Genomic DNA, 54,663 nt, shown 5'->3' on the forward strand with positions numbered 1-54,663 from the left:
GCGAGGCTGCTTGTGTAAACATGAGCCTTTCCTGTAGTCGCTGCTTACATAACGTGTGACTAAAAGGGTCCTGTGCTTATCAGGGACCGCGAATTACCAGGTTATTAGCTCTGCTCAAATCTTTCTACAGTTGCGGTTTGCCATTGCACACTAATTTATTCATTGTAAGCCACTTACTCAGTTTCTAAATGGAGATCGTTTTATAAAGTAACTTAATCTGTTTTATTTGGGATTTTATACGTAATAAACTGGATATAACATCGGTATAAAAACATCAAATTATATTCTTTTGTAATTAGGATAAAATACCTGCTCTCAAAAGTAGTTTATTTTTAACAAAGCAATGTTAATTTTTGAGCATGAAATATCTAAATGCTTGAATCCGAAGAATCCTCACGCAAACGTGTTTTACACCAGTCTCTGCACAGCCTGCGCTGTGAATCGCTCAGGAAGCAGCGGGGCTGTTTATTTTGTGGAACGCATTTCCTAAGCAGGAGGATATGGACATCTAAATGAATTGAAACAAAGCAGGTTAATTATTCAGGGACCTCAGACTAAAATAAGTTAAGTCACAAATAATGCGTCATGTGCTCTCATTATAACCTGAGCGGTGCTAAATTACTGCGAGTATCGCCCCTCGCTCTTAGACCAGTATTTGCTGTCTGATTAGAGGTTTGTTTTCCTTTTTAGTATCTATTTGGCTTTTTTCAAAAGCAAGGTCCCTTTTCAGCTGCACATTAGTACTTTGATAGGGCTAAAGCCGTGTTTCTGCTAAATGACTCGTGATTTCTGGCTTTTGTGAAGCTCGCATAAAATGGGGTGAGGCAGCAGCATTCTGTGCAGATCGGTATTAATTCCTCTCGAAATACAAATAATAGCCAATAGCAGAGAATACCAACTTTTAGAGCAACATCCACAAAGCTTTATCTTCTCAAGGTGATGCCCTTCAGCAGAGGACGAAGCACGGTTCTTAGTTCAGCAGTTCTGTCAAGTCTGAGGCAGTCATTTGATTTCGCTTTTATACATATGCTTAGGTGTTCAGAAAATTCCTGTATGTAGAAGAGAAGTCCTGAATACTATAAGGCTAGGTCAACGGCAAGGAGGTGGCTTTCCAAATTCTTACTGTGGACGTTTCCTGGGATCTGACTTTATTCTGACTTTGACTTGCTTCAGGGTAAGCAGCAGCGTGCACAAATCTATGAATCATTCCTCAGCTGATTTCCATTTTAGCAGACCCGGTTCTTGCTCGGAGTTGTTCACGTACTGCAGAAGAAACAGTGGTGTTAAACGTCTGCAATTTTGTCCCTTTTGCGAGAGGAGAAGGCTGAATATTTATTTTCATTTTAATTTTATGAGCATTGTTGACGAGGGGGCTGGGTTAGAAGCAAACCCTGTGTATAATTTATTGTTCCCAGTATTTGGAAGGTCTCCGTAGCCGTCTTGTGTCTACTTGATCATACAGAAGTTGCCGCTTCTCACTTAGCAGGAGGCTGCAAAGTAAGTCTTGATGACTAAGGGGACAAATTGAGACCAAACCATTGCAAGTTCCAAATAAACTCACTGCAGTGACACAAACACTGGTGGGCTGTTCACCATTTGTTCCCTTACATGAAAATTGAGGATCGTTTTTAAAGATCTGGTGTAACAGAAGCACCATGTTACAGGCTTGTTGCAGAAGTTACTGCATGGTCTCTGATCTCTTTGACGTACACGAGCAAGTTGTCAAGAGCAGTATTAAGAGTCTTCTGAGGCCAGAAGGCAGCGTCTTGCTTGTATGCAGTTTCTCTTCTCTCCTGTGCAACCAGGGCTATCAGTTTTGTGGTCTGTGAAATCTGAGGATTGGGTTATTTTATAGATCTTAACCAAATATGCTTACCTATCTCCTCACACAGCAACAGCAGCAACAAACCATCAGTTCTAATTCCAGAATTACACGATGCTCCCGGGGTTAATCCTGCATTCAGTATCTTCGGACCCATGTATACAGAAAGCATCATCAATGTTTTCCATCTGCCACCAAAATCTGAGATGCTCCTGTGCTGGACCACGACAGCAGCGGCTTTGCATCGTGCAGCGTTGGTTTCTGTAGATGCAGGCGTGACTCAATGTGGGATCTTGTGCCTGGACTTCAACACAGACTCGCTGCCCACATCTTCATCGTGCCCAGGCAGATCCGGGTGGCATCAGGTGGGTTGGAGCCCAGGTATCAATCTTGGAGCATTTCACGGTTTTTCATTCGTGTTTTTCATGTCACGTTTTTACCTAATCATGAAGTATTTGTCTGAAACAGGGCACTGTCCTTCCCTGAAAGCCGGGCAGCTTTGTGCCATAAAAACAAACAAGCAGCACAGCTCCGGGCTTTTTGTTGTTGAACTCTAATGAGGTTTCTCCAGGAGTTGTGGAATCCTATACATGGGTTTTAATTCACTTCAATAGGTATTTAATGCAGATTTAATAAGACAGTTATTGTATGTTAATTAAATGTCAACTGATTGCTAAGAGGTTTTTTGCAATTATTGAAGTTTACTAATTATCTGATAGATAAATCAATTTTCCATGTAAATAACTCACATCTATGTAAGCAATAAATATGCTGGTAGATAATATATATTGTCATATTGAAATGAGAGATGTGCTGCGATGATTAAGCTTTTTGCATCTGTCCTGTACAGGCAGAAGAAAACTCTTTGCTGCTCTTACGCTTGACAACGTGTTAGTCCCAGCTTTCAGTGCAGAAGGTCCAGGTCACAGGACGAGTGAGTACAGCGGGAAGGGGCCTCAAGAATTTTACTGGGGCATTGTTAGGGATCCAAACAGACAGGAAAGTGGCTCACATCTCTCCATCCTCCCTCATTGCTCAAAGACATGTCCTATATGAACTACAGAAACTATTAGCTGTCTCTCTTCCATTTGGAGCAAAGATTGCATTCTGATGGGGATTTGTTGTCCTTTGTGTCGAGAATGAGCACTTTGGAGCAGGAGTTTTGTTTTCATTTTTGGCATCAGGCATGCATACGGTGCCGTACAAACGCATCAGTACATTCTGTGTATTACCAATTATTAATCAGTACTCAGTGTATTAATGAGGAAAGTAACTGTAATCAGCTCTGATTTATGCAAATTAAATACAGCCCTCAGACTCTTGGTCACTTGCCAGGACAACCTGCAGGTGGGGAAAGCATGGGTAACAGGATAACAGTTTAAAAAAAAAAAAAAAAGAGCTTTTTTATTTTATTAGGAAAAGGTTCTTACTGCTAATAAAATTTTTTATAGGTCTTTGAGCTTCCCCACTGACAGTCCTGCTTAAGTGCTAATTCTTTAAATTGAATACACCTGATACACAGCTTTTACAGGTGGCTAATGAGTCTGGCCACCTGAGAGATGCAGGTAATTGCCTCAGACTGCAAAAATTTGGAGGGTGATGGGCATTCCAGGTAGGAGGAATGAGTAGAAGTTGTGGGACAGAGAAGCCAGAGGGGCTTGGAACATCATTTAGCTCAGAAAATACTAAATGATTTAATTGAGTTGAGGGGCCAGAACCTGGACTTGTGCCTGCTTCGCTTAGTGGGACAAATGGTTTCTTTGGGCTGGTAGAGTTGGAGCTTGCAGTAGGGGCCAGAGCCATTGGATATGCAGAAAAAGACAACTTGGCTGCCTTATTTACTACCTGTGGACACTTGATATGGAGATGACGACTGCCTGGGCAAACTTTTTCTTGGGAACCCCTCACATTCCCATTCAGAATTTGAGAAATGGAAGGACTTCAGTGAGCCACAGACACCAGTAAGGTAAGGGTGGTATCACGGACCTTCAGACCTAGCAGTCATGCAGGTGTGATACAGCTAGCTTCTGACACGGAACTGTTAATAGTTGTGTGCCTCAGTCTGTCTCCGTGGGACTGTAGCACAACAAGGGGAGTGAGAAGCGCTCACCACAATAAAGGAGATTTCTTAATTATGTCACAGCTAGTGGAGAATTTGAGGAGTTTGTTGGACTTGTAGCAACAGCTAAAACAGGTTCTGTTGAGTGAGTCACTTAACAAACCTTCAGGTAAAGGGCACGCATTGCTTATCTTACCAAATTCCAAGTACCAAATTCCTTAATTTCCTCCAAATCCTGTATTTCTCAACATTAGGGAGAAGTGGAAGGTGTATCTTCCTCAGACAGTGCTCTGAAAGCAGCAGATACATCCTCCAATGGAAAAGAATGGTCCTGATGAAAAGATCTACTCCCAGCCAGTGCCAGACAAAACGATACCCATAACCTCTGATGTCAAAGGGAAAGGTGCTGCTTTATTTGTGCACAGATCTTTCTGGAGCTCAGCTTGGGTGGCAGGCATGCTCCATCCCGCTCCGTCCAGGATTAGTGGATTATCTCTGCTTCCCTCAGTCTAGGAATTAAGCACAGCTGCCCTGGGCTCTTTGTCATGGAGACTTTTTATGTCTTTGGTATTCTCCAGTCCTCCTTCTCCCCAAAAGCCATTATGCTCTTGGCTTGTAGGAGACAAAAGCTCGGAGAAGCACAACGACCAAGTAAACTGTCGTTACACCTAATCAATAATATGGCACACGTGGGTGACACAGTGCTGTCAGTGGCTAATCAATAAATGCTTCCTGCTGACCTCTGTGCATCTGGCATGTTCAGTAAGTAAATCCCAGCCTTCTGAAGAGAATTTGGCCCCAGACCCACTTCAGTTATCTCTGTTTTATGACTTGACAAGAGAGAGATTTAAACCTTAGTTATTAGACAGTGTTTCAACCATTTAAAAGTTCTGTTGTGCGTTTAGTAACGACAAACATTGGTAGAAGAGCCTTAAGAAGTTAACTTCAAGTATTTTTCTACTTGAGAAACAGAAATTATTTCTTCCAGTTGAGGATTATAACCCTTGCCACCCAAACCATTCAGTGATTCTATGAATTAGGAAAAACACTTTATTTCTTCTACAGGTAGAATCAGAGAATGGTTTAGGTTGGAAGGGACCTTTCATAGTCTTATGCAATGAAACTTTACTTGTCATGGATGATGGCCTGGGAACATGGCAACCAACCTAGGTCACTACACTCAGCATACCCCATCCTCCCTCGCAGTAACAACTGTGACAAGGAAATGTCTTGCACCTTCCAAGAATGCAGCAGTGCTGTACATGGGAGTTTCAGTCCTGTGGCATGAACCAGGGATGTGTTTCCATTTCCTCTTGCCAGTGCACAGTCATGTGCTGCCTTCGCTTCCTGCAGGGGGAAAACCAAGCACACCTCTTAGAGTGGATCTGGAGAAGGAGGCCCCCACTCTGTGAGCTGTTTTTGGTTGTCTAACAGCTCTGGATGGAATGGATTTCTGGTGACTACGGTTTTCATGTGCATTTGTTCACATTTCCAAAGTGCCACCTGTAGGTGGGAAACAGGAATGGAACGGAGTGAGTGGAGGGCACGCATTGGCAATGGGGTGAAAATGCAGAAAAACCTAAAAAAAAAAAAAAAAAAAAAAAAAAAAAAAAGTACAATAAAAATAATAAACCACAGCAGCAGACAGCTCCCATACACTATGTTTTCATTCTGACAGTGAAACAACTCTGAGAGATAAAAGAATTCATCCCAGGGACTGAATGAGCAGCCTTTTGGGGCTCGTTCTCTATGTTCCCCTTTTTTGTGTTGTATTCCCCTTGTAGTACGTGAATGCTCAGCAAAGATGCTGGGATGTGTAGAACCTCGTGGAGACCTAAGAGCTCAAATCCTTCTGCCTAGCTCTTCTGTTGATCTCAGTTGTTAAAATGACATTTGGTTTTCATGGGAGGGCCTCAGCAAATTCCCCACAAAGCTCTTGTAGGTTTACTAAAACATTTTCAATTAAAAAGCGGCAGCATAATTTACTTGTAAGTGGCTTTTAAATTTAAGCCACTTCTCTCCTGAAAAAGATGTGATTTTTCAGAACAAAACAGTTATTTTCATATTTAAATGAAAATAATCCATAAAGAAACCCTCCAATACTGAGTTTTATGAAAGGGCATTTTAAGAAAGCAATTCTAGTCGAGCAAGGAGCTGTGCACAGGCTGCCAGCGTGGATCCCAAGTGCAGAGGAGGACTTCTGCCACCCCTACCAGGGGAGGACCTTGGGAACAGGAACAAAAAGGACACAGCTGCCTGTCGGGTGTCCATTGAGCTCAGTGGAATTTTTCTTCTTTTCTCGGTTGCCTGCCTGAAGAAACATTAATTAGGGGCTTTTTTTTCTTTTTTTTTTTTTTTTTTCTTTCCAGAAAACTCTCCTGTGGGACATGAGATAACTTCTGATTTCTAAAACAGAAGAGAAATTATATGGGAGAAGAATATTATAAACAGAATGGAAGCTGAGAGCTGGGGCCTACTGAGTGAAAGGAAATCAATCCCAAGTCTGTATTTTCCTTCAAGGTTCATGAAATGAGCGTTTTAACTCCCATGGACGTTTTAGCTCCTGCTCACCTAAAGATGTTGGAGAGTCTCCACTTGTCCCTTGCTGTTGAAGCTTTACACACGCACACCTACACGTGTTTGTTCAGACACCGTCTTCTCTTCCAGCAGCCTGTGTAGAGAATTTATGCCCCACTATTAAATTATTCACAGTTCTAAAGGAAAAACCAGCCGTGTCAGAGATGCCTGAAATGTGGTTTAGTAGTTGAGCTGGGAAGTACAGCACTGCGCACATGAGCCCCAGTTTTTTGGTCAGCGCTGCCTTCTCATCCTTCCCTGTTTGCTCCAGTGTCATCCTCATTGTTCACCGCTCAGCCTTTCTGAAGGCTGCCAACAAAACAGCTGAATCAAGAACCTGAGGCTGAAGTGAGAGGATGAATTCCAGCTCCGCCGGCCGAGCCGGCCCCCGGTGCTTGGTGAGCCGACTCTTTGATTCTGCTATATCATAGCTTGCTTTTCTTTTGACTAGGCCATTGTCATATTGCTGTTGACCTCTGCCCCCACATATACAAACCTGAACTCTGGATTAGGCTTCCCAGGGAATAAACTATGGGCAAAGTTGAACTACTAGCTAGAATGAGGGGAAATGGTTCACGCTGCCATAGTAACGTGACCTTGTACTGTCTGCCTGGAACAAAGACGGTTTTCTTGTCCTTTTTTCTGCCCCTGTGAGTGTTTAAGCCCCCCTGCTGTTACTCCACTTAGGGAGGGGGGGAACGCTGCACACAAGCAGAGAAAAAAGAGGTTGCTCTCCCCTGCCTAAAGTAGGGCAGTCAGCTAGGAAAGTGGGAAATCAGGCGACAGGAAAAAAAAAAAACACAACTAAACAAGAGGTGGGGACCTTTAGGTCAATAATTGAGTTGGGAGTTTGCAAATTTCACATCATCATCCCAAATGCTAGATACTACCATCTCCACTCACTCGTATTTACTCCTCTTCCAGCCCTTCTCATGTTATCTTAGAAAAATGCCAGCTAGATTAATGCAACCCTGGGAAGCTTGAATGCACGTGAGTCTGATGGAGAGAGATGGGGACCTCTGGCTTGAGTAGAGTCTCGTGCTTATATTCTGGTCTCTCTCAGCTTTAATTAGAAATGCACAATAAATGATTTGAGTGATGATGCACAGTAAACAAGGTGTCTGGGTTTTGCACCATGCCAGACTTCAGTAAGAAAACTTAGATGAGGGCTTACACTATAATGGGAGGAGGGAATCAAGTCCTGTTCAGTTAAACTAGCCTCATCTTACTTATTTTTCTGCAGTTTTGGATTTCCTGGTAAGTTCTTCATCATGGTTAATGTTCTCACCTGCTCACACAAAAATCAAGTTTCACCTGAAATGTTTAATTGGAGATCATCTCCCAGATTTGCTTCCAGTTTAATTTTAGAGAGCCGTGTCAAAAGATACTGAAAAATCCCACCTTTTGCACTTTTTGCATGCAGAGCTTTGGAAGACTGCAAATTAATGAGGCTCTCAGTCAGCTGCCTGCCTGACCTGTCACACAAGGAGAGCCTGACATGCTTTCTGTAATTCCTCCTAGGATGGAAATGGGCGTCCTTCGTATTTGCTTTCTCAGTACTTCCTTCATCAACTAATCTTTGAAGGTAAGCTGGAATCGCTGCTGCCTGCTCAGGTGTTTTGGGGTGGATGGTAGAGGCAATGCGCTAGGCATGGACACAGTCACCGATTTACCTGTCTTGGCAGGTTTGGAGAAATCAGAAAGTGGGGCTGGACATTTGCTGGCCTAGATTCTCTTCCAGATGCTAGCACTGGCTTGCCACACAGAACCACAGACATTTTTCTTCTCATACGAGAACACCAGGGGTTGAAGATGGAAGTGAGCTGTGGCTGTCACCTGGTGGTTAGGAATCTGCACGTGACAAGCCAGGAATTTGATAGGAAAAGTGTGAATCCTGCATCAGAGGTTCCTGAGATGGCAGTGATAGCACTGACCATGTGCTCGTGTCCCTTCTCAGAGGAAAATGCTCAGCCTGGCCTTCTGGCATGATCTTTGAGGAAGTAGCTTCTGCATTAAGGGTGCTGAAGGTTTACATGTTCATTTCTGTGTTCTTATTAGATTAGGCAATTTGGGTGTGGATTTCATTTTATTTTTAAGAGAATAGGAGATGAATGCAGACCAGAAAATTCAGGAAAAATGACTGAAAAGGTGGAGGAAGGAGGTTTTGCCTTTGGCAACCAGATTCCCCTCAACCACTTGTGGAAAACATCCCTCTCAGCTCCCAAGTTACTCATGGCAAAGGGAAGTGAATGACCATGAAGAATTGCAGACAGTCCTTATGAGATGAAGTAGGCATTAAAACAGCAAATGCAATTCAATGTAAATAGATACGAAGTGATGCATGTGAGGAAAAAAACAATCCTAGTGCCACACAAAATGCTGTGCTCCGAGCTGCTGGCTATTGCTGAGGAATGAGTTGTTGAAGCTATCATAGATACATCTGTGAAAATGTCAAATCAGCACACAACAGGAGCCAAAAAAAGGAATCCAAATGCTAGAAAGTGATGGGAAAGGAACAGACAGCAAAGCGGAGAAGTGTTGTTATGACAGTGTGCAAGTCTGCGGCCTCCCGCACTGTAAATACCGTGCGGTCCTGCTGCCTGGAAAGGACGTAACAGAACTGGAAATGAACCAGCAAGTGACACCAGCAATAGATAAAGGCATGGCACTGCTTCTGCATGAGAAATGACAGAGTAAGTTAGGACTTCGAGCCTGGAAAAGACAAATGGGGAAAGACATGATAGAGTGGCACAGATACTCTAAATTTTTTTTCAGTCTGCGCTGTTTCTTTCAGTGAATGATCCGGAGGGCATCAGATGAAGCTGTTATTCACCACGTACAAAATTAACTGGAAGAGGTGGCTGCAGAACTTCCCGCATCAGGACACGCAGCCTGGGGCTCCAGAAGTCCCCAAGATGCAAAACACTAGAAGGTGGGAAAGAACTCAGGGGGAGAAAAAATTGCTACGCTCTTTGCCTGTTGTTAGGCTGTGCCTCAGGCAGAAGTTATTGACCACTGCCAGGGACAGGCTATTAGGCGGGCTGGGTCTTCATCTAAAAGCTTCTGCAGAGCTCAGGGGTGCTGCAGAAGGAACAAAAATGATTTAGTAAATACGGGGCAGGTGCAGCTCAGCTCTGTCTGGCTCCAGTGCTTGTTGTAACTTCTGCAGCGTGGTGGCCTCTTCTTGTCTCTGGCAGCAGTTCCTTCATTTCGAAGCAGGAGTGAGCAAGTGGAAAGCAGTAATGCCTGCTTCAGCATATGGCAACTTGTCTAATTGATTGTTATTCACTTAATTTGCATATGTCATTACACGAGGGGAAGGGTCAAGGGGGGAGGGCTGAGTTACGCGTTTCATATCGATGAGGATTAAATACTACTCTGTCACCGCATCAGGGCTTTTTCACTAGAGCACGAAGCATTTTTGCTTGCTGTCTAGTGGCTTCCCCTTTAAATCTCTGAAGAAACACCTAAAAAAAATAGCAATACAAGTTACAAAGGTGCCGGACAGGGACTGATAATTTTGCGTGAGTACCAATAAAATTGCAGGCAAGCTTCGAACGCCGCTTCCCTTGCGTGTGGCTGGATCCCCGGCCCTTGCCCGCCTGGTGTTCCCCCTGTTAGAGGAGCGCAGCTGGCTCTGCTGCCTTAAATCAGCTAGCGAGAGCAGAGAGCCCGTTCTGACACCTCTCCTCTGCAGGCCGAGCTGTCTCGCAGAGCAAGGAATTAGTCACCAAAGGGATGCCAGCAGCGTTAGGGAGCGCCGGTGCCGTCGATCAGCAGAGAAACTCATTAGAATTCTGTAAAAACTCTCCTAAGAGAATGGGTGGGGATTAATTGATTCTGTGGACTTTGACTAACAGCTTTTCACGTAGAAAAATATGTGTGCAAAATTATCAGGTCCCTCGTCTTTCTCCTTGTTAGTTCTGCCCAATAAGAGTGACTCTCTCTAAGTCATACATGGCATCCTGTTACGTGCAACATGTAAGCCACGTGTGAGCCAGAACCAAACCTATTGCACACATTCAGACATCTCAGTAGATGCTTATTTCGTATGGAATTCTTAGAATTTCTTATTATTTCATAATTACTTGGTCTTCACAAGCTGCTTATTTTACTCTGCAAGATACGGCTCTGAAACCAGCTCCCTGCCTCCTGCTCAGCTCTGTGCTTGTGCTGTTCCACTTGCACCTAACTGGCAGCAGTCGGGAAGTGTGGAGTTGGACGTTTTGCCCTTTGTTCCTGGGGCTGTTTGTTTTCATTTTCACAGCAGTACATCTTCGGCACAACTGGAGTATTGCTTAAATTCTGGAGCTGGTGATGTGGAGCAGAGAGGAGAAGAGCTTGTGCAAGAGCATCTGCTCTCTTGCTATTCCCCACCAATACTTTAAACTGAAAGGGAGAACATGGAATATTTTGCATTATTTTTCTTAATAAACAGTTGGAGTTTTCTTTTTCTGTGTTCTTACCACCTTTGCCCACTCTCCTTGTTTATTCTCCGTTCATGCCCTGTTTTTGCTCCCAGTTTTAGAGGTTTGTTTCATGGCCCTCAAGCCATGGTCCCATTTGGAACACACCATCCTCTGGTTATCAGGTTACCTGCAGATGGAAATAAGGAATGTTGTTCTAAATAAAATCCCATGGCTTGGTATTTAAACTGGTGATCAAATTCAATAGGGTGAGCTGGAAGGTAGTTTAGGGGAGGTTTACTCTCATATTAGTCCAGATTAGGAAGAAAACAATGCTAGGAAATGAAGAACTTTTAAAACCTAGTTTGGAAGAGATCTCGTGTTCTTTTTAGTAAAAGAGGAGTCGGATCCCTTTTCTGCTGAGCATGGCCCTCAGCTCCGTGACTCTTCTCCACCCCATCTTTTTTGTAGGCTTCTGCATGCTCCACAGCAGGCCTGTGCCAACGCTGCGCTTCTGGAGGCATCTCCCGTACCATTAGTGGTCAGCAGAGAGGTGGCTGATCTGCGTCAAGACCTGCTTTGGGTAGCCAACAAGGTAGGAGCCCTTTTAGGGACCCTCCAAATGACCTTGCCCTTCTGTGTCCGTCCTGCCTTTGTTCTGTCACTCGGAGAAATGGTGTCACCTCCCTGTCCTCTTGCAAGTGTCTGGTAAGGTGGAGGGCTGCATCCTTCACCGTCCTGCAGCATTAGAAAGTCTCCTCTGGGGTCCTCAGAAGAGCAGCTTCAAATTATCCTCTCATTAGTGATGATACATCCCTTTTGAACACTGTGCCATTCCATCGTAGTGTTTCAGCAGCGAACATTAGGAGATAACTGCCTTCACAACATATGTCATTACTCATTAAGGGACCCTTCCTGGATTATGGCTGAGGTTTAATGTCTTGTTAAAGATGTTTAACACTTACAGTTTTGTTTTTAATTTAGGAAGCAGCATGATCAAAGTGTGCCCTGAGAATTTCTCTCTGATTTTGTGAAATTTGCAGGTTGGCCTGTTCAGAGGAGGTGATCCTTAAATTGAATTGCAGCCCTCCAAGGCGTGTTTGGATGTCAAGCACTGCCATGATCTGACATGTTAATGGCTTTGAGAAAACAATGTGTTTCAGAGGTAATTGCTGAAGCAATGAGTTCCCAGCAATATTTTACTTAAAAGAAATGTGCTGCTTCTCTACTGTGAAGACTGGAACAATGACACCGAACAACTGAGTGATACAAATCTCTGCTTGCCTTTTAATGGTCATTAAATTCTTCTAATAGACTGGAGCAGGACCTTTCTCCCATCCATTGTTGGGAGCTGAGTACAGCATTAGAGTCAGACATGATGTTGTTATTGTAACTCGACTTCAGAATTTATTTTGTTAAAACAAGAAATATTTTAAAACTCATAGCATAAACCTGAAAAAAGCTCCCTAAATTAAAACCCTACTATTTGTCTCTTCCACTGAGGGTTGTCTTCGCTTTACCAGATCATCCCAACTAGGATAATGATTCGTAGCAATCCTGTTGCTGCATGTTCAATGCTTGTCTTTTAATTAATATGAAGAAGAAAGGATGGAGAAAAGGGTAGGTGAAAGAAAACAGACTAGCTAATGTGAAGGGAAGATGATAAATGGATGAGTTCTGTATACTTGACCATTTTAATCAGTATAAAAATGTACTTTTTTAATAAAAAAAAAAGTTGATTATGCAGCTGAGAGTTTAATGTGGGTACATCTTTGTAGGACCTAGTTATGCTGACAGATACAGCTCTTGATTCTGTAGATTATACTCAGTGCTCTTTCTACACCTGATTTTACAGGCATACTGAGTTTCTAAGAAAATTACATTCCTCGTGCCTGATAATCAGCAACAAAGATAACATGCTAGAGGAGTCTCCCACCGAATGATCCATGGTTGTCTTCAGAAAGTTCAAGGCCTGACGATGTGTTTAAGACTTCAGCGCAAGACCTCCGATATCCCAAGGGCAAGTGGATGGCATTTCTTTCCTCTCTTGTGGCGTTCGGTTTTGCAGCAGACTAACCGGCCAGGCTTGTCCTCTTCAGTGCATGGGCTGATATTAGGGGAGCTGCTATCTTACAAGTATTTTTGCTTCAATACTAGACAAATTTTGTATTGCTCGGTAATTGAAAGTTACTCTGAGCATAGTAAGCTTGACAAAGCTGTTCTGGTTGGGTGATATCCTTGGCTAGGTTGGCATGATGACAAGACAACAGTTACTAGTCTTAATAAGCTCTTAAGCCTACACAGAAGGGATTTTGAATAATATACAAGCCAATAATAGAATCGTCAATAGCGATTATAATTAATGAAATGTGTTGTCAGTAACAGGGACTGTTCAGTGGTGCCTCCTTGCCAATACACTCAGGAAGGAATCTGTGCTGTGGAACTTCAGGTAGGCTGCAGAATGCAAACCATTCTGTGGTGTGGCAGGTGTGGTTTTTGTGTGAGACGTTAAAAGCATGACTCGCTGGAGTATTCAAGTACCAGGATTCCTGCTGCCACAAAGGTTAACAGAGAACAGGAGAGTAATTCACAGGCCTGTGATGTGCAGGTCAGTGGGAGGGTTTTGGTGCCCTGCAGAGGGATGTGACTTCATCTAGGTTGGAAGGAAGGCCGTGGGGAATAACCTCAAAGATAAGTACAGGAGCACGGTTCTCGAAATGGAAAGCAAAAGAAAGCTTTCATTAATTCCATGCTGGACTGAGAGGAGCAGAAAGCAATCTCATCAAGTTAAAACTGCTGAACATAGCTTTGCATCCTTATACCAGGGACGTAGCTATAATTCATGCAAGCCAGTCAACAGGTATGTGAGCCACAGGGCTGCATAATAAGCTTTTAATGTCTACAAGACCAGGGTTGCTTATTAAATATTCCTTCCACTCGCTGCAAAACGGTACAGTCTTCGCAGTGAAGAGGTAAACAGTCTGACTGTGTCTTCAGGTGGGCTCTTCGGGGGTAGGAATTTGTCATCTGCTGCACCATGTGCTTTAGTTTCCTACAACGTAGGCTGCTGTACCGTAGTTATCAAGTGTCTGTACGTTGGTACGTGGTCAGGGAATGAAAGATTTCTGAGCTACTTTATGGAAATGGTCAGAAGGGAGGAAAGGCAGCATGTGTTTTACACTGGTGGCTGGGTTGGTGCAGGTAAGACAGACCAGCATCAGAGTGAGGTCTGTGGTGTTCTGTAAATTCCGTGAGGTGTTTACATGAGCCTTGAATTCCCCTTCCCTCCCAAGATCAGTTGAAAGAGCTTTCCTTGCTTTCCTACCTGACACCACCACCCTGCTTCCTGATTCCGCTCACTTCGCTACTGCTTTGGCAGAGGCTGCGAGGTTAGGTTAAAAATTCTGCCTTTGTCATCTAAATTCTTTTGAATGTTACAGATTACACCCTTTCTCTGCAGCTTCCCTGCTTGCATATGAGAATGCTCTTCCTCTGTTTTGCCAGGGAATTTCCATATCTTTAAGTACTGCTTATTGTCTTAGAAAGGACAGGTCCTTAGACTTTCCGCATCCTAAAAACAGTATCTCAAAGGAATTGTGTATTTTTTACTCAAATTTGTGTCCTTCTGCTGAAACCTCTGTGACTCAGAAATTCTAAGAGCTGCTACCTCTATTCTCAAGCCTTTTATTTCATGGAGGCCACATGATGTGCTTTGTTTTAATGCTAAAGTAACCAATTTTGTCTTATTCTGTCTGCTTTTGACATTGCTTGTCCTCTGCTGAGCTCTCTTGAAGTGTCTGCAGCGCTGGTCAAATTTACTATTAATGGCTCAAATCTCACCTCTTGGTTCATTTGTTTGAGAGAAGCATGACCTATGGCACCTTAATCATCAAAAGAGCAGGAAAGATATTTATGTTCTTCCCAACTGAGACATCTCTCCAGCTTTCCTCATCCCTGGATGGGCTGAATGTTACCACTGGAGTCCAGGGGAGAACTCTTGCATAACTCGTCACACTTATGTAGTGACCTTACTGTTTTTTAAGATACTTTAATGGCATTTGTGCTTCAAAACATTAAGAGTTTTAAAACAGAAAGGAGGGATTGATGGCTGATATTTGTAGGATTTCAGCTGGTAGCTGACATGCATGCTTACGTGTCAATTTTAGCTTATTTTGGGGTAAAAAAAAAAAAAGCAGATAAAATATACATACATTTTTTAATATATATATTTCCCAGTCAAAGTGCATGTTGTAGAGCTTAGGGATATGGTTTAGTGGGGACTGTTAGTGTTAGGTTAGAGGTTGGACTCGATGATCTTGAGGTCTCTTCCAACCTAGAAATTCTGTGATTCTGTGAAGACCCAACCCCTGGTCACTTTGGAGGCCCGTTGTTCCTTGCTCGTTTTCCTGGTGGCAGTTCTCTCTTTGTTTGAACTGGGTAAGTACAAGGGGAGAATAGGAAGAGCTCTCTTACACTGTAAATATGGAAACAGGAGCTAAACACACATGTAGGGCTAAGGGCCAAAACTTCTGGTTGCTTTTTGGGCTTGAGCCAGGTGTGTTTAGCAGGCCATGGGGCAGCTCGGCTGCCAAGCAAACGTGTCCATCTGTCTGTCAGGATCACACGGAAGGGATTCCTGATAGAGACCTGGGCTCTCACCACCAGCTGGAGAACAGAAATAACTGTTGGATGAGATAATCTTAGAGGCCTTTTCCAACCTGAATGGTTCTGTGACTGTTCTATGAAATGAGGACCAGTTTACATAGGTTTGCTTTTCAAAAATAATGTGATTTTAACTGTAGCAAATTCAGTCTCCAGCCTAGAGGGTTTTTTTTGTTTTGTTTTCTTTTCTTTTGGCTTCCCGTTTCACTAGTGCTTAAGGGAGTGAGGATGAGTGTTTCTGTGTATTTTCTTGTATATCCTTGTTCATGTGTGGCATTGCTACCAGAATGTTAGCTGTAAGTAGCAGTTCCTTGGTTGGGAAAAGTCAAACATTATTAATGTTAACTTTCTACTAATTACAATTGAATAAATTTCACTAACATTTTCACTGATAAGATTTCAGAGTTGGTTTCTTTACAGAATGTCAGTGTAGACTTTTGTAACATTAGTAATTAGTGTGTCTGCTTCTTTTCAAGTTGAAATGCTGGTCACTGGGGAACAGCTAAATGGGACAGTGTGGCTAACGGTGGCATGCAGTGGATGACTGTCTGGTTGCATTGGACTCTGGTAGGCAGAGCACGCATTCAAGAGATGGAACTTCACTATTCCTTATGTGCTGTCTTCAGTAGCAGCAGAGCTGGACTGAAAGGTACCTAGATGCACACCCTTCCTTTTATTTTCTGCCTCTTCACAGCCTTCTCCCCTAAAGCAGCAAGGCAGCGTAGGCACCAGGTGTACATTTTCTCCAACCTACTGTCTCGGGCTTTTTTCAAGTCTCCTTTCCATCAGTCTGTACGGTGCAGTAGCATCTCTTGATCGAAGCAAAGCTTATTGCCCTCCCGAGTCTCAGTCCTCATCCTGTTGGTGTCCAGAGAGCCACGGGGCTGAGTGACAAGAAGTCAGCTGGAACAGTGAGATTAAAATGTCCCAATACAGAAGGCACGCTCCATTGAAGCCCCAGAGCTTGTTCCACAACCCTTATCATTTAAGTGTTATTCTTCATCTGTAAGGCACCAAACTGATTTATTAGATGCCATTAGAAATATTTTCACCAGAAGCTGTTAGTCAATAGGTACTCTGCTGTACTAGAAAAGGAAAATGATTGTTCTTGCTGGTGGTGCTTCTCAGAGAGAGCAGCACTGTTGCCATGCTCTTCACCAGACGTGTAAGGATTCTGAGTTGTACAACTCAGAGAGACATCGTCTCTCCTAGAAATTTACATTATAGTAAGGGGACACTAGACAGAAAACCTAAGAGCAGACACCACATCATGCCAGAGGTCTGTGTGGTTCAGAAACTGGTCTAATGGGGGAGAAGGTTAGAATGGGGTATGTGTGTATATGGCTGCCCTCGTGCCTCTGGAAGAGGAGTGAGCACAGGGTTTCAGGCTTTATTGCTTTGTAGGTGAAGAACAGTGCTAGATCACCTGTCTGCAAAGCCACAGCTAAATTCTATGGAGAATGTTGTGCACGTGCAGGTACTTTTCCAGAAGCAAGTATGCCTTGTAAAAATCCCCTCATTCCCTAACTGCTCTGAATTCAGTGTAAAAATCTGTAGTAGCTGGTAGGGGTGTAGGAAATCAGAAGTTTAATGCTTTCGGTGAGAACTCAAAGTACCTGAAGATTTTTTTTAGCATCTTTGGGGTGAATACTTGGCAAAGGGTTAAACAGCAGCCAAAACAATTCATTGCAAGATCTTCAAAGCAAATCAGATTTTTTAATTATATCAAATTAAGGTTATTAAAAGTTAAGTTCTGAACTGAGAGCATTTTCCGATGAAAGGTGCTGCAACATCATTATTTCTCCCCAAAACGCACTTACTGTACATTTCTCAAAGCCATCAGCCTTGATTGAAAGCTAATGAAAAAGCTGTCCTGCGTCAGTTTATTCCTTGTATCCATTAAGAATAATTACGGCTGAACAATTTTTGATGCCTGTAACCTTCGCAAGTGTTGCTAATGGCATTATAAATTGCTCCTTGTCCAATGACTACAGTCTGAAGCTTAATTCAAAAGCGCTCTGTCAACAGGGCTGATTTGTGTGGTTAATGAGTGCGTTTAAAACAACAGCCTCGGCTCATGCATCCTAATGTCGATAAGAGGATGTGGTTCAATAAAGAGGCTTGTCCGTAATAATTAGCAGCGACAAATGCTCTGGATTAGACCGATCGCAGCATTAATGACTCTGCTTTCAGCCCGTTACAGGAAAAAAAGTTTCCAGCTCTAACTTTTGGGGGCTCAGATTCGGCTTTAGGGAACAGACTTGGACAAGCCAGTGCTGTGCCTAGCTGAACACTGATTTTGGCACACGCTGTGTCTCTGGAGTCTCTGAGTGGTCCAGGACCTCTGTAATGACTCTGATGGCCAGAATCAGATTTTCTGCAACCTCTTTTTGCCAAAAGCACAGCACTGAGCGAGTGGGGCAAATCTGCTTTCCACCACCTGTAAGTTATGAGCTCTGTGCTGTTGCTCATAGCCACAGTGGCATTGCTGTTGCTTTTCCAGGACTGCCTTGTTCCGCAGAGTTTGGTTTTGCCTTTTCCAGCTATGGCTTTGCAGAGTGCAGACCTAACCTGAGCTGTGCACGGTGAGGTCTTGGTGGTGGAGAGAATGCGTTGAGAGTCATACCTGCAGGGAAACCTCAGGGGGCAGGAGGAGGGTTAGAAATCAGTGACAGTGAGCGTGGCAGCTGGGGAGGGGGATGAAACAGGATTCCTGACAGACAGCGTCAGTTTGTCAGCTCTGCCAAAGGTCAGGTCCTTCAGACAGCCTGGAAGCTGAGGGACGTTCTGCTAAATCTTGTCACTTTTTTTCTGAAACATAGCAAACCAAAAATAGTTTTAGACTTAAGCTTTGAGGATTCATATGTGTTTTCAGGATACGGATTCAGCTCTACCTCACCATGAGCCACTGAGTTTCATTCTAAGTTGCTCAGGTGTTGATGGTAACAGCTCAAACGCCTTGCAGCCAAGTACTGTTACACCTATCTCAACAATATAAATCCATCCCTCAATTTAGAAAGTAAAAATCACCACACACAGCTACATGAAGTATATTTTTTCATCCCTTTAACTTAAAAGCTTGCAATACAGTGTATTGCAAGAAAAAATGGTGTGCAAAATACGTTTCCTTCTGTTTGAGCCAGAATGGCTTGACATCTAAATAAAGCTGGAGACTTCTGTTGGGAAAGAGTACTTTGGGTTTCTTGCAAAAATGTATTCTGATCTGTTCCTATCAAAGGGCGATGTAAAAAATCCATTCTTGAAACTCCAAATTGCCAGTAATTGAACATTAATTACTCTTCTGTAACTGTAAGTGAAGGTGTATCTAACAGACACAAATAACAGACAAAGGAAAACAGATGGATGTATCCTGTTTTGATATCAAAATATTTTTTTCATTTTTCCATTCTCCTTGATATAAAAATGTTCCTTTTAATAATGACATGACTTAATACTTCAAAAATTTGTTCTTGTTTTGCCACAACAGTAATTAATCTATCATTATCTTTGCATTTTTACCACATTGCTTTTCTCTAATTGGGATGTATTTAAAGCATGGAATACAACTGAAATACAGATTAAAAACTTTTTCTGAAGATGTTTTCCCAGGAATGTTCTTCCACAGTATTTAAATTATTTAACCAAAGGTCTATTGGCAGAACAATGAATTCAGTATTATTTTCCCTTACAATGAAAGGCATCTTCAAGTGCAAAGTGATCGATCAGAGTAAAAACTCTGGTAATTTAAAATAATCTCTCCAAAATGTGCTCTGAGAGTAGGACATATAATGCACTCGGGTGCTTCTCTGAGGTATGTGAAGGAGTTACCTCAGTTTATTGCTTTTACAATTTTTTTCCCTCCCTCACATTTCTTTCCTTTTTCCTTCAGAGCTTAATACAGAAAAAGGAAATTGCAAGTTAATAAGAGAGAAGATAGAAAGCAGAAAGGCAGCTGAAGGGATAGGTTCAGAACCAGTGAAGTCAGTGGGAACCTCTAGACCCATTAATAAAATTATATTAAAGAGGAGAGGGAGAAGAAGAAATGAGAATGTGAAAGACAGCAGATCTAAAAGCAGAGAAATATGGGGTGGAAAGAATCATTGAGATAGGAGTAATGCAGCTTGACAAAAACAAACAAACAAAAAAAAAACAACCAACCAAAAAAACACACAAGGAACCTGCTTTAGTGAACCTTGTTAGAAATGTGATAGTCTGAGCAGCAGAAATACCTTTTAACTACGTGAGGATTGTAATGTGTTTATCTATGCTTCCTATGTCTTGTTTCAGAAGAACTGCTGAATAATCTTTATCTACTGACTTTGTACGTCATTCATGACTTTATATACCTTTAATAATGTATTTCTCCTCTGGTGCCTCTGTTCCAACCTGAAGAGGTTTGTCTGTTTAGTCCCTCCTTACAAGAAATGTGCCCAGTGTCTCTGATGATCACTTTGTCCTACTTTACCTTACCTAATTCTGCTATGGTATGGGCAGTTGTGTCCTTCTTGAATCTGTCATCCAAATTAATTTCTAGCCATCTGTGAAATGAACTTCGGAATAAGGTACCAGAACTTCATGGTGGCTGCATACGCACAGTGGGAAAACAGCTTTTGAAATACGAGTCAGCTGAAAGGTAAAGTGCTGTGAGCCTCTCTGAAGGTGTTTCCCTCTGACAACTTACAGTGAGCTTTCACAAAATAGAGAATAATATAGGATAAATACTAAATTCAAGCAGCAACTTATTGTGATTCTTGTTTATCAGAATAACGTATGTTGTCCTAATTTCGGCCTGCTCAGGGGAGTAGAGTCCATTCTACCTGTAATGTGGGGTGTCACAGAAAATTAGACAAGAAATTCCCTGTTCTTTTTCCTGTGGTACAGTACTCTTTGTGTCCTGGAGTTTGTTAACACAGTTTGAATCTTTCAGCTAGTGTGTAGAGTTACTGTGTTAGTGCAGTGTGTACTGAGAAAAGTTTGTCATCTCACATCGGAATACATGTAGATTCATTCAATTTCAAAATACCAGGATTTTCCTGTTTTCTATGGAATTCCCAAATGCCAGAATTCTGCATTACTGACTGTGACAAAATGGTTATTTTTGTTAGGTCAAAAGGTCTGGAATACAGTAGGCTAAAGAAGGCAATGATTTTGAATGGCATGGCTTCATTCTCCTGCACCTGGAGAGGAACTGTCCGGCTGATCAGGTGTGTGTGTGTGGGAAGGGAGAGGGCTCTGAAAGCATTGCTTGTCCTTTGGGGGAGTAAAGAAGGGAATTTGGTAGAGCTGAACTCTTTTAGAGTCAAAATTAAATATTTATTCCAACTTGAGGTATTATTTTACTCTGTTATATATACGGGTAAGAAATACCCGTAATTCTTGCACAGTGACTGCATATTTGTTTTATCTGGAGAAGGTAAATTTTCCTTAATTTTTGAGTGAGTCATTGAACTGTTTCCTGACTCCTGACGTTGTTAGAAGTAAGACTTGTTGCTGCCTCTTCTGGGAGGGAAGTCTTCACTTGGAGTTTTCTTGGACAAGAAAGTAAACACGTTCCAGAAAAGTGAAACGCTGGGGACCAAATACTCAGAGACTTTGCTGCCAATCAGTGTAAGCAAAATTAGACAAATCAGCTCTGTGCAATGAGCAACGCCTGAAATTGTGCCCCTAAAGAGCTGTTACGGGAAGAAATCTACTTATCGAGGAAAGGTATAAATCCAAAACTGACAAGAAAAATGAGCCCACTTGAATAATCAGTGGAGAGTACAGGCATGGTCCAGCACTGGAAACAGGAAAATAACGTGGCCTTCCGAAACACGCCGAGTTCCCTTCATTTCCTCCTCACTGGCTTGCTTAGCAGACTTTGAAAGACCTTTGAGATCCAGTCCCAGCTGTGGCTGCTTTCTCTGGAGGTTACCAATATTTGATCACCTCTAATATGCTGTGAGGAACTTGGCATAGTGTTCCTGAATGAAAAAGCTCTGCAGCAGTCAGACGAGAGGGCTTGCTTTATGCTGCTCCGGTGTCCCGGTGGCTGCTGGTTTGCTGGTAAGGCCTCTTACCCTGCCCTTTCTCAGGAAAGCCATTTATTTTATTTAATTCCTTTAAAACCAAGCTGTTAAGAGCAACCTTCAGTGAATATTTAATTTTCATGACGCTTCTAACTGGGAACAGTTACCAGATACTTTGCTTGTTGCCGCTTTACTTTTATGTTGGGCCTGGCCAACGAGCTCCTGTAGGCCCTCAGAGGATCTCTGCTTGTGAGGAGGAGCAGTGAGATGTGGCTGGATTTGGACAAAGAGAGGTTTACATGGCAGTCGGGGGGGCTTTCTGTGATAATGTAATAAAAATATGTGACTGAAAGTGCTTCAGGAAATGCCTGGAATCTCCTAAAACAGAAAAGGAGCAAGGCAGGCCGGGCTGAGCGCTGTCAAAGTGAGGGCCGGGCTCGAGCAAAGCCCTTGGGCTGTGCTGGTCAGGGCTGCTCCCAAAACGCCTTCCCTGGCACTCACTCGTTTTGGTTTTGTTGTTTGGTCTTTTTCTTCCCTTAGCAAAAATGTCAGCTGAATGAAGGGAAGTTTGAAAAGGACAGTTTTCTGCCTATAAAATCATTTTGACATGATTAACTGAGCATCACAGATAGTAACCCATTCATTTAGTGCTCTCTTCTCAAAGTTAGCACTTTGGAGTGGCATGCTGTGGCTAATACCATACAAATTGCTGGAATGGGCAGTTAAACGTTGAGGTCAGAGGTTAAATGAACATGGTTGTTTATGAGGACACAGCCCGAATCCATTTGCATTTTAATATTCTTTCTGTGAGACGAAAAACCATTTTGAGGACAGCTTGTTTGGAAATCCCATTAACAGGTTATTTATGGGACTCATGACTGCATGACCCTTAGCCTTGTTTTGTTAAACATGAACTAGACATGAATCAGATGGGCGGCTGGGCTGCTGCTATTGTTTTCCATAGCATTAAATGTCATTGAATTCAATTATTCTGAATCTGACACTTTCTAAGTTATTACCCTCATAATGCTCAATTTTCCTTTTTCCTTTGTCAACCTTATTATTTCTATCTGCTTTAAAAAGCAGAGACACTTTAAAAAGGCCATTTCTTCTCTTATCACTGATCTAGGTGAGAATGGAGAGCTTATCTTCACAGCTTTTAAATAAATAATTGGGAAGACAGTTTGAAGAAATTAGAAGATTCCAGTTACTATCATGGTGCATTTGAAAGAATACAGAAGTCTAAAAATTCTGTCAGAGTAATAAAATTAGCCATGTAAAGGTCAGGTACGAAATGTTTGGAAAGGGGGAGGGCTTTTAACCCTTTTTGGCAGGAGTATAAAGCGTTGAGTGATAAATTGGACTAAAATTATGATGCTGCTATCAATCAAAATGTGACCAAACCTCATAATTCCAAGTAACAGATGTATTATAAAACAAGTTTTGTGTTGGAGGGCACAAAATCTAACTTTTGATTGAAAAGAGATGGCATACTGCTTGACAGACCAGAAAATAGGGAAAAAAAACACGGATGCTATTAATATGAAAGTTTTCTTGTTTCTTGTTTTCTTGTTGTTAGCAGTGGTATCTTTGCTAAAGACTATGGTGGGTACCTTACATGTTCTGTTTTTGGCTTTTGCTCTCTCTCACTGTTGCAGTATTTATGGTACTAGGTAAATACTCTGAGATCTTCCAGCTTTTTGAAGGCAAAAATCGCACCTCCAGAGTGCACCAGCTGGTAGCATGTAACTTCAACCCAAAGTATATTTTGACCAAGAAGAGCTTCTGTAGTACATGTAACTGGGAGCTGAAGTGGGGCTATGCAGATCTGTAAAGTGTAAGAACACGATGACCTGCTGCACCCATGCAGTCCTGTTCTTACATACAAGCCTAAAAATTTCACTTGTGTAGTATACATTTGAACTGTAACAGGTCTTCACTTAATTGGAGGAGAAAAATGGCAAAAAAATCTTTCAACCTTAGGAATGTATTAGAACTGAAATTTTTCCTGTATTATCTAAGGAATTCAGATTATGTAAATTCAGCTTTTTGCCACTTCCCTTCGGGATACCTGACTGGGTACACACATGCACACTAACTTCAAGAGTTTTTATGGACTCTAACTGAATAGGAAGTGTTTTTATTTTGAAGGAGTTGGCAGTGTATATAAAGAGAGCACTGAAAGCATGTAAAGGAGGTAGCAGAGTTTACAGAGAGGAAAAGTTGTTTCAAAGTTGTTTCAAAGAGATCAGGGCTCAAATGCATGCCAGATCTTTGTTTTTACAAAGCAGGATGCTTGGGGATAACAGGCGTAAGCAGCATCTAGATCTCTAGATACATCTGGTCAATATTCTGTTCATCACTGCAGGTTTCATACCCTGGTTTACAGAGCAGGAGCAAGCCCGTCGTGTGAGATCTCCTCCGTGCTTAGGATTCCCGCACCTCAGAAGAGAAAGCAGGTTTCTTCAGTCAGAGGTCTGTATATTTATATATACACGTATATCTCTGTATGTTACAATGAAGACTGCTTCCTCTGAAAATGTAGCTGTTGTAAGAACAGCTGACATCCTCTGACGAGGAGTTTGCAGTCACGGGGGCTGCTGTTCTGCAGGCTGCATGTTAGAAGTGCCGTGTTTCTGCATGCATCTTTGTATCTGCATTCTTCCCTCTCTCCCTCCTTCTTTCCTTCCCTCTTTTTCCTTCCTTTCTTTTCCAAGGTTAAAATAGATTTCCAGTATGAATTGACCATCAATGGAATTCTTTAGTGGTTAATTTATTCTTAATAGAAACTGATTTTTTTTTCTGAAGAAAAAGGAACAATACATCTTTAGAACAGGTTTGTAAGTGTCATGATTTTTCTACTAATTTGTACTACATATTCCCCTTTTTAAATGTTAAATTACCTCATTGTATCTCTGAATATCATATATACTCGGGCCTGAAATTAAGCTTGCTGTATAGTTGTCAAAATGACCACAATTTGCTGTATGAAATGTCCTGATTGCATGTGTAATTCAAAGCAATCCTAATCTCTGTATAAACCAGTACAGACTGCTTAGGGGCAGAGTTTATGTATGCTGATTGGGCCTTCAGTTTAGCTGATAGTGAATACACCTGCATGTTGAAAAAGATGCATTTCAGATTTTCAAACTCCTAAATGCTAAGGAGAAGGGAGAAAGGAGGAAAAGAAGGAAAGCTGTTCCATGACAGTCAAGGTTCCAAGAAAGGCCAGCGCTCAGTTTTTCATATACATGTATATGTTTATTCCAAGCTCTGTTGAAAGCTGCCTCACTATTACCTCTGAAGTGAATGTATTCGCATACCAAAAACATGTCTTGTAAATACGACTCTTGGTTATAACTCTTGGTCTGTCCCATTTCTTACTGAAGCATGTGATTTCAATATTGAAGATGAATCCCATTAGGAAAACTCCGTCACTGAAAGTAGCCCCATCCTGAAACTTTAATGCTGTTCATCTTTCTTAGAAATACTTTTCTTAGGTATTTTAAATATTCTGCCAGGAAGGAGCTAGCCGTTAGGTGTAGTTGCTGTAAGATCTCAGAGATAACAGTCTTCAGAGTTACTGCATTAGTCTGTGACGCTGTCTGGAACATCTTGTGCTGTTATAAACGCTTGAATGGTGTTAATTCTTTCCTATATGTAGTTTCCTAACAAATCAGCTCTATGGCATAGATACATTTAAGTATTAAGTATTTAAGTATTAGTATTAAGTAATAAATAAGTTAAATGCAGGGCAACACAGGCAACAGATATTCTGTAAATAAAATATTTTTTTAGTTCTGAAAGCTGTTTCAGAAAGGCACATCTGCATGGGCACCACGGTGGAGCAGCCTGTATGAATGCACACAGATTCCATGATGTGAGGCTTTGTATGTTTTGTTACAAAGCACATGTTCGTTAGGGAAAGTTCCTACATAAACTGCATTTCTTGGTTAGTTGTGTCGTGTTTAATGGTCTGAATTCTGACACTGTAGACTATAATGACTGTCCTCTATGTAGTGTCAAGCATGGTTAGTTTGAAGATAAAAAATATGTCACAATGAGTAATTTACTCAAAGAATTTAGGCCTTACTTCTGCCTGCATCATAGTCATGAGCAGATCATGATTTCCTCATAATGTTTCATAACTAATGCTCCTTGAATTTATTTTGATAACATTTTTAACAACCGTGAGAATAAACCATCAAATTTGACCTGTAAAGTTTAGTTGAGACTGAAGTTATCTGTCATAAAGTTACTGCTGTACTTTACTGAATGAGCACAAAATAGTTTCCTTTAAATGTTTCTTGCTCATGGAAATCCTCTGTTGATTTTCACAGATGCCTCTGTGTGGATGGTAATTTGCTTTTCATTAATAAATGATCTTCTGAAAGTTCCATTTTTCCAGTATTCATGAAAAATGAACATTGATAAAAATAAACACTATATAAAATAAAATATCCTTGTGGAAACTTCTCTATAATTCCAGTTGCTGAGTCTTCCCCATTAAGCAACTGCTGTGGAGCCAAGCTGAACTGGTTAATAAGTATTACTGCTTCAGGAGTTTCTGCAAGTCCAGAAGCACTGTTCTGCATGTGGATGTAGCCTCAGCTAACAAGTTGGAATAAATATGCATGGAGAAATGACAGCCATGCAGAGGTCTGCACAATAGATGAGTGCAGTTGAGTAAACACCATGATTTCCATTGCCTGGTTTATTTAGAAAGAGGTGCTAATCTTTTCTTTATGTTTATGATTACTGAAAAGTAGTGTTTGTACTCTTTTGACACCAATAATGCTTTAAAATTCCTCGGTGAAAACTTTGGAAGCTGCTAGTATATACAGAGAGCGTTTAATACAGTGCTGTACAGCGTGAGCAGATTATAACACATTACCCAAAAGCAGCCAGTAACCCTGGCTGACTGGACACAGCCCGCAGCAACCTGCTATAGTTAGCCCTGCTTTGCCTCTATTTGCTGTAGATGCTCTCGAGGGGCTCCCAGTCAAGACAGAGTACGTTTTTCCTAAATGTTTGCATCACTCCAGGAAATTCCTCCCATACACAGGTGAGTGAATGATGCTTGTCAGCAGTGTCGTTCCTGCAGAAGGCACCTTTCAGAGATTGCAGCTGCCCAGCCCCATGTTTTTCATGGAGATTCCTGTGCAGATCTGCTCCCAGTTGTAGTTCTCTTCCAGTGAGGACTTGTTCTTCCCCTGATACCTGTACAAGAACCCAAGAAAATGTGTTAAAGGATATTGGCAGCTCTGCTGCAAACTCTATCGTCTTGTTCATGTTCTGATTTTATACCTTTTGGGTATTGCATGCATAAACAAGCCAAATATGAGCATTCAGAACTATACAAAGTGTTTCACAATGAAGCATTTAGCCCCAGAATTTTTATGCTTTGTTTTAGATCTGGACTCTTAAGAGGAAATAGCTCTGGAGTATTATTACGAACGCTTTTCCTAATGTTCAGAGATGAAAAATCACTATAAATACATTCATCAGCATTAAAAAAAAAATTGCTCTGCATTGATAACAGTTTTGATATCTTGTTATGGAAGAAGTGTTTTCTTTTACATCATTAAATGTGCTTTAGATATTTTTCATTAGCTTTTGAGTTCGGTTCGTTTGACATAACAAAGAGTTTGGCCAACCATCTGAACAGGAGCCGGAATGCAACCTGACAATTTTTTCCCAGAGCGAGCTTTTTCATTACTTGCTGGAAATTTTGCATTTATTCCCCAAGCTTTGGAAAGTTCACAGAAAATTATTCCCAATTTCCTCAGCTTCAGTCATATGGTGGGAGCTTCTGGTTAAATACATGTGCTTAATAACAGTAAATAAATTCTGACATTTTATTTTTACTCCTGAATAAAAATGTTCATCATGTTGGTGAAAATAAGCAATCACATTCTATTTAATGGCGAAAAAGAATTGTACATATCACCCTGCAGGAGCTGAGGAATCTATTTTCATTATAACAAACATTGATTTTGCATTAAAAAGTCTCATTATTTGAGATAATGACTGTTGGGTTTCTTAGTTATTCTTCTGGTTCCTAAATCATTAAAACTGTAACTGTTAAAGAGCAAATGGGAATGCAGAAGACCTCAAACTGTATTCAAATCCCCTCTCGTTTTTTGCCTTTAATTAAAATCTCAATCGTCTTTAAGGCAGATACGTGCTAGCTGAATTTTTTCTTATTTATTTCAGCTCATTTGAATGGCAACTGCATTTCTGCCTATAGAAATACCACTGAGCCCAAATGTATTGATTTTAGGATTAACGGCGGTCCAATTAATCCGTGGGCTCGTGGGAGCCTCTCTCGTGGGTGCGTGCTCCAGCTCCCAGCGGTCCTGCAGCCGGGGCAGGAACCCTCGCTGCTGGCAATTAGGAAACGCAAAGCAAATCCGGGAGCACGTGCGTGTGTCACAATGCACGCTCCACATGCTCCGTCCCTCGCATGAGTCTGATGTGGGGTCTTGTTTGTTTTGGCAGAGAAAGTGCTACTTTGAATAATTTTTTTTTTTTTTTTTTTTTTATCAGGCTGGCGGGGAGTCTGTCCGTCCGTCCGTCTGTTCCTGCCTCTCCCCTTCCCCCACCGCCTTCCCGGGGAGCTGTGGCTGCGTGGGCACTAATGTATTCCGTATAATGTTAGGGGCTAGCTGCATGTACCTTCCCACCAACAGCCCTATGAATTATTGACACGAGGGATGTTCCCTGGTGTATACTTTTCCAAGGTTATACTCTCTGATATTAGATATTTATTCGGCATAAGGTAGGGATAAGAACCTCATTGCCACATTATGTCTGACACAATCAAGTTTTGGGGAATTTCAACAACATTAGAAGATTTGTATAATGTATTCTTTTAGAGGCAGAGGCTCAGCTTTAAACAAAGCATAATCCCTACTGCATATCATTTCCAACCTAATGCAAGGAGAAGAAGCGGGACCATAATGCTATCTGCATCATTTCCCTTTTGTGTTCAGTTGCAAGGACTATTCACCTAATATTCAAAATCCGTGTATTCATTAAATGGAACAGAATGATGGAAAAGCTAAAAAATGTAAGAAAAGAATGAAATAGATTTCCATGAAAGTGGCATAAAATTGAGTTATTACATCTAGATATATGATAAAGTATTTGGAAATAATTAAATAGTTGATATCCACAACCTTTTCCAGTTCTTGAACACTGCAGTTTTTATATTTCTGATGCTAACATTATTCCTAATTCCTTTGAATCAAATATTGCTTATTTTTATGTTTCTCCTATCTGTAACAGCAGGATCTTGTGAACACTTCATCCATTGTGTCACCCAGTCGCTCCTTGTCAGCCGCTTTGTTAGCCTCAGCCTCTGGGGTTTGTGTCCTGGCCAGTGGACCTTTTGTACTCCCTGCACTGTACTCTTAGACAATGGGGAAAAAAATAAATCTTCTGTGACAAGTTTACTTAAAGGGACACTATCGCATTAAATAACTGTATAAATATATCTACAAATAATATCATTCCTCTGGAAATTTTGGAAGAAAAATGTTTTCCTCGGTTCAGTTAGTTAACACCCTCGTCTGCTAGCGACGCGGTAATTGTGAAAGTCGTGTCATTTTTCACACTTCAGGCTGTTTCTTTACCCAGCGCTTTTCAGAAGCTAGGAAAACAGGTCAGTTATTTTACCGTTTGTTTTTAGTCAGCATTCGGGATCTGAATATTGTGTGCTGCCCCAGTGGGAGGCTGGGATGCAAATATTTTAAGGGAGCGCTCAGGCTTAAAACAGACGGTTCTATTTCTAGCGAATTGCTTATGGAAAGAAGCCAAAAAAGCATATTTGCTAATGATCAGGATTGTAAGTTAAAGAACATAAACAAATCTGAACATTTTTATGCAATTGACCTAGTCTTTTCCAGCAGAAATTCTTTTAAAATAGGACATCCTCAGCTCTACCTCCTTCTTCCGCTCCTTTTTATTTTATGTAACTTTATAAATTTGCTCAACGTAATTATCTTTGTTGTATAATTCAGCTGATTTTACTGAGTTAATGGAACTGGAGTGTTTTTATAGTCATCCTAGTGTCTACTGTTATTAAAGCCAGCTATTTATAAGTGATTTCCAGTTATTTGTTTGTGGAATTCTTAGACAGACTGACATCTCAAGATAAAGACTGAAGAAAATGGCACAGAGCTGCATATTTAGCAGTGATAATGCTAGCTAAGTAAACATGCTGGTAGAGAAAATACTGCCTAATTTGTTAGCTCACTGTTTAAACTATTTTTGTAAATGAGGTTTTGGTGATGTTTCTGCAGTTCCCTCCCCTCCCCAGCACTCAAATGTTGGCGTGCGTGCGCGCATTAATTTCATGCACACTTTTCAATCAGCACATAAAATGTTGGAGGCATCATCTGGAATAGTAGGAGAAACTGTGACAGCGGATCCTCCAGATTTCTGTACTGCCAAATACATCTGTGTGATCGCCACCACCGCCACGTAAAGTAATCTGCTCTGGGCAGTGGCATGCTAGGAGGCTGCAGATCTCAGCATGCAGCAGCTCCTGTGAGTCTCAGCAGCTTGCACGGGGATTTCTCTGGTGCTGCTCCTGTGCTTTCAGCTTTTCCCTGAATCTGACTCTTAGTTAATTACACTAAGGGCATCATTTGGAGTTAGGGTTCTTGTTGTTGTTTTGGAAAATTGTTTTCTTTTGTTGAAAAGAAACCCCCAGCATTGGGGAAAGAACCCAAGAGGTAATTGGATTCTAATGAATGGAGGACAAATGCCTTACTAGGGGAAAAAAAAAAAAGTGTCCTACTCTCTTGTGATTCTGGGGTGTATTCCAGTAGGTTTTTCCTGGTGTATATTTTAGAAAACCCTGAAGTTGTTACCTATTATTTACATTAACATACACATTGCCCACTTGAAATTTGGGTCCTGTTGTGCTGGACATTTTACTAAGGGGCGTGTGTGTCTGACTCCCTTGACCTAAGGAGCATACAGCCTAATGGTGTCTAAAAAAACAAGTGGTGAGGCTGACGCCTTCCTAGAGTTCTGCAGTACTTTTGTGGTAAGCTTTATGAGCATTTTTTCCTTATCTTTATTGCTCATTTGTTGGGATGACCTTAGCATTTTTAAACTCATTGAGGAATTGTAGTTACATTTCTTAGCTCTGAGGATTTTCTGTGTCATGTAAAGCCTCTTGATGCAACATCCAACAGATGGTGAGAAAGGAAAGGAGACAATGACGCATGGGGAACCTCCTGTATACCCGAAAGAAGTTCCTCATCTACCTCCTGTTCTCCATCCTCAGAACGCGTGCTGCTAGACACCACAGAAGGTCAACATGAAAGTAAGAGCTGCATGTCACAAATGCACAGTCACAAATCTTTTTGATCATTGATTCACTTTACCAAGTGAGGATTTGGGCTCCATAAGACTTTTCTTGCTTGTTTGACGGTAGCTACAATCCTGCAGCTTCTGGGAAGCTCATTCCTCCTGGCGTGAGCAACCAGCTAGGTCTTCACCTTTGATCTCCAAGGAATGCTGCAGGTTCTGTTAGTGGAATCCTGGTTGGCATTTTGCACCCCTACAGTATTTGCATATTATAGCAGAAAGCTTACCCTTCTATGCTTCAATGACAGAGGCAGGTTTCAAATATTAGCTAAAATTACATCTTAATCCTCATTTCCAGATGCAGATTGCAGTCATGTTCTCTGACCTTCTACCACAAGTCAGAATTGCTTGGCATTCTCCTGCAGTTTTGTTGGAGTATTTGCTTTTCTTGGCATCCTTAAAAGTTTGTGACCTTTGTCTTGAGATTTGCACTTGTAATCATCACTTCTCAGGTGCCTGCACAGTCAGCTCTTGTGTGGTTTGGGACTAGAAACTTCTCTGGCTTCCATTCTGGAGTGCAGTGTTCCTGAGGTTGGCTCATTCATGATTCTTCTCTTGCACTGCAATTCCTTTCTGTCCTCTTTGGCTGTATCCTGTGGTAGTTGTCTTATTTGTTCTGGTCCCAAGAGCCATGACCTTGAATTTGTACGTGATTCTGAGTTCTCTGGACAGTTGTGCTAATCAGATAATATTACCACCTTGGGAGATAACTTCAGACTGTGACTTGTGCTGTCTCACCTAAAGGCATGGATGTTTATACACGTTTTTTATTATCTCCTGTTGTGTTGTTGTAGCTCATTGTTTTCTGGTGCCTTGGACGAACTTTGTTAGAGCCAGAACTTCTTGGCATTAGCTTGTACAGGTTGAAGCAGTTTTCATGGGCTTCCCATCAACAGAATTGATCGAGTGTAGCTTACACTTACTAAGTGTAAGATAAAGTGGATCAGTTAGTCCAACCCTCCTAATTGTATGGGTGCAGACTTCAAGGCTTAGAGGTCTCCTGTATTCAGGGTATGATTTCAGAGTGTTCCTTGCATCCTTTTTCTGCTTCTATGATGTCCTGGGAAATTCCTGTTTATCAACTGCGTGTTCATCAGTGCACAGTTTGTCAGCACAAGGTGTTGCTCACAGTGCAACTTATAAATGCCATTAAGAATTTAGACTAAGGATTCTTTATTACATAAGTATTTCCCTTCCTTGGTCTCCAGAAAGTGAAAATTCCCATGTGCTGGAAATGTTATTTGTTCCAAGCATTCCACAAACCAGACAACTATTTTACTCCTGTTTTACTTGCACAGATAATAAATTTGATTATTTTAGCAAAGGTCTCTGAGCTCTGCAGAAAGGAGGCAAAAAGACTGCACTGTTGCCATAAGTCTCATCTGCACAGCAGCAAAATGAGTTGCCAAACAGAAGTCATTCAAAGTGTAATTGAGTTGCAGTTCAGAGAAGGTGCTTGGTCCTTGAACTTGAACACCCATGGTTAGCAGGAATAAATAGTAAAATAAATAAATAAATCAGAACAGCACTAACACTACTCACATATGCTTGGCATTTTCATTTCAATGAGATTCATTTATGAAGCCTTTCTGAGAAGCACTCAAGCCTAAATGTTAACTTTACATCTGTGCACCACAGTGTGGTGTTCTAGGACCTGCTGGACTGAACATGCTGCACTGCAATTCCTCTAATGTGTGCTGGTAATTAGGAACGAGAATATTCCTTGTGCTTACAGTAGCACTTTCACCTGAAGATCTCTAAACCCTTTGCAGCCCTGGGAAACTCTCATTCTTCACAGTTGAGAAAATCGTGGTGCAGCTCTAGGGCAGTAGAGGAAATCTGAGATTCTTTATTGGGGCAGTGGCAGAAGCAGAATCGCTGTTTCTGACACCAGGATAGACTTTTGTAGTCGCTGGGTAATGTTGCTGCCCTAGTAGTGTTTGCTGACCCCATGTTCTTTGTGCTGCACTTGCAACAGGTGTTTTTTTTTCCAGCTCTTCAACCTATAGCAAATCAAGACACTGCCCTAAAGCAACAATTTTTTTCCTCTAGCACTGTGACTGTTCCGGCTGTGACATATCATTTGTTTTTCACCAGCACTATGCATACTAATTTTTCAGGTTAGCTGCTTCAGTCACCATTTGTAACACAGGAGCATGCCACCAGGCAGCTGCCCTGCTGCTAGCCCAGTGGGATTTTGCAGAGTATGAGAAAAATCTTACTTAGTCTATCAGAACCCTGCTTCTTTCTCCCAGCCTACTCCGATGAAAAGAGAGACGTGCTTGATTTGTAAAAGATGGTGAAAGGAACCAAGGATGCCACCAGGACACCTGGAACGATGTCTCTCTAAATTGTGCTTTCCTGCATTGGCTTGGTGGAGGAGATGGATATTGTAGGAGAATACATAAAAAATGGAGAATACATAAAACATGGTATCTCTTGAAAGCACTTGGAGTCAGAAAATGACCATCGGGAGCAGTGCCTTGCCATCCTCACTTTGTGGATAGCCTGTGGCTTGTTCAGCAGGCCACGGGAGCCCTCAGCTTACCCACAAGTGCTCCCCTGTGCCTGCCTGGCTCCCCATTCAGAGTTAATTCCCCTATAGGATATGTCAGCGTTGGCGAGCAGAAAGGAGTCACAACTCCAAGCAGGCAGAAATATTTGCGTTGGTGAGGGGAAGGGGACGTTGATGCATTTCACTTCCAGGAAAATATTTAAAAAGCAAAAAAATAGCCCCAAGAAATCCTGAAACAATTCTGTGTATTGCAGTAATGTAAAGCCATGTGGAAAAAAAAAGAAAGAGAGAGGCTCGAGGCACCGGGAGACACCTGGCAGAAGTAGCCCAAGGAATCAGGTGACTGCTCTTGAGTGCAGTCATGTTCCCAACCTGAAAGCGAGTGGGAAATTAATAAATCACTTCTCGAGCTCTCAGTAATCAGCAGCTGATGATATTTCTCTGGGCCTGGGGAAAAGAAGCTCTCTAGTTGAAAAGAAAATGTGGGACAGCAACTGGGATAGCTTTCCTGAGCTGGCAGGAGACGAAGCGTGCCTGCAGAGCTTGTCACGGCCGCGTCCTGCTGCCAGGAGCTGCGCCAGGATTTGCCGTCCCTCTTCCCCTGGGGCTGGCACAAGAGCATGGTCCCTTGTCCTGCCTTCGCTGCTGCTGGCACTGCTGCTGGGGTCCAGGGAGGGAAGGGTTTGACCAGTATTTGTAGTGATTCAGGACCAGTTCGGAGGTTGTCAGGGTTTTACCAGGTCTCGGGGAGCCTGTTTTAGGGCTTGGGTTTCTGCCTGGGGCTGATTTGTGCCAGGAGCCCCCGAACTTGGTGCCTCAGACCTTGCAGCCAGCTGATTGTCAGAGGCCACGTGCTCGGTTCCATTTCATTTCAATAGAGCTCTTTTAGGACGCCTCTCCCTGACACCAGACAAGGTTGTGAGCAGGCAGCAGGTAATTCCACAGATGTGGAATGGAAGGAACTGCAGGAACTGAGCCACCCGTGCAGGGGAGTGCAACTGCTGTCCAGGTCCACGCTGGGGGGAGGAATGGCCTACAAGAACCATGAAAGCCCACAGGAAATAAAGGTACAAAGATAAAAGGCTTTTAAGCAGGCACGAGCAGACACAGTCCTTAGTAAATACTGTACCCACTCATTGTAGTTCACATTAAGAAGGAGAGCCAACAGCGTCTGGAAGTCATGGACCTGAAAATGCGTTTGTAGGAGAGGAGTTGGAGCCTGTTCCTGTTCGGTGTCACTGGAAGGTGCACACACGCTGGGCATTAGGATCAGGCGTGATTTTAACTCTGCATTTTTACATTTGTCATTTTCTGTCACAACATGAAGGTTATTTAAGTGTAACTCCACCAGAGAATATTCAGCAGAATGCTGTTCTCCATGGAAACCCCCTTTTTCTCCTTCCTTTTTTTTTTTTTTTTAGGGGAACGATATCCGATAATTTGGATTTATTGTGTCTTTTTTTGCAATTTGTAACTGATCTCTTGTTTCTGGAAAGCGTCGTGTTTGTCCTAGGTGTAGTTTGGAGGAATTAGGCTGAGCTCTAATTTACACTTGTTTAACTACAGATGCATCCCCACTGCTATTTGTTTATCTCACATTTATTACACTCTTCCAAATTCAACTTAAGCACTCAGGGGCTTTTTCTAGTAACACTAATGGAGGAGAATAGATGCATTATATGTGAATAATGTATTATGATGATACAATTTGGGTCTCTTAGCTCTAACCGAGACCAGTCCTGCCTTACATTATTTATAATTTACACACACCTTCCTTAACATTTTTATGTAAATATTTAATACAGGAAGTGAGTTAACTCTTTCATTTGGGAGGTTTCCAGTCAAAAACCAGAAGAGAATGTAAGAGGGGACACAAATACCTCACCCGAAGTCGGCAGATGGCCAGGCTTGTTTATTTACAGAAATTAAAAGCGAAACCTGACGGATTACAGAGGAAAAATGCATGCTGACATAGCACCAAGCCCCTTCTACCTTCCTCCCTCCCAACTAGTCTTATTAAATTGAATGAATGTTGACTGCAGCGAGGCTGTGTGCGGCTGCCTGGCTGGTAGCACCGGAGACGTGGTGGTTTTGTTCATTGTTTTCAGGCACATTTTGTCTTTGGGTGTTCTGCTCATTCTGTAACAAGAAACCCATGAGAGGGAGGCAGCACTGGGACTCCTCACACAACACAGGACTCTCCCATTCTTGCAGCCTCCCTAATATGACCATCAAAAACAATTAGTGATTTCTGGGGATCCCATGTTCTCACTTACTTTTTCCCCTAATTTAAAGCTGCTTTGCGACTCATGGTTACTTAAAAGCTGACTCAGAAATGATGAGGACGAAGTGCCCGTGTATTGAAGCCCTCTGCTATGAACATCGGTATCGAGAAACACAAGAACAGCGGAGGGTACTTGCTGTTACATGCTACGGCTGCGTTTAGGACTCAGCTCACTTCACATCCACAAGAAAACCCAACAACTTTTTCCAAAGAGCTGTATGGCAGCTACATACATTGTAAAGAAGTAGACAAACTGCTCAGCTGCTTTGGCATCGAGCTCAGGAGCTTTTTCACCCTCCTGGAAGAGGTTCCAGGGGCCCAGGCATGAGCACTGCTGGCCGCCTGCTCTGTAACACCCAAATCGGAGCTGCCATCGAGCTCAGAGCTCAGCATCTGTTTAGGGCTGGAATTAACTGTCTTAATAGGAGCACAAACCTTCAGCCTTGAGGTTAGCCGTGTAGATGGTGCCTTTAATTAAAGCTAATATTCTGCTGCGGCAGAAGGGCAAGGCACCGCTGGAGCAGCAGGGCCTGGGTGTAGGCCGCACGTGGGCTGGGGCGAGGGATTTCACTTCCTCGTTTCTGCTGAATGAAAGCCCAGGAAGCCGGGCTTTGCGCGGGTGAGTTTCAGTGGTGGGGAGCAGTGTGGGAATTGAGAGGGGAGCAGAAGACGGGCAGCTCTCTGCCCTGCGAGCAGGGAAAGGCCCAGCCACGCCGGGCTGAGGAGGCACTGAGCAGCCGCCGTGCTGCCTGGTGAGCCCTGACCCCAGCAAGGTTTGTAGCAGACACGTGTTAGGCGCTGCAAGAAGAGATTTAAAGAGCTTTCTGGAAAGCACTGTGCTCTGTCAGATTACCTGTACTAAGTGATAGTTTAGTTGATTTTTACTGTTACGTACCTGGCTATTCCTGAAGCAGAGGCTGGAGCAGTCTCTCCCCTGATGACACCGACTGCTGCGTTCCTCAGTTTCACGTAGGGCTGATGCACTACACAAACGGCATTTTGGCAGCAGCAGTGGCTGCAAATGTTCTCAGAATTGGAGGTTTATGCTGGCCGAGGGGGTCTGTTAGCTCCTTCTCTGTTAACTTTGAGTGTGCACCAGGAGCCTGCTGAAGGACAGCCCCCCTACGGCACGCGGGCACTCCAGTGCCTTCCAGAGGGGGAGGCCGATGCAAAGGGGTCAGCACGCCTGGAGCACAAGCACCTCGGCCTGGGAAATCCACCTTTGTGAGTATGATGCGTCTCTCTTGGAAAGCAAGCAAAGATATTTATGCAAATCCCATCGTTTTTAGTTGAGGATAGCAAGTGCAATGTCGTGTGTGCACAAGTGTGGCAGAGGGCATTTCAAGCTGCAGGGCTGTCCTGTTGCTTTCCCATCGCACCCCATGTTTCAGTAAGAGAAGTTGATTCTCATACTGAGTTGCTTCTTTTGTTGGGTTTAAAAAAAATAAAAAAAAAGGAAAATTAGCTTCAGGTCTTTTGAAAAATAACATCCTATAATTTGAGTCCATGTACCTACAAATTCCCAACAGGCTCCGAGCCAAAGAAATCCACAGATGAAATAAACATTTAAAAAGATGACTGCATTTTGAAATCTAAGAATTGAGTTATATACCTTTTTGACAGCTTCCTGAATCACAGCCCATATCTAAGATGAGTAAATAGGTATCTGGCCCTTTAACTGGGCTCCATTTCACATAATTAAAGACTCCCAGAATTAAATGGCCTATATGGAAAGTGGCTTTCAGTGGTCTAAATGCCTGAAGCAATCTCCTTGCCTGAGCGTAGAAGTGACACTGGCTTGCGGATCAATATCATCTCTGTTATTAATATCAAAAGCGCATTACTTTGTTTTTGCCTGGCTGCGTTCCAAGCCCTGGGCCCAGCTCGCGTTCAGCCATTTGCCCGGACCATAATTTACTTTCGTGAGTTTTTAAGGTATTGTTTTGTCAGGGCCAATCACCATGAAGTTATAAATGATTCTGAGGACTTGCACTCTCTGTTAGTGGCATATGCGGTGAAATTAATTTTTAAAAGTTTCACGTCAATTACTCCTGTCCTTGAGTTATGCAAGGGGACAAAAGAGCAGGGACTTAAAGACATGAGTGATATCAAACAGATGAGGTAACGACAAACAGAAACAGCAGCTTGGGACCAAATCAGACATTACACTATCTTTAATTGATGCATTGAATTAAACAATGCTAAAGCTAAATAAATATTGACCACTTAGCAAAGGACCCATTGATTTTTATGATGGACAACATTTACATCACATACTGCTCTGCTCTACAGATTTCAGGCCGCCAGCCTGTCAACTACAGCACGGGTGCTCGCAGGACTGCTGGTGCTGCTGCTGCCTTCCTTTCTGATATAATCGAGGTAAACGTTTACAGTTTTCCCCCCTTTTTGTTTCCAAGGGTTGTTTGTTTTTTGAGGTTAGCAGTGCTAGCTGCGTTAGCCAACAAATACCGAATTTTGCCCAGGTAATGTTTATAATTTTGAGATCAAGGTAAAGTTTTGCAGTGACTTGTGTGGCAGACTGCTGCCACGGGTCAGGACACAAGCTATGTGTATTCAGCAAACATCTGGGCTGAACGAAGGGAGGGCACATGCCCGGTTTCTGCGAGGTGCCAAATGTTCCCTGCATTGCAGCGGATGCTCCACAAAGGCAGCAGCTCCCTCGCACCACCAACAGCCCCGTGCTGCTGCCTGGGAGGGACTGGTGGTGTTGGGCACCCTCGAAAGGGGTGACCTTCCCAAGGGCTCCCTGTGCTGAAGCTGACATGTTAATATTCACTCTATTAATATTGATTTAGTTATTTAAACATGCCACATCTTCACGATATGATGCCTACTTACTTTGGAAACAAACTCGGACAACAAAATAATTCGTTTACAGAGCAGGAGTTCGCATCTCTGTGAGTGTTAATGGTAAAGCTGCAGAGCTAAGCTGTATTAAATAATATTAAAAAGCTGAATTTGTAGTTCTTTAGCACGAAATGTGCTGCTAATTGTGAAACTTAACTAAATGCCAGTGATTAGCATTTAATATTTTCATACGCACTTAGGAAGTCCTCATTACTCTGAGTATTCTCACCGAAAGGGAAAGTGCGAGGTCTCTTCCTGGCAAGACAAGGATTTCATTAAGAAGGACAAGTCTCTGTGCTTAGTAATGCCAACTCCGGTTACATACAGCTTCCTGTGTCTGCAAGGATCGCCAAGACACCAGTTAATAGGTTATTGTTTCAATTAGTCCATGATTACAGCTGCTAATCTCTAATTCCTCATTGTTGTGGCTCCTTTTGACTTCACTCCAGTTATTAAGAAGCATTTGGATTTTATTACAATTGACAGGAACTCCAGCCCTCTCCGTAGATAAAAAACGCTGCCTGTTGCAGAAGAAATTCAAAATTAATGAAAAGAGCCTTTCGAGTTTGTTTTTAGGGATTCTTAAAATTACATCATAAACACAGTGTAGAATTCAATTAAGCTGGAAAATTATAACGCTCAAGGGGGGAGAGACTGGCTTTCTTACAAGGATAAATCAAAATGTCTTTAATTAGTTTTCACTTACAAACAGAAGGCTGGCTTTGTAAAATGAAAAACAAAATTAAAAGAAAAAACCAACAACCCACCAACAAAGAAAAAGGTAAAGGAATTATTGATAACAGCAGGGTAGAGAGACGTGAGGCATCCCTGTCCTCTGTGCACCCCTCCTGGCACAGCGATCCGTGTGTCGCGTTGGGTTGACCTCAGAAATCTCGGTGGTGCGGTGTTGCCGAGTGCATGGTGCAGGTGCTTGTCAGAGCCTCGACTGTTAGCAGGCTGCAAACTGTGTGGGGAGCAGCTGGGAGCACGTGGTAACGAGGTCGAGGTCTTGTGGCCGATCTCAGGTCTGCAGCTGGCTCAGTTTGCAAATGGGAGTAAAGGCTGGAGAGCAGCAGGGAGCAAAGCAGCATCATCCAAACAGGCACAGGCAAGTTCTCAAGGTTAGCATTCACTCTGACTGTTGCAGTTGTTGTTTTCTTCTTTTAACACGGTGCTGGGGGCTTTAATTGGTGTTTAATCAAAACTCCCCAGGTCTCTGTCAGAGTTCACTGAAGGCTCAGGATGGATTTGCCTTACAGTGGAGAAGGAGCCGCCCTCCGTGCAGAACTAAGTTAAGTTTCTGGAGGGACCCAGAGGTGCCCCCAGCCATGCACCTCTGAGGGGCTGGTGGGATGCTTCCCCCCGGCAGGCTTCAAAGTGTTTGCACCTGGTGTGGCCTGAGAGTTCTGTGATGGGAGATCATGGGCAAGAACACGGGAAGGGATCGAAGGGGGTGAAGTCTTAAGCCATGAGGTAGCTTGTCGGGATGACTGGAGGAACGCAGTTCAACTTGCATAAGGTTTCTGATGCTGTACCAGAGCTCATAAAGAGAGAGCAGTCATCCTCTTGGAAACCTGCAGTTCCCCTGCAGAGAACCCAGCACCACGATGTGGGTTTTACATCCCGTGCAGCACATTAGGGATGATGGGCAGTTGGTGATGGACACCTTCCTGTCCTGAGGTCTCTGCAATGTGAGTAAAGAACATCAGTGCGGGGCTGTTATTCCCTGATGTCTTCCAACAGGAGGATGGGGCTGGCCACCCCGCAGGGCTACAGGGCCCTGCTTTATGGACGCAGAGGTCACTGGCTGGTGTCTCCTCTTGCTGGGAGCGGGCTGATGGCATCGCTCCCGGCTGTGCTGACGTGGCAGGTCACTGTCCTCGCGTGGAGGATCTCCAACCCCGGACCTGCAGCAGGAATTTCCATCCATGATTAATTTTTATTGTGCTCAGGACTGTCGATGAGAGAGAGGGAGAAGACACCGTCTTCAGAGCGAGCGCTGAAGCTCCCTGCATAGCTCTCAGTCCTGGTGGAGGAATGAGACCGCTTCGTCCATCGGGGCAGGGTGGGAACACCAAGCACCGTCTGCTCTCCCTGCCCCCTTCCCAGCCTGCTGACGCCCCCAGATGCAAACATGGCAATTTAAAAACATGTAAAAATCATAAATGAGAAAGCAGCTGTGTACAGCTTCAGCAAAATGCTAAATTGCTGTATCACCGTGGACTCTAAATGACAATAAACCTTCCACCTCTCATAAATTAAGCAGACTTTCAAAAAAATGATATCTACTACTGCAACTTTTTATGGATGTTTGGTAACTTTAATCATTTTGCAAAATGCAATTCCTGGTCATAAATTCTCTCCCAAGTACAGATTTAGGGAGAGCTAAAGCACTGCAGCGAGTTGATAGGTAAGTTTTAATCTGACAGTGCCAAAAAGTCTATTAGATTTATCCCGAGGCAGCGGCTGCCCGGTAATTACAACGGGGCAGACCGAGCAGAGGTTCTTAGTACGAGGAAGGTGACTTCTAGGGTGTGTCCCAGGTTTAGGAGATGAACTTGGAAATGCTCTGTATGTGATTTTAAAGATTCCTGAACCCACTTACTTCGTAAAAACTCGGAATTCAGTGAAAGGCAGCCCACCTCGGGGGATGGCTGGAGCATTCTGGCACCTGGAACAAGCATCTGGTAGCCAGGCAAGAGAAGCAACACGCTCCTCCTTTCTTGCTTCTAATACAAAGATGACTTTTCTCTATCCACATGGCTGGGATTTGCCACCTTGCAGTAGTGTGTGCTGTGTTCTTTTGTAACATTGGTCATTCAGCGATCTGAAAACACAAATTGACATTGTCAGAGGCTGGTTTAGTTATTCCCATTATAAGGGCGGGCTGTTTGGGGCAGACACTGCTTTGCCCCAGTAGAGTGGCAGTCTCAGGAATGAAATCTAGATTTTTTTTCTCCTTTGTGCAAAGCTTGGAGCACTGTCCTGCTCCGGGCATGGAATGGGAACACGCTGATTGTCCGTGCTGGGGCACAGAATGAGGTTAGGAAGGAAGCACAAAACCTGCTGTCTGGTGTGCTGCTCCTTTGTTCAGTTGTTGATTAGCTGGGAATTAATTCAGAACAACTAAAATCAATGGAAATGTGTGAACAGGAATGAAGAGGGGAGAAGACTTGTGTCCGATCCTGGACGGGAGCTGATGTCCCCAGTCGGGTTTTGCGGAGCGGTGCCAAGTTGTCGCGATGACCCCAGGTACGTGGCAGTGGAGGCATCTGTTCTGCAGCGAGCTCTTCCTTCTGCCTGCTCTGTGTGAGCTCTTCTGCTGCTTTCCTCGCAGGATAAGGGGGAAAAATGACCCAGTTCCTGAAGGATGCTTTGAATGCTGCTTCTAAATGTTGCTCGTTCACAACTTAACTGCAAAAACAATGTTTTGTGTGCTGTGCGGGGGGTCAAAGCCCTTGGGTCTTACCATGGAATAAACTGGGAGGGGAAAAGAAACCCAGGTCTCCCTGAATCTGTATTCCTGGTACGAGCTGTTCTGGAAAGGTCAGCTTGAGCCCTTCGGTTTGAAGGCATCCAATAGCTGAACGAATTCCAATCACATTTTAGCTCCTCTTGGACACTGGCACCATTTGCATGAAGAGCAGGTATTTAATTTTGTACTAAAGCAAGTAGGATGTGCTTTAAAGAGGTGAGTGAAGTCCCTCCTGAAGTGAAGCGAGAGCTGCAAACTTTTTAATTTGGCCGTAAGTCTCGTCTGCAGGATGAGGACAGGAGCACGCAGCTGCCAGATGTCAGGGGCTCGAGTGGTGGTGCTGAATGGCACCAGACCACTGCTGCCAAATCAATTAAATAGGGCATTTGTGATTAATCTCCTTGTTGGAAACCTGATTGCATCTATTGCTGCTCACCCTCTCTGCAAGTGTACTATAAAGATTTTTTTTTTTTTTTTTTTCAGTATGAGAAATTTCAGGAACTGAATTTTTGTTTTGCTTTTTCAGAAGCCAGCTGTTGGGTGGTATCACGGGGTGGCCTCGCTGACCGTGCCTCCTTTCCCTACGCACTAAGTCTGTCCTGTGTGCTCTACTCAATAAGCTTCACATAAACTGAGCAGCAGCCTGTCTGTTTAACAAGAAAAGCTCGAGTAGTCAGTATCTGAGCTGAGAAATGCAGGTGAACCTCCGATGCTATCAGAACAGGGACTTTTCCTGTTTATACAACTGCACTTTCTGCATTTCAGATTTTTTTAATTTAACTGTTACCTCATTCTGTGTGTTTTTTTTTCTTCTTTTTTTTTTTTTCAGAGTACTTAGGAACATTTTCTTATTCCGCTGTAGTGGGGGGTTAATAGCACTGCTGAATCCAGCCCGTTGTCGGCATTGCAAACTCGCCTGGGGAGAGGAGGCTCGTCGCACGGCTGTGTGCGGAGGGAGGGCTGGAGAGCTTTTCCAGCATCACTTCTATATTTAGACAAAGGCCTTTTTGCTTAGTTTTATCACCGTGTGGGTACGGATCATGTTAATATCAAGTTACATGTGCATATGGATAGGAGAGCATGCACTCAAAGCTGGCTTTCTGTTCAGCTCCAGGGGCAAAGCCACATCTCTGAGCACTTACAGGAAAGGAAAGCAGAGCTCCTAAACTCACCTGGGGGAGACGGTGTTTGCAGTTATATACAGGATCATTTGGCTCAGGAGCAATTCTACCTTCGAGTGACAATTTGAGGTGACATTTCAGATACTGTGGAAGAAAAATCGCTTTCCTGAATAAAAAAAAAAGAAAGAAAAAAAAGAAAGAATGCTATATAAAAGCAAGGTATACATGCATAGTATCAGCATTAGTCAAATGAAATTAATGCTTCCAATATGTTTCAAAGCTTACTTATATGCATCAAGCATTTATGAAACTGTAGCTCATCAAGTAGGAATATTGTAGTTATATATTAGCAAACTGTCTGCTGGCCTTTCTGATACCTTATTGCTCTATGCACTAGGGTAGCATTTTTAGGGTAAAGTTAACCTCAGTGAAATATATCACGGTTCGCTAATGTATCCTCAACTGCCTGATAAAAGGCCTTGCCCCCAACAACATATGAATATTTAAATTATTGTTAATTATTTATAGTATATTTTTATTAACACTGACTTGCAGCGTGGCCAAATAGCAGATCAAGCTCATTATGTTTCAGTGTTGAACATGCAAAAAGATGCATCTCCCCAAACCTTACTGCTGCTGAGTAGAAGATAATGCTGACACTTCCCTGGTCTCACTGTTTGCTTTCTGTGAGAGTGAATCTGGAAGAAGCTCTCTGGAATCAGGCACTTGTTGACGTGATCGTTTTGGGGAGAGATTCTGATATTTGGGTGCGTTTTAAACTAAAAATGACCATTTCTAGTAGGAGCATGCGGAAAACTCTGTCCCTCATTTCATGGCACTTAGAACATAGCTCCTTTCTGTAATTTGTGCGGGCAGGCAGATTTGTTGAACTACAGCATTCAGCACCTGACTGGGGACAATTAAAACAAAAACACGAAACTGTATGGCTGTTTTTTACCATTAAAGCCCCAAGTGATGCATCTTACAACCCCCTCATCAGAGCACCTAGTCCACAGCCTCAAGTTTTTCATTAAATTTAACCTAGGATACCCTGGTTTCATTTTATCTCTTCTTTCATGGTGTGAAAATTCATTTCTCCTCCTTGATAATCAGATACGTCCTTTATTTGCCACTTATTTGTCAGCTCTTTAACCACTTCCTGGCTAAGCTAAAAGTGTCGTTCTGCATTTCCCATGATTTTTTTGTGGTTGTCCTTTCAGTTCGTCGTTTTTCTGCTGATCCCCTGCATTCCCTGTCGGTGCAGCAGTGAGAATTGGCGACTTGGTCTACAGAAATACCTGGACAGACAGGTGTATTACTGAGGCAACACATTACACACAAACTAATGCAGCATTCCATATGAGCTAACAAGAAATCCCTGTAAGGTCGGATTTAAGTCCCTCTGGTCTGTAACACAAGGTGATGCCTCTGCATATGTTGACAAGATTTCATTAGCCTTTTCTGTAGCCGTATCTTCTTGCAAAACCATATCTAATCTTCGGTTTGCTGTCTCGGCTAGATCTCTTTCAGCGCTGCAGCTCCTTTGGATCTCCTCTCTCTCACTGAGTGTCTGCATTGTGGATTATTTTCCCTGGAGGTATTAGTGTATATTTTTCCATATATGAAGATAATAAATGGAAGAAGCGGAGATGAAAAGAAAAACAATTACTTGAGAGCAGAAATAGAAAGAGATACAAAGAAAAGACTGACAGGGAGATAAGCAAAGAAAAATCAAGGAAGAAGAATATGGAAAAATGAAAAAGGAGTTAAATAATCAGAATAAATTAATTAATCAAAGTGCAGATCATGTGGACTAGAATAGCAAAGCAGCAATACAGTGAGCTAAAAGGAGACAGGGATAAGGATAATGAAGGATAAGTTGAAATGTAATATATATTTTCAAAATAATGCATTTGAAAGCTCTGTTTGACTCGTTAGACCTGACTTCTAGCAAGGCACTCAGACTCTGGGGATTCTAAAGCTTGTGACAAGGGGTTATGAGAAACATCACATTTTTCCCTTAACAAAAGCCGTGATTCTTATTACGATCATGTTTTTGTTTGCAATTCAGACCTCCCAGATTTGTACGGCGGTGACTCAAGAATTTCATCCTCGTATCACAGATATGAAAATGTGGTCTCGGAAGGTTAAGTGGACTGGCAGAGGTTAGAGAGGAGTCATTACCAGGAAACACGGATTTCTAGTCTCGGGGTCAATCACCTAACCCCTAAGTTCCTGCAGTGCTGCAGTCAGAGAACAGGAATTCTCGTCGATTCTCACGCCTTCTCCCCAAAGTGTGGATGCTCTTTTATCATAGGGGTTAATTACGGTTTGCTGACCTCTCCTTCTACCTTCTTGCTCCTGATACGTGACCGTACAGCATCCACATCACCCAAACAAAGTCCTTGCCTAAATTGAAGATGGTTGCCAGAAGTGTTCGGTTCGTTTTTCTCCTGGGGTGACTCTGAGAGCAGGTAGCAGGCAAAGCAGCCTCCCTTCTGCAGCGATGGGGTGTCTCAGACCCCGCTTTGGGACCCAGCAGCCTCAGTGCTGGGGGCAAGGAGCCTGGAGCAAGCCCCAGTGAGCTGCTGGAAGGGGCTGAGTGGGGGGGAACGACACCATCAGCAAATGGAGCTGGCCGGGGGGAGCGCAGCGAGGGCTTGGTTCAGTAACCAAGTTGCCTCCATTCAAAGAGCTAATGTACGAGATATTACTGCTCAAGGCATTCTCACTATTGCCAAGGGCTTAATATGATTTGCATAGTGCATATGGGTATTCCTGGGGGAGAATGACAGAGATCATTAAATGAAAACAAATAATAAACAAGCTCCTTACGGCCCCCACAGGTACATAAATATGACTGTACGTGGGGCACAGAGGCGAAGATAAATGGCTCGGTGTGCGGAGGGTGAGGAATCCGCAGAGCAGACTTCATTTTCCCCTTTCTGCCCGCAGACAATGCGGTCGCTTGCCGCTAAGGAGGGTCAAGTGACTGTCATGGGCTCTGCACCGAGGAGATGTAACCTGTGTCGCAGCTGCCAGCCACGCTGGCTTGAAAAGGTCAGCTCCCCAGACACAGGTGGTAATGTCACAAGTTAAGTGCACGAGGGCCTCTAAAGTGCCTGGGAAGCAGCAGGCGAGTGCATGCAGCCAGCGGCCAGCCCCACCGAAGCAGCCAGTTGTCTCGAGGCCAGCCAAGGAGGTGCCTGAGAACCAAGTGGGTTTGTGTCTGCAGCGGGGCTGTGCATGATTTCCTCCCAACAAGATGCTCGGGATCCCAGGGAGTAACCTCGAGCTGCTCAGGGAGATCAAGGACACCGGGAGGCTTCCCGGGTGTCGATGCTGTGGCTCTGTTACTCCGCGTTATGGGCTGCTGTGGTTCAAATCAGACTAAAGCTTAGGAAATTCTTTGTAACCGTGACCTTTCCCGTGACTCAGATCACAAAGATTTTCTGTCACTTTGGTCTGGGCTAGATTTGAAATTATGTCTTAGAAGTGAAAGACACAGTGAATGAATCAAGAAGATTAAGCTGAATTATTGGCTCCAGCCTTGTAGTTACTCTGTTTGCTACAGGAGATCACAAATAAATGGAAGAGGTTGGTTTGTCATAGCCCGCAAAACAGTTCAACATTTCTTTAATTAATTACAAATATCACTGAACTGCACCTGATTTCTGGCTGGGTTAGCAGTGGGGAGGTCATCTCACACCTCACAGGCATCCAAGCCAGCACCAAATCAGCTTTGTATCAGAATGGTGCAAGTTCTCTGCTAGCTTTACTGTTCAGTTAAATAGATATTTGTAAAAGATGTTCAGAGAGGAGAACATTTTTGTTGTTTTCCAAAGAGAAAGGACAATGTTTATTCTTGGTGTCTCACAAGAAAGGCACATCAATTGGTTAGGAAACAGAAATCTGCAATATCAGAGAAAGTTTAAAAGGTATTAAGCTTACTGATTCCAAAACCTAATTGTGACGCTGCGTGGAAACGGAGATGAGGCTGCAGCTTTTCGGTGCCCGGCGCTGTGCCATGGAACCTCCTGGGGATCTCCTTCCATCATCTCAGGCTCTTACCCTCTTTCTTTATTTTTTTTAATAGGTGAACCCGGAACAGAGATCGCAGCGCCAGAAGAGAACGTGACACGCAGCCCGTGGTGCGGGATGCCGAGAGCAGCGCAGCCCCTGCCGCCGCCGCTCAGCACCTGCGGTGCTGCAGCTGGAATTGGGGTGTCCGCGGCACTGACAGTTTGTCAGAACTGCAGCCCCTGGGGACTTCCCAGATGTCACGGCAGGATCAGACTTGAGCATCGTTTCTGAAGATCCTCAAACAATAACAGCCGAAGCTGTCAGTAACTTCGCTGGCTGCAGGTTTGGATTTTTTCCTTTGTGCTTCTACTTTCAGCCTGAGAAGCGGACTTGTGTGGGCTGTAAGGGAGTTACTGCTGTGGCCAGGTTCTGAAAGTTATCCCCCCTTCTTTCTGACTCTGGTTTCTCGTTTGAAAGTTTGGGAACACATGGACATACCCACAGAGCATCACCTGCGAGCTGGGTGGTGCCTGTACGTAGAGCATCAGAACTGCAGAGCTAAACCTGCCCGAAAACTCATTTAAAAATAGGTGAAAATTCTGAGAATTTCCTAGTTGTTCAGAGAGGGAAGATCTAATCATACAGAGCTAATTTAATCTACAGATCTAATCTTTGAGCCATATTTCCCCAGTTCCAGTGCCTGTGTCGAGGGAGCTGGACCTGTCAGTGACCACCTCCAAACGCTCTGGAGCAGCAACATTTTTTTTTTGGCTCTTGCTAGAAGCCACAGCTGCTGAGAACCACAGCAAACTGTTTTGGTGTCACGTAGGTGGTGCTCACCTCTCAGATCCCCATACTTCTGTAGGGCCAAAGATCAGGGTACCTAAAAGCAGCCCGATTTCTTCATGTTTAGTTTGGTTTAGGTTCTAAAGTACTAGAAAACCAGACTACAAATGGGTATTTAAGTGTCTGAAAAAAAGTGTCAGGATGTTTAGACAAAAGAAAATGTTCTGAGCATGTTGGGAAGCTGGGACCATCTTTTGGGAACCCTGAGGGTTAGCTGATTACCCTAGGACATCCGGCAGTTGTGGCTCAGCAACCGACTTGTGTCCAGGTTAGAGTACAGCAGTGGAAAAATCAGAGTTGGAAGAAGTCCCAGATACTTTCAAAAAGGGACTGAAACAAGGTTGGAACCTGCTAAATGAGAGGTGGGAGACGCAGCAGTGACCTGGCTGGGCTACCTCCTCTCCAATGACACTGGAGCATGTCCTGCGATGTTTTCACTTCTTCCACATTCATGGTTTGTCCTGAAGGCTGGATGGGTTGAGGCCATTCCAGCTGGAAGGCTGTGAATGAAGGTTCATTTGAGCAGAGAGCACCCCACCAGTGCGAACCAAGTGCAGCAGGCTGCTCCGTTTAATTGCCCCTGCAACTTTTTTTCCCCTGTCTTCTCATTTTTCCTAGGTTGGCATTTTTGTGGATGAATACCACTGGGAGTTAAGGACTTGCTGTGACTCTCACTCTTACTTAGAGGAGTTTTGCCTGCAGCAGTCACATAGTTGAAAAATACGGATCCATGTGACTGCTAAGAGACCACTGAGAAGCCAAGTAAGTAGGACTCATGGCCATTTTGCAATTCCACCTCATTAGACATGTTTTGGGGCTTATGATTGTGCTGTGAGGATAAATAAGTATAAATATTATATTTGCCTCCAGGTTATCTTTAAAAATGTATTTCTCTCTCTCTGTCTCCCTCCCCCTTTTTTTTTTTTTCTTTTTTTTTTTTTTCTTTCCAATTTTCAGTGTAGTCTGTCAGCTCCTGGGTAGGTGAGTTATCAGCTCCGTGGTCTCACAGTATGGTGGCCCAGCAGAAGGTTTTGTGTTGCACAGGGTTGCCTTGTGCTGCCAATTACCCAAGGCTCTGGACAGCAAACTGTACGGCAGTGTGATTAAGTCCGTGTGCAAGTCCAAATTTGCATAACCCCCAAACTACTGTTAGGAAAGTATTGCAGAGAATATTTGACCCGTCCTCGCACTACGTTTTCAAAATATAAAATAAAAGTGTGATAATCATTTTATTTTTATCATTTGAACAACTTTGTGAATTACCTTTGAGATGCAGAGGAATAAGACACTATGGAAAAACTTAGCTAAATACATACCAAAAGTGGTGTCGTCACACAGCTCTCGTCTTTCTTTAACACAGAGTGCAAATTCTCTTTGTCTAACACAGTGGCTCAGCTCCCCACCAGCTGCAGAGCTGGGAATCTTTGGTGGAGTCAGTGGGATTATGCCAATCCACGCCAGCTGAGGACCTCATCTGCCTCACTTCAAAGTCTGTGTGTTTTCAGAAATGAGTGGACACATTCTTGTAGGAGAAATCCACGGAATGCTGTTGAGCAAAAAGACACTGCCTCTGATGTAGGATGTTCTCGCACTGGTTGCTGGAGATGGGGAAACATCTGGGCAAAACAATGTTTCTGTGGGTTTTGTGGTCTTTCTTGAGTGGGTGTGTTGCGAAGCACGGACGAAAGCACGACAGACACCAGTACAGTCAGATCATGCTTCACCATTTTATTGCCCGAATAGCCCAACTTTTATAGTGAATTTTACAGGGGTGGACAGTGTTTCACACAAGATTATTGGTCAAAAGCACCCAGACAAACTGTTAAGAAAATAACACCACCTTTTGATTAGAAGTTAGGAAAACAACCCCCTTTGTGCTTAACGGTCGCGTAGACCTAGTCCTTGAGGCCAGCTGCTGATAACAATATTTTCTGAGTTCCTTAATTGGGTGATGTGGGAGTCATTGCCGTGGGAGCTTCTCACAGTTACTCTGGCAGCTTGGTTTGCTCAGCTACAGCAGGCCCTGAGATTTCTAAGGCCTACCCCTGGTTGCTTAAAGCAAGCTTAGATCGAACAATTATGCCAATTCCCAACAATTCCCCCGTTTTCTTTTAGTACAAGCAGTACTTGGTTTTACAGCAGGTGTCAAATATACAACATAACACAACTATATAACTTAACCCTAATAATACCACAATTACTGTAAGCACTTAATGGTAACACAATTTAGTAGTAAGCAACACAACTTAATAGTAACACACTTAAACCTAATCACTTGATGGTGATCAAAGTCTGTTCTTGACAGTCCTTGAGGTGTCACAGCCCACGTCATTGTCAGATTTTCAGGAACCTCTTCTTGGTCGTCTTCAGCGTGTGCAGATTCTAAAACTGCTTCAGTCCACTTTGCAGTGATCCACTGGGTACCTGTTCCCAGCACCACTTCAAAATCCCTATAACATTTTGCAAGTAACCCTTTAACCACATTTATCACAATACTACATGTAATGATGATTGACACCACAATGAACAGAATCCTTAATGCCCCTTTGACTAATCCCAGTAACCATCTATGCATTGTTTCAAACAAATCAGTGAACCATTGATTGAAAGGATTGATATCATATTGAATCTTTCTAATGAATCCATTTTTCTATGATTTTTGCCGGCACCAATTTTCCATGCTTTTAGCCTGCTCTGTAGTTATATCCCGGGATCCTACACTATGGCAACAATAACCTGTACTAAGGCTATATTCCGGAATCCTGCACTATGGCAACAATAACCTGCACTATGGTTAAAATGTGTTCTCTCTCACACAGTACACAGTACAATCACACATACACAGCACAATCGTACACCCAGAGGCCTCTGGCACATCTCACTCTCAATCATACCATAACCTCAATCATACCACAAGAATATAATTTAGAATGATAAGCAAACAAACAAGTATTGTCTCTCATTGTGTTCCTCGTGAAATGACTTGCAACACTTTGTTTTAAAACCTTACCCTTACACAAATACTTTCAACACAAAATACCTGGACATTTAAGAATAACACATATAATTATTAATACTCCAGTTAGTATCCCTCCAGCAGCTGAAAACCTACTGTTTGTCTGCAGCTACAGGAGATCTTTGTCTGCTCCTGCGGTGAGCAGCTGAGAGTGGAGTCCCCTCCGAACAAAACGCTCAGGGTGCACCTAGGGGCGTCCACACCACAGCTGATCCCCGCAGCCGAGCAGTTGTTACGTGCGGCCACAGATGCCACTCCAAGCACTAAAATTGCCAATGCCGCTCTAGCTGCAACCCCACACAATTCAACATTATCATTGCTATCCAGTGCAAGCAATGCCCATTTATGTCTGGTGATTTCATGCAACTGCAACAAGCTAGAAGCAAATACAATGAGTTTATCTAAGTAACATGGACTTCTGATAGCATTTGCAGCGATACCTTGCCAGGCCCTATCCCCACAAATCAGAAAAACATCAGGAGGTAAGGCCAAAGCTGTACAATTGTTCCAAACACTGTAGTTGTTACCCCTTGTCTCCGTGCCATAAACCCCTAAACCCTGCTTAGCAGTGTCATTGTAATCACAGGTGTTATTTGTATTTTTGTACCGGTATGGCCTTTTCCAGGTTCCTGTAGCAGGAATCATCTGATATCCAGGGCTACGTTCACATTTGTAGCCACCTTTCAGGTTGATACATATTTGACTACAGATACCAGGGTTTTGACATTCATCAATATCTCCACAGTTTCTCTTGTCTACAAACTCAAACCCAGCTGGACAGTCACATTCATTTATGTTGCATTCCTTCAGGGGCTCATCACCCCAGTCCTTGCAGTCTCTCTGCTGGTTACACACTTTATTGGTATCTATGCATTCTCCACTTCTGCACTTGAATTTGCCAGGTCCTGAGCACTGAATAACATCGTTACAGTTTGCTTCATCAGTGCCATCCAGACAGTCTCTCACACCACTGCACTGCCTACTCCTATGCACACAGTTCCCATCTTCACATCTGAACTGGTCTGGCCTGCAGGTCTGAGAAGGGCAGTTAATTTCATCACTTCCATCCTTGCAATCAGGATCTCTGTCACAGTCTTTTTCACCTGAGCCGCACTGCACCTCACTCACAGAACACTTCACCAGAGGTGCAGGCTGGCGGCCACACTGCTCCAAAGATTCATCCGAGTGGTCGGAGCAGTTATCTTGAGCATTGCAGACAAAGCTTTTGGAAATACATTGTCCACTACTGCATGTAAATTCTGCTGCACTACAAGTCACAATGCCACAATTCTCTTCATCTTCTGCACTGTCACAGTCTCTTTCACCATCACATTTCCACGACACTGGGATACACTGGGTCGACTGAGGACCACAGCTGATTTCATTTACCCGGCATGTTCTCATATGACACAGCTCAGCACTCTCATCAGACCCATCTTCACAATCCGGATCCCCATCACACTGCCATCTGTTTGGCACACACTGACCACTGTTGCACACAAAGTCAGATTCAGCACACGTCTTCTTCACACAAGCACTCTCATCACTGCCATCTGAGCAGTCTTCATCACCATCACATTTCCAGGACACTGGTGCCCGCCGCCCCGCACCTGTGTCACTTATACTACTGCTATTACCCGTGCCGTCAGTGTCAGTGGCATCCTCCTGGTACCGTTTCTGTCTTTGCCGCCCCTTACTCTCCCCCTTTTCTTTTTGCCACTGACCATTCACCACAAATGGATGAGACACATGAGTACTAGTTAGGAAAGAGCATGTAACATCTGCTATACAGCTGCAGGCAATCTGCTGGTTTTGGTAATACTCTAGCTGCCTTTCTGCCAGGTCCATGCGCTGCAGCAGGTTCTCAATGAAGTGCTGGAGCCTGGCTTTTCCCCGCAATTCTTTTTCTGCCTCCTCCTCGAACTTGCTGAGTTGCTGCTTCAAGGCCGCGATCATCTCCACTGCCACGTCCACCTGCCTGCTGAGCACCCGCTCCCTTCGCTGCACCTCCTGCTGCTTCTGCGAGAGCTGCACGAAGGCCTCCCGCACCTCCAGCAGCTCCGCCGTCTTCTGGGCCAGCTCCCCGGTCAGCCTGTCGAGCCGCTTCTCCATCGTCTTGTCCACGGCCTCCACCATCCTGCTGAACTTCGCCCTGACACTCGCGCCGCGGCCGAACCGACCGCGCTCCCCGCAGCGCGGGCAGCGGAACGGCAGCGCCGGGCCGGCCACGGGCAGCGGCTCCGGCCACGGGAAGCCGCCCCGCTCCGCGCCGTCCTGCTGCATCCTCCGCCTCGGCGGGGCGGGCTTGGGAAACTTCGGGCACAGGGACCGGGACCGGCCCTGTGGCCGCTCGCGGCCGCGCTGCCCCGGCCGGTGCCGGCGCCGGGGCCGGGGCCGGGAGCGGAGCGGCCACGGGAGGCGTTTGCGACTCTTGCCGCTGTTCCGGCCGTTTCCCGGCATGTTGCGTCGACATGCCGCTTCCTTGTGATTGTTCGACTGACAATTTGAGCACCATACTGCCCCAGCTCTGCAGTTTCGTCTCACGTGTCCAAAAGCACCACAACGATAACATCGGCAGCGGTGTGGTAATTGGTTACTAGGGGGTGGTACTGGACCACCGGCGGTTTGCAAAGGAGCAAGAGCTGCAAGGACCTGACTCTGTGTAAACTCAGCATGCTCTTTCATAGCCTGTGCCTGCTCTCGCATGCTGTCACCTAATTGCTTTACTGCCTCTACTAACATAGCCTGTGGGCCTACTGGTACCTGAGCCATTCTTTCCAACCCTTCTTCAATTGTCCATGTCCCGGGTAAGGAAGCCAATATAGTGCGAGTAGAGGGGTTGCTATTCTGAATTGCGCACTGTTTTAATATCATGTCCTTGAGGTAATCGGGCACCCCTGCCGCCTGTATGGCGTTTGCTACACGATCAATAAAAAGCCCAAATGGTTCCTCTCTACCCTGTTTGATTCCCATGTAGGAAGGCATTCCCCCTGGCCCCTTTATCCGATCCAATGCTCTTCTAGCTGTTCTCATTGATTCCTTGGCTTTATCAGGTCCCAGCAATGCCTGTGCTTCTGTCCTAAAATACGGTCCTATCCCCATCAACTCTTCCAGTGTGACCCCATGTAAAGGGTCCCCCGGTGCTCTTATCACTGCAACTGCTTCTTGACAAGCAGCCTGCCAATGGGCATTAAATAAGAGCTGCTGGTGTTGGGTCAAAATTAACTTCATTATGTTGCGTATGTCTCCTGGAAGCAAAATATTTGTTCCCCAAATGTAGTCCAGCATGTGTCTCGTAGGTTCACCTTTCAGACCTGAGTCATTTACTGTAGACCGCAGCTGAGTTAACAATTTCCAGTCCAAATTCACTAGATTAACCGTAACATTACCCTGGGCGTCCGGTGGTGAGTATATTACCGGGAAGGCCTCTGGAATCAATTGTGCAGCTATCTCGTGTTCACCCTCACGTAGGGCCTCATTTGCTATTTGGTTCCACATCCTCTGCCTCTGTTGAACACCGTCTGTAAACGGGCTTGTGTTTTTTCTGTCTGGTTTTTGCTCTCCTATTTCCTTGTCCATCTGAGGGTTAACACTACC

General features: G+C 43.6%; 2 long non-coding RNA genes across 13 annotated transcripts; both read left to right on the forward strand.

The window, feature by feature from the left end:
- Nucleotides 1-215: 215 nt before the first annotated feature.
- On the forward strand, nt 216-48,958 carry LOC137843094 (uncharacterized). 12 transcript variants are annotated; one of them, XR_011089352.1, is made up of 11 exons: nt 216-2,187; nt 2,673-2,756; nt 3,595-3,788; nt 6,251-6,856; nt 7,882-9,390; nt 11,336-11,459; nt 11,908-12,484; nt 12,720-15,301; nt 16,003-20,730; nt 23,903-24,009; nt 28,084-29,706. It is a non-coding gene; the product is annotated as an uncharacterized lncRNA (long non-coding RNA). The 12 variants fall into 12 exon arrangements; XR_011089348.1 differs by lacking the exons at nt 216-2,187; nt 2,673-2,756 and having other exon boundaries at nt 3,144-3,788; nt 16,003-16,175; nt 20,061-20,159; nt 20,632-20,730; XR_011089349.1 differs by lacking the exons at nt 216-2,187; nt 2,673-2,756; nt 28,084-29,706 and adding exons at nt 47,278-47,546; nt 48,669-48,958 and having other exon boundaries at nt 3,144-3,788.
- On the forward strand, nt 41,742-46,783 carry LOC137843060 (uncharacterized). Its single transcript, XR_011089330.1, has 3 exons — nt 41,742-41,837; nt 42,587-42,758; nt 42,890-46,783. It is a non-coding gene; the product is annotated as an uncharacterized lncRNA (long non-coding RNA).
- Nucleotides 48,959-54,663: the final 5,705 nt, after the last annotated feature.

Source organism: Anas acuta, chromosome 21 (assembly GCF_963932015.1).
Source record: "Anas acuta chromosome 21, bAnaAcu1.1, whole genome shotgun sequence".
NCBI classification, from domain to species: Eukaryota; Metazoa; Chordata; class Aves; order Anseriformes; family Anatidae; genus Anas; species Anas acuta.